Raw genomic sequence first — 72,089 nt, 5'->3', positions numbered from 1 at the left:
TCACTTATGTGACCAAGTCGGCAATGCCAAAGAAGGGTGTTATTTACTTCCTCTCTCTTTCTTTTATTGCTTTTATTAATATGAAAGACATTGTCATTAAGTAATAAAACAAGAAGACCATTTTCCATAATGCCATTGCAAAGATGCTTATTAGAAAAATAAATAGAGCAACCATTGCCCTTTCCATTAATTTCAAATCCTTTCTTTAACAACAAAGGAATGGAAATTACATTTCTAATAATTTTGGGCATATAATAACAATCTTCTAATTGTAGGAGCTCTCCCGAAGGTAACTTCAAGTTGTAGGTTCCAACAGCTTCAGCCTGGATGGACTCTCCTCCAGCACCATACAGCTCGAAGTCACCTTTCTTCAAAATTTTAATTTTCTGTAGTCCATGCAAAGATTTGCAAATGTGAAAACCACAGCCGGTATCCAATACCCATGAATTTGAATTTGAAGAACTTAATGACAAGTTGGCATGTAACATAAACATACCTTTTGATGCAACTCTTGCATCGGTCTTCATACTTGCAAGAAAACTCTTGCAATTCCTTTTCCAGTGGCCAGCTTTGCCGCAATGAAAACAGGTACTTGATCCGGAGTTTTTCTTTCCTTTTTTCTTTTTGATGCTACTCTTGGGGTTCAATCGTTTCTTAGAACCCTTATTTCCCGATTTCCTTTTAGAAGTGCCATCTATAAGAAGGAGTGGACCTTTATCCTTCTTAATATGGCCTTCAGCTGTTTTGAACATATTTAACAGCTCGGGCAGGGAGGTGTTCAGCTTGTTCATGTGAAAGTTCACAACAAACTGAGAGAATGAATCAGGCAGTGATTGCAGGATCAAATCCTGACTGAGTTCACTATCCATAGCAAAACCTAATTGACTTAATCTAGTGATTAAGTCTATAACCATAAGAACATGGTTTTGCACTGGAGTTCCTTCATTCATTCTAGCACGGAACAACTGCTTAGATATCTCATACCTAGCAGTCCTGCTTTGTTCTCCATACAACTCTTTTAAATTGAGAAGTATGGATTGAGTGTCCATGCCTTCATGTTGCCTCTGTAATTCATTGCTCATAGAGGCAAGTATGATACATTTGACAGTCAAACTGTCATTTTTCCACATCTTATGTGTGGCAACCTCCTCTTCTGTAGCATCATCCCCTAGATCTCCAAGATCAGGGGTTTCAAGTATATAGAAAATTTTCTCCTGAGTGAGTACTATCTTTAAATTCCTCAACCAGTCCACATAGTTTGGTCCGGTCAACTTGTTGGCATCTAAGATGCCTCTTAGTGAAAGTGAAGCCATTTAATAATTCTACATATGCAAGAACATAACTAATATAAGCAGACCAATCATGATGACATGTTTGCAACTAGATAAGGACTTTAATCTAATTTGTCTCCTACTATTTTTATCGAATATCATAGCCCTCTCCTATGATAAACGTGAAAATATAATTTTTCTTAGTAGGGTTGAGATCCTAATTCATCATAAAAAGCCTTGTGTTTACACAACAAACTCTTATGAGTTCAAAGGTAGGAAACTCTTTCCAATTGCATCTCATACAATTCTCAACTTTATTTTGTCCTCTTAAAATACTTATTGCCTTGTGTTAGCACAACAAACATAATATTTTAGTTAAGTCAAACCCTTCATTTTTATATAGTCATATTCGAATAATATTGCTCTTGTGGTTGCACAACAAGGCAATATATTAAAATATGCCATAAGCATCTTAATGCACCAAGACAGTATAACATCAGTCCCCATTGCAAGTTTTGTGTTAGCACAACAAACTAGCATGGATCTTGACATAATAATATCGAGGCATGAAGGAAGGCTATCAATAGTGTTATATCAATATTAAGCTTATCCATAATAGGCAATCAAACAATTGGCCAGGTAAGCAGGTGGGAGGCTCCCCTTACTCAAAGAGTAAGGTCCTAATTAAGTAACCACCTTTAGTGCTTTCCTTAGACACCAATTAGATTAATTGTTCTAGAATGGGTTAGCTCAAATTTTTTTAACACTATGACTTAATATAATTTTTATTGAGGGCTTACTAGTCTCTAGCACATTCTTTAATTGTAACATATATTTAACATATCTAAAATAAGCTATCATGCATCATAGCTATCTCATAGCATGTATAAATCATAAGCAACTAATTAACATGCTTCAACATATTTTCATATGGAAAATATCATATCATGACATTTTATTGCATATCATATCATATATGAATCATATATTTCAGCATTTCATTAAGCATATGACATTACTATCTCATAGTAAATTAATAATCATACATCATGCATTATTATTTAATTGAACCAATTAAGGATGGCCCTGATACCACTGTAGGGTTCTAGCATGTCATAATGGGCAGCGGAAGCTAGGGATTTTAAAAATTTTCTTAATAAAGTCCCTATGCATGAAACCCTTTTAAGCCTAGATCACCTTAATTATTACAATCAAATAATATAAAATAAATGCAGAATTAGTAGAATACCTCAAATGCTAATCCAAAGTGTACAATCTCCACGAGGCGTCCAAGTGTCCGCCCTCCAATGGTGATCCACACGAAAACTTGATCAAGACTTTAGCTCCAAAGACTTTTGATCCTTAATGCAGAATTCTTCTAAAGAACTCTAATGGCTTGCTTTCCTTCCTTTCTATTTTTCTTTAGCCTTCTAAAATCACTTCTAATCCTTTTGTCCTAATGAAGACCACCTTGTCTTGGCTTAGGACACACTAGAAGCAATGTTAGAAAGAAAGAAACTAATGTAAGAAAGAAGGGATATGAGAGAGAGAGAGAGTTGGATTGATTTCCGATGATTTTAAAAAACACCGGGAGCATTCCCTATTTATAGATGGCGTACGGATGCATTGTAGCCATCCATTCATGCATGAAGAGGGGCGTGAGATCAAGGGATGTGTCATTTGATGAGAGGGCATATCAGAAGTAGTTAGGATAAGATGAAGTGCTTATGATATGGCGCTTCATCCTTATCCATTCCCTAAGCATCTCTTCATGAAATCCACCGTACTCATGCCTCTCTTCATTTCTTCTCACGCATGAAAAATAGGGAGCATTCTCAACCATTGATCAAGGCTAGATGATGATCCAAAGGCCCTTATTGGTGGCGCCATAAGAAAGAAGGAGAGAGAGAATGATGCGGTTGAAGGGAAAGTAGTTAGGATATGATGACGTGTCATCTTTATCCAATCCAAATGGCACTTCTTCATGAGGCGCCATTCTAAATTCACCGTATTCCCTTCTTTCTCACGCCATCTGATGTTGACTAAGTCAATATCACAAGTCCATCACGAGATCATGATCTCCCATCATCCCATGATGAAGATCCAATGGCTCTAATCCATGGCGCCATCCATTTGATCCTTCTTTTCATCCAAATGTTGATCCAACGGTCAAAATTAAATATTTTATCAAATCTAATCCAATTAGACTCAAATCAAGCCAATTTAGGTGCCAACTCTTGGCTAACCCATATTAGAATATGATCTAATCAAATTAGATCAATTAAGAATCAGATTCGAATCCAATTCGAATCAGATTCAAATCTAGTTCGAATCAGGAGCTAAGGTTTGCAACACCTGCTAGGATGTTTATCTTGCAAACATGATCTAATCCAATTAGACCCTTGATAAGTTTTCTTGTGTGTGACCCATTGGGTTCCATACTTAGCCAGCAATAGGTGTGAGTGCGAGTTGACCCAACTTGATTAGAACTCTTCTAATCGATTTAAGTCCAAACTGCGCGAATCCGAACTTAACAATTAGAATCCTTTCTAATTGGTGATCGAATTAAACTCTTTAATTCGATCAAACCTATAAGACAAGATTGACGTCTAGCAACGTGTCATGTCTACCCGAAAAATATGGAATTTGGTGGAAATACCAAAAATACCCTTCAGTGGCAAGTTACCATGCAATTCAATCCTTTAATCAAACTGCATCCCAAATATGTATATGAGTATGAATATATGTCAAACTCAATTTCATATTCATATTTTTCTCAATCTTTTAATGATAATTCAAATAATGAAACATTAGAAACTCTTTCTAATTTTCATTCTGCTTTGATCAAAGGCTTCCTGAATTATCATATGATTAGAATAAATAGGATGCTATCTTCTCTTACTAGAAGTGATTAATTCCTTGTTGACCTACTCATAATCTTCGTACACAATCCACCATATCCAGAAGACCTCGTACATAACTTATTGTCATGAATGAGTGTAAACCAAAACATAGGTTCATGTGCACAAGATACCATGGTGATCTCAGGTCAAAGGATCAGTTGCACAACTCCCACTAAGAGAATCATCTTTTGACATGTAAGTAAGACTTCATAAGATTTCTCTTTGTAGGTCAATTCAGTGAACTCATTCTTCTAATGAGCACCCATATCTTTGTATTAGTGTCTCCACACAAATGATTGTGAGATCAATCATCCTCTGCATCGAGCATACATAAGACATGCCAGTCTTTCCGGTAATCATTGATCCCCGACTCAATGTACCAATGACTGGAAATATTTAAGATTAGGATTTTAGGATTTTAAGTCTCACTAGTATGATCTCATCATAGTCTTAAAACCATTGCCCTAATCTAAGGAGTTTATCATAAATATAATCAACAGCATATGATAAAACATAACGCCTTTATTCATATTTAAATGTCATGTACATGATTTGGACAAATCAAAAGAAAAACCTTTCGCAATACATATTGCGATTGGCTTGTAGGGCATCTACTCTTTCACGCTGGATGTAAGCTTGATAGAAAAAGTACCAGCGGGTCCTGTCAATTTTTAGGAGAAAACCTAATCTCATGGTTTAGCAAGAAACAAAACTCGGTTGCATTATCCACTGCAGAAGCTGAATATGTTGCAGCCGGGAGTTGTTGTGCTCAAATCTTATGGATTAAACAACAATTAGAAGATTATGGCATTAAACAAGATAAAATCCCCATTAATTGTGATAATACAAGTGCCATAAATCTAACTAAAAATCCAATTCAACATTCAAGAACTAAACACATTGAGATAAGACATCACTTCATAAGAGATCATGTATTGAATGGTGATGTGTCACTCCAATTTGTTTGTACTGATAATCAATTAGCAGATATTTTTACAAAACCCCTAAGTGAAGAGAGGTTTAGTGTGCTTAGGAGGGGATTAGGAGTGATTGATCCATCCTAGTGGGTTTTTCACTAGATTAATTGATTTTGATGATTAGAATGAGGTTAAAATAGAGTTTCTATGCAGTGATCATCAAATCAGTCCTTAATTAGGTGATTTTCCCTCATTTGGCACGATTATGGCATGGTTTTTAGGTGCGTGCCAAGGTTAGAGACGACTCGAGTAAGTTTCAGAGCCGGCTCCTGAGGGGGAGTCGACTCGCGCATATTCTGGAGTCGACTCGAGGTCGACTCGACTCGCGACTCAAGGGAGTCGACTCGCAGTCGGGATCCGACTTTTTAACCCTAGGTTTGTCGTTTCGCAAACACTTTTCCTCAAGCCGCCACTGTTCACAAAGCCCTAGAGCCGACTCCTAGGTCATCCCCGATCGTCTCCAAGCCCTTTTCCCGTCGATTTTTCGCCAGACATTGAGTTTCCATCCGTTCCTAGGTCATTTCCGGTCCGTCCCGAGCTTCCTCTGTCGGTCCTTCACCGTCCTCTAGGTATTTTTCTTCCTGTTTAGGTCAAGATGCCTCGTAAGACCATCGTTAGGAAGAGGTCCCGTCCCGAGGCCGGTCCCGAGCGGCGCTCCAAGGCGCGGCACGATCCCGCGAGGGAACCACCTCCGGATCGTTCCCCGCCTAGGGTGGTTCTCGTTAGGCCGTTGGCCGGAAAGGCCGTCACCTCCGGGAGGTTTGTCGATTTCGACTATCTCTCACGGGAGGGGTTCACCATAGGCGATAGGCTTAGAGCCCAGGGCCTAGAGTACTTCCTCACCTTGGACCTTCCCACCTATCCTGGCCTAGTTCAAGAGTTTTACAGTACCGTCCATCGGGGAGATGGAGGTATCGAGGGCACGGTAGTAGGTGTCCCGTTGCGTGTCACAGAGGACCTCATTGCCCATATCCTTCACCTTCCATTAGTAGGGGTGGCTCCCGCACACCCTGAGGATAGAGTTGCGGCCCTTACGGTCGTCTTAGGGCATCCACCTCAGTCCCCCCTAGATGAGGTATCTGCTAGCTCACTTCCTATTGAAGTGAGAATCCTTTTGAGCATTCTGTCCAGGTCCATCTTTCCTAAGACAGGGAGATTTGATTTTGTGAATGAGAGGGACTTAGCTATTATGTCTTATATCCTTCAGGACACCCCGATCAACTTTCCAAAGCTCATTTATAGGTATATGTGTGAGCCCCTAGATAGACCTAGGCTCTCACTCCCGTACGGGATGTTATTCACTCTTCTTTTTAGGCAGTACGAGATTCCCATTCCTGAGAGGGAACCCTCTCGTGCCTTGCGATGGCTGATCGCTTATGTACGGGGACTATGCACAGGATGGGGTTTCGGAAGAGAGAAGGGATCTGGGTTAGGAAGTCCACTCTCACTGCTCAGACCACCAGACCATCACCCAGTCCTGAGCCAGATTCAGACTACCCAGACCTTCCAGACCATCCAGACCTCCCATCCACTCCTCCTGCTCCTACCACCTCTGCCGGACCTTCCTCCTCAGTTCCACCATCTATGGAGGTCCGTATTGATACAGAGCAGCTCCGGGAGCTGCGGCAGGAGATCGTCCGAGATCTGAGGGATGAGCTGCTTCGGGAGCTCCGAGGTGCGGTGCCTGCCCCCACTCCTGCACCCGTATCTTCTCAGTTGGTCCCTTCCTTGACAGCCGTGACTGACATGACGGCTCATGTACGGGAAGAGATCTACAATGTCCGGAGTTTGGTCCAGGCCCAGTTCCACAGCATGAGTGAGGTTACGAGCTCCACTCGACAGATGCGAGAGGAGATAGGTCGTGACATGCACACCACCACCGAGGGGGCCGAGCGCTTGGCGAATGTACTCATCGACAAGCTGGACGCACTTCAGACATCGGTGACTGGGCTTCAGGCGTCGGTGACAGAGCTCTCCACTACACACAGCAGAGCCACCACGTCTATTATCACGCAGCTCGGACATGTGACAGATGCAGTCACCCTCCTCATGGAGCAGAGCCGATTGAGAGGAGGAGCACCATCCTCGAGAGGAGGTGCCACATCCTCCAGAGGAGGAGATGCATCCTCGAGAGGAGGAGCCACACCCTCTAGAGGAGGAGATGCATCCTCGAGAGGGGGAGCTTCATCCTCGAGGAGGACATAGATGTGTTTGAGTTGTGTTTTGTCTTGCTTTGCTTTACTTATTGTATTCTCACATGTATTCACATTCATATCAATACAATGAGTAGACATTTTATCTTCAATTATGTGCCATTTGATGATTGGTTGTGCCATTGATTGTGTGTGATTACCTCCTTTTTGGTATGATGACAAAAAGGGGGAGAAATATGTATAAAATATGTAAAAAGGGGAGAAATATGAAAAAAAATATGTAAAAGAAATCAATGGAAATAAATAAAAAGATAAACTCTTAATAACACACACAAATTTGTTCTAAGTGGATTCGGTACCTCGAGGCTCATTATCTCTCTTTTGGGGCTCCTAATGGAGTAATCTCCAGAATCTATTCAAGGAATATTCGGAGATTAGCTGAATCCTACTCAAGAACAAATTGACAGATTTTCTCTCTAAAAAGATAAAATTCAGTTCAAAAACTTCAAAGCATTAAAAGGAAATTCAGAGAATCAAAACATAGTTGAATGCATATGTTGAGGGGGAGAATCTGAATTTTAATCAAGCTAAATCATTAATGACATATAAGCCGAACAATTGATTGCATAATATGAAGGCTTATATAATTCCAAATGAAAGGGGGAGCTTTAACTCCGAAATTTAATGTTTCACTCCTTTCAAACTTGGATAAATTAAATTATCAGACATTTGAATTCATTTATGGATTTTACTTCATTGTTTTATGAGCAATTCATTTTACATATACTCAAAGTTTTGTCATCATCAAAAAGGGGGAGATTGTGGAGTGATTGATTAAAACCCCATTTGATTTTGATGAGCTCAAAGCATTTGAGTATATCTTGTGATTACTAATGAATTCAATTGAGTGTTTCAGTGAAAATCCTGTCCAAGTGTTTCTAGACTTGGTTCATAGTATTTTGGATAAGTTAAGAAGTCTGCATGAACCAATGTCTGAGACTCGAGTCGACTCCCGAGTATCACGAGTCGACTCCAAGCGTATCAAGTTCACTGGCACGAGCTCGAGTCGACTCCGACTGAGAACAGACAGAAGGACAGAAAGCTTCAACTCAGAGACTGTCAACGAGTCGACTCCCGAAGTGCGCGAGTCGACTCCAATGTTCAACAAGTCGACTCCATGGTAGTAAGAGTCGACTCCAAGAGAAACACAAAGAAAAGTCAGAAAGCAGTTTTCGGACTCTGAGATTCGAGTCGACTCCCGCATTGCACGAGTCGACTCCGAGACTCCGCGACCATCAACAGACAGAAGACCAAGTTACTGCCTCTGAGATTCGAGTCGACTCACAGACAGCTCGAGTCGACTCCGAGACAAGCTTCACGTCAAAAGGCAGAAGACCAACTTTCGGAAACTGAGAGCCGAGTCGACTCCAAGGAAGTTCGAGTCGACTCCAAGACTGGATGAACCAAAAGACAGAGAAACGGGAGTTCGGGCTCTGAGATTCGAGTCGACTCCCAGGACAGTCGAGTCGACTCGAGTGGACAAAATTCAAAATTGGATCCACGGACTTCAGTGGATGAGCCGACTCCAAAATTGCCAGGTCAGCTCCAGAAGTTGGCGAGTCGACTCCAGGTCAAGACGAGTCGACTCCCAGTCAAGACGGTAACTTTAATTCAAATTTGGAACAGTTGCCGAGTCGACTCTGGAAAAGCGTGAGTCGACTCCTGCTACAGCCGAGTCGACTCCTGATCGCGCGAGTCGACTCCAACCCACCAACGGTCATATTGTCAGGCTGCGCAGAGTGTGCAGAACGGCCAGAAAAAGCAGAGTAACGGCTAGTTTCCGTGGGGGTTGGCTTAAATAGCCACAGAGGACTGTAGCAAGGTAGAGAACAGATATTCCACTCCAAGCATTCAAGTTTTCAAGCTCTCCAAGTGCTCTTAAACGAAAAAGGGGAGATCTGCATTTACTGCTCCAACAACTTCTTCCCAACAATCAAAGCTTCCTCCTCCTGCATTCAAGTCGACCACTCTTTCGAGAGGAGACCGGAGTTCCAGAAGCCATACCTCTTCACCAGCTTAAAAGCGTTTGAGGGCTTCTAACTCCTTTACGATTATATTGTTTTAAATCTGCTTTTTGAGAAGCTATTTTCTGTTTTCTTCTATCTCTTGTATTTACTTGATTCAATCGGGGGATTGAATCAAGAGGTTTAAGGTTGGTTGGTGAGCCAAGTTAAAACCAACGTGTGTAAGGGTTTGATTGTGAGCCCGGGAAAACAATCGGGGTTGGTTCTAGTCGGTGAGCCTGGGAAAACCGACCGAGTTCGTTGTGAGCTCGTAAAACAACAAGTTTGGTTGTGAGCTTGCAAAACAACCGGCTGTAATCCAAGGGGGTTATAGTGAAATTCCCAAGTGAGACTTGGGGAGTGGACGTAGGAGCAAGGGTTAGCTCCGAACCACTATAAAACTTTGTATTTGTAGTGCATTGTCTCTCATCTTCTTCCCCGCACATTACTCACAGCACTAGGCCTTAATTAAATAACTTGCTATAGTTTTTAATTAATCATCCACAAAGTTTTAATTAGTCAAATTATTTTAAAAACCCAATTCACCCCCCCCCCTCTTGGGTTGTCTATCTGGGCAACAATGTGAGGTCGGAGCCTCACCATATTTAGGGATTTGCAATATGCTAGATAGGATATCCTCATTAATCTCTATCAATGTCCCTCGGACATATCCAGTGTACCCCGAGTCCCCTAAGGCCATGTTGTTAAACATTTCTCTAACTAGGCCGGGATAGGTTGATGTGTTTAGGGTACAAAGGTATTCCCAACCTTGGGCACGGAGTCTCTCTTCAATAGAGAACCCCTCACTATCTAGAAATTGGAAGTCAATGTACCTACCAGTGGTTACTATGCGATTTGCACAGGAAAGGGTCGTGGTTGGCGGAGCAACCGGAGGAGACGGCGCGGAAGGCTCTTCCCTCCGTTCCTCATCGTCGGTCGCTACCCTAGGACGCCTCCCACAGGTTCTCCTAGCTCTTTTAGGTGCCATGGCTCGAAAACCCTAGGGAAATGGGGAGAAAGAGGCTAGGGTTTGTGGTGGAGAGAAAATGGAAGCTAGGGTTTTGTGTTTTCGTTGGGGGCGAAAGAGGATAGCTCGGGTTGGCTCGAGCTGTTTCGACCTAATTTAAAAACTTTCGTTCGGTCCCCGAGACGTCTCCACGACTAACGCGAGACGTCTCGCCGGGGGGACGTCTCTGTGATTTGCCAGAGACGTCTCCGGCACTGAAAATTTTCTGAATGATTTCTATCTTTTTCCAATTTATTTTATTTAACCACACTAATCAACATGATTTCTTTTGGTGAATATAGAGTGAGTTTGTTTGTGATCCTCCCCTTTAATAATACACCCTATAAAAGTTTGACAATGATTTTTGAATTATTAATATTGAAATGAGGAATGTTTGACCAAATTTCGAATACCTATGAAATAGGCTCTGAAAATATCTCCATGAAGAGTCCAAGGGAGGGTAACCATCCTCCGGAAAGTCAAACAGTTCGTCATTTAACATAGATAGATTCATGCTTTCACTTAATAGATACTAGGTTTGCTATTTGTGACTTTGAGGTGAATTACTAGTTTGAGTAGCAAAGCATTGCAATACAAGTTCAATTTATTTGCTAGGATCATACAAGCTCAAAGCATTCCTTAAGAAGTTGAACCTATCTTTACAAAGGGGCTTTGTAAAGATATCGGCCAATTGATTTTCAGTACATACATACTCAATCATCACATCATTTTTCAGCACATGATCCCTTATAAAGTGATGCCTAATCTCTATATATTTTGATTTTGAGTGTTGGACAGGATTTTTTGTTAAATTAATTGCACTTGTATTATCACATCTAATTGGTATATTGTCCATTTTGATACCGAAGTCTTCAAGTTGTTGCTTAATCCAAAGAACTTGGGCACAACAGCTTCCAGCTGCAATGTACTCAGCCTCAGCTGTGGATAAGGCAACTGAATTCTGTTTCTTGCTAAACCAAGAAACTTCAGTGTCCCTAAACTGTGGACTCGAGTCTCGTCCATCCATAAGGAAAGCGATCTGTGCACTGATCGGATCGATCACCGTCCTCGTGATGATCCATTGATCAGGAGCATTTAGAAATTAATCACCAATGATACATGGCTCAAATTCTCAACTCTTGAGAATATGTATCATCATCTTATTAATTTTTTGGACGATTCATAGACACATAAACAATATAAATGAAAAGATGCCCATTTATTATTCAATAATAATAAAGTCAAGTACAAATTTATGTCCCAGAATAAATAATGTGTCTGCCAGATTGGCTTCTAGGGCATACATCTAACAATCTTCCACTTGCACTAAAGCCAATCAGCCATATATCTAAGTCCCATCTTCTCAAGGTGAGCTTCAGTCTTCTGCTGACTTAGCTGTTTAGTGAGCGGGTCTGCCACGTTGTCCGCAGAGTCTATTCTCTGTACCTCGACATATTTCTTCTCGAGATAGTCGCGTATGAGGTGGAAACGCCGCTCTGTGTGCTTGGACTTCTGATGAGACCTTGGCTCCTTAGCGAGAGCTATGGCGCCCTTATTATCGCAGTAGAGTGTGATGGCATCTGATGGCATTACATCTAGCTCTGCAATAAATTTATTGAACCAGAAGGCTTCCTTTGCAGCTTCAGAGGCGGCGATATACTCAGCTTCTATGGTAGAATCAGCAATGATCGGTTGTTTGGAACTCTTCTAATTTACCGTACCACCATTGCACAAGAACACATATTCAGATGTAGACTTTCTATCATCAATATCAGTCATAAAGTCTGAATCTGTGTATCCTTCTACCTTTAACTCCGATACTCCTCCAAAGACCAAGAACAAATCTTTAGTTCTTCTTAAGTACTTAAGAATGTTCTTCACAGCTGTCCAGTGCTCTTCGCCTGGATTCGACTGATATCTGCTAGTGACACTCACAGCAAGGGCTATATCAGGTCGTGTACATAGCATGGCATACATGAGGCTCCCTATTGCAGAAGCATAAGGAATCCTGCTCATGCATTGAATCTCTTCAGATGTGTTGGGGCACATCTTTTTGGAGAGATGAATCCCATGCCTAAGGGGTAATAGACCCCTCTTGGAGTTTTCCATACTTAACCTCTTCAGTACCTCCTCTATGTACATCTTCTGTGATAGTCCAAGCAACCTCTTAGATCTATCTCTATAGATCTTAATCCCCAAAATGTAGGATGCTTCTCCAAGGTCTTTCATGGAGAACTCTTTTGGCAACCAGACCTTGACCGAGGTTAGTATGGGAACATCATTCCCAATCAAGAGGATGTCATCCACGTACAGTACGAGGAACACGACAGCACTCCCACTAACCTTCTTGTAAACACATGGTTCCTCTTCGTTCTTGATGAAATCAAACGATTTGATTACATCATTGAAACGAGTATTCCAGCTCCGAGATGCTTGCTTTAGTCCATAGATGGACCTTTGCAGCTTGCAGACCTTGTGATCTCCATCACTGGAAGTGAAACCCAAAGGCTGCTCCATATAGATATCTTCATCAAGATATCCATTCAGGAAAGCAGTTTTCACATCCATCTGCCATATTTCATAATCATGAAACGCTGCAATGGCAAGCAATGTTTGAATGGATTTTAGCATAGCTACAGGTAAAAAGTCTCCTGATAGTCAATGCCTTCGCGCTGATTATACCCTTTCGCCACTAGCCTTGCCTTATAGGTCTCTACCTTTCCATCCGAACCTATCTTCCTTTTATAGATCCATTTGCATCCAATAGGTACTATACCTTCTGGTGGATCTACTAAGGTCCAGACTTGGTTGGAATACATGGAGTCTATCTCTGACTTCATGGCTTCCAGCCATTTCTCGGAATCGATATCTGATATCGCCTCGTTGTAGGTATTGGGATCCTGTACATGTTCCCTATCTCCCATGAGAAACATTTCCTCGGTGTCCTTTACTAGTATACCTAAGTATCTATCGGGAGGATGGGAGACCCTACTAGATCTACGAGGTGGAGGAGGTACTATGTGTACTGGCTCTATGTGAATAGGTTCTATAGGATCCATTACTCGTTGCTTTTCAGAGACTTTCTCTTCAAGCTCAATTTTCCTCCCACTGCCTCTATCAAGGATAAACTGTTTTTCCAGAAAGACGGCATGTCGGCTCACAAACACATTGTGATCCTCTGAGATGTAAAAATTGTATCCTAATGACCCTTTAGGATATCCAATGAAACGAGCACTTATGGCCCTAGGCTCTAACTTGTCCGCCTGTAGTCGCTTGATGTGGGCCGGACATCCCCAAATCTTGAGATGACCAAGACTCGGCTTCTTACCATGTCATATCTCATACGGTGTGGTAGGAACGGATTTAGAGGAAACTCTATTCAATAAATAAATCGCGGATAATAAGGCATCTTGATAAGTGCTAAATAATGCATAAATTAACCTTTTATTCATAGCACTTATCATTATTTTAATTTGCATATTTCGTAAATTTAACCATAAAATATGTGTTACTATCATCATTGCATTTTAATAATTATCAAAGGTAATTCGAGTTAATTATTTAATGGTTGAGTCTAATGGATGCAGGTCAAGTCGAATTGATTTAGGATGATCTCTGAACCCAAATCGCACACACCTTGCAAATCAAGACCCTTTCAGATTCATCCCAATTTCCCTTGTTTCTTTCCCATATTTGGCTCAACAAAAATTCCCTGCGTTACATCTTAGTCACCTAATGTTCTTCCCACACATGTTTCCGGCCAAATAGGATTAATTCCATCTTCCCAGCCAAACCAAATTAAAGTCTTCAAACAAGCCATATCACCATGCAAATTCCCCTTTATTCCATATCAACCCGTGTCCATAGCCTTCGGAACAAAGCCGTGTGCCCCTTCCTAATTCGAAGCCTTCATTTGGACCCAAAACAGAACGAGGAACAGAGCTGCAAGTCAAACATTCCAGATTAACTTCATTCCGCGTTGTTCACGATTCGACTTCATCTTCCCGAGCTTCACGGCATCCAAGCTCATCCCCCAGCTCAACCGTATTCATCCTCATCCTCCCGTATCCTCACCTCTGAATCCCAACAGCTTCCGGATCACCTTCTCTCAGCCGAATGAGCATCCCAGCTCTCTCCGCTTCCAAGCAACCAACCATCATCCCGTTCGGATTGGTTTCCAACTTCCCCCCCCTGCTTTAGCGGAACAACATCATCTCCTTCCCTTCCGGATGAGTCCCCAGCACCTAGTTCCAGCAAACAAGGCTCTGTTAAGAAACAGAACCAAATCCTCAGCTTATCCACGGGATGAACCAGCTAGCTCCCAGCTTCTCCCGCTAGATCTCCTCAACGTCTTCATCTCCTCTGCTTTCGGATTACCTTTCCACCAAACCAACCGAGATCCTCTCGTCATCTACCTAATCTCCCACGAAATGCTCCACTTCCCAACTTCTTCCCAGCAGAAGGATTCTTCAGCAGATTTCTTCCCAACTGCCAGCCAAACTTCATCTCTTTGCCGATGGATTATCACCTACTTCATACGATCCAGATCCCCTGTTTCACCCAGCCGTGTCCACATCCCTTGCATCCCAACCCGGATAAGCTCGGATTAGCTTCATCAATCCAACCATCCACGGATCAACCAGCAACCAACTGCCAGCTGCTCCCCTTGCGGACTCAAATCATCTTCCGGGTCCTAGATTTCCTCTCACGAATCTGAACCATCCCTTATCCACGGATAAGTCTCCGCCTTCCAACCATTCCGTGAATCCCTCTCAAATTCCTCCAAGCTTATCCCCTGCTTTCTCGGTTCAACCTCTTCGGCAGCTCCTGTTCCGAGTTCCCCTCTGATTCCAGCGGAACAAATCTTATCCCGTGATCTTATTCTTCCAACTTCTTCTTAGCTCACGAATCGAGTTCTTCCCATTCTCCAGCGTCCGGATGATTCAAACTTGGTGTATCAAGCCGTTCACAGCTTTAAATCCTCTGTTACAGCCACATCCAGCCAACGGCAGCACAACCAAACCCCCAGCGTCCAGATCAGAGCCAACAACGAATTCATCGCGTCCAAGGATTAAGGAACAGAGCCGGGATCTTCTCAACCGCATCTCGCTTCATTTCATCCTTATCCCCTGCGTGATAACAGAGGCTGTGAAGGCTATAAAAGGGAATCAATGCATGCAGGCTAGAGGCATTCCTCCTCTTCCCCACGAGGGGAGGGGGCTGATCCCATTCCTTCTTCCCCCACCGGGGGGGGGGGAGGCTATTCCTAGCTCTTGGAGGCAAGTCCCACGGGAGAAGAATAAATAAAAAATAGAGGGAGAGAGAAACATTTTGGGCATTTTGGAAATGAATTTCCATAGAAGTTCAAGAGGGAGAGTAAGCCGGCGAAAGGAAGAGATGGAAGCCCGCTGCTGTGCTGCTGCTGCCGTCTCCAACTCTATGCAGGGCTGATCTCCTCTCTAGGGCTGGATGCAGCCCTAACACAGGGACATGGTTTTTATATTTTATTTTATGTTCTTGGAGTTGTATGAACTTATTGTTTTTAATGGAATCTTCTTTTGAATCATATTTAATTTCTGTGATTTTAAGTATGATGTTCGTACAACTGTTCTTCATGATCACTAGGTAAATATAAGATAGTCCATGCTTAGGGAAGATGCGATGTGCTACCACCTTAGATTAGGGTAGACATTTCATGCCAACCGAAGATGGATTATGCCCAAATTACTTTTGTGAATTTTTATTTAAATGCTTATTAGGCTTGTAGCCAATTTGCATGTTTATCCAAGAATAAATTAAAATATAATTAATCCTTATTCCGATGTTAGTGGTGAATTCCTTGCCCTAGGTTCTCCCAAATTGATATCCCTTTAATTGCATTTTTTTATTCAATTGTTTAGTTTAATAGTCTTCACAAATTCTCTTTTTCAAATATTTTTATTTTTAAAGAAAAACAACTATACCCCAATCCCTGTGGATCGATACCCGTAATCACTATCCTACTAGATACGTGCTATTGCGTGGTCTTTAAAGTTGACTATCAATTTTTGGCGCCGTTGCCGGGGATTGGTAGCATAGTTGTTTTTCTTTTTATTAAAAAAAAAAAACAAAATTCAAAAAAATAAAAAAATAATAAAATAAAAATAGTTTCTATTTTTACTTTCCTTATCTCCTTCTCCTCTCTTACTAATTTTTTATTTCTTGGTATCATATGATCAGGAACCAAAGAGGAAGTTTGGGACATTCAGAAAGGAAACTATTGGCAAAGGAATGCTGTAAAGGTTTGCTTTAAAAATTGCTGGGAAATTCCCTTTGGTAACCTCTAAACCTTTCTTATTTAAATTCCCTTTTGTGGTGATTGTTTGATTTTAAATTCAGCAAAAGTGTGAATGCATGCCTGATACACATACACAATTAATCCGCACATAGTAAGGGCAATCACCCCAACAAGATAAGAACTGGATTTCATCACCAGATTCTTGCCCAAATTAGGTGAATCAATTCTCACATAGCTATCACGTTAAATAAAATCAATTAGACGTTGGCCCCTAGGGACATTCGAGCTCAATAGGATGAAGATCACCGAAAGTTGCACCAATTTCGCTCTGTGGCTCAGTTGATGTCTAGGCAAGCTTTGTCCCTTTAAGGGAGACAGTTCATCTGTTCGAGGCAAGTGGGTTTTAAGTGGGACCTTTGCAAACGCATCGTGACCCCTCCACTTACCTGGGAGCTTACCTGGTCAACTCAGTTCATTAGACCGGATTGGAGGCTTAGGTGCCCTCTTCAAACCAGTTAGGAGCTGTCTAGTGATTTTAGGGCAAATATGAGGAATTGATGTGTTAATGCATGCTTAACTACACCTGATGCGTCGGGCTGAAGACGTTAAACTTAGCGCTTGTTGGGAGGCAACCCAATTTCCATAGATTATTTTTACACATTTTCTTGTTATTTTTTTTTTCAGAAGTCCTCATATTACTGATGCAACTAAGGTACAATGCTTCTATCCTCCATATGCATCATATTTTCGTAAAATAATAATAATAATAATAATAATAAAATATTTTTTTAAAAAAATTCAATAAAAATAATAATATAATATTCAAAAAAAAAAACATTGAGGACAATGTCTGATCTAGGTTGGGGGTAATAGGATTTGAATTTTTCGCATTTCCACATTTTTTAAGTGAATTTCAAAAAAAAATGAATTTCAAAAAAAAGAAAAAAAAAAACACAACTAATTTCTATGCTTTAGTGCTAAAATGATAAACACACAAAGTATATAAAATCTAAAAAGCCCAATAACTAGTCAGGAGTAAGTCAATTTGAGTTCTTTTTATTAAATATTCTTTTAGCGAGTTGTAAGATAATTTTTACTTTGGAATTTCACAACACACATAGCCTGCACTTCTAAGGGTTAGGTTCAACATTATGTTGTTAAGTCTGGTAGCAACCTTGAGTCCTGATGAATCATACCTATCTAATTCACTATTTAAAAAAAAAAAAAAAGTGAATTTAGTCAGGTACATCGAAAAGGGCTACCTATTGTCAAAGGTCAGCGGGCTTGCAATGATGAATCCGAGAATAGGTCCGTAGGGGAGTCTTGATGCCCAACACCTTACGCCATCTGGTGTGGGAGTGTTGACTGAGTGCTCGCTACATGGAGGAATCATTACAAGAGTAAAAGTGCGTAATTTATAAATCTAAAAAAAAACAAAACAAAAAAAACAAAAAAAAAACAAAAAAAAAAGAGAAAAAGAAAAAGAGAAAAAAATATAATATTAACCTTGAAAAAGACGATAGTGTGAAAGCCGTCGTTGTAAAAATTCGAGTAAACTGGAATATTACAGATAAAGCCCATGAGGTATTAAAGTAAACATCCACAACTCTCGAAATCCTGCAAGATAGGATGATTTTGAATCAGTGATTAGGTCTTATCTGACCAATTCTTGGAAACTACTAGCTTTAGCAGTATTTTGGGGATCTAAAGCCTTAGCTTGTGTATGGTCCAGACATCACCGAGCACCCAAGTATAAATTAGCCTTACAACTCTCTAACGGAAACTTAATGACTTCAACTTAAGTTGCATCTTGATCTAGGATTTGGGCTGACTTAGTAATTAAAACTTTGTGTGCTTTTGAAATTCTTGGCATTAATGCATTTGAAATTAGATTTTATAAAACAATAAAATAAATATTTTTTTTCGATACAGTTTGTGGGTATCTGAGCCGGAAACCCTCACGAGACAAAACTCGTCCACTAGGGCCACCTAGGGGTTTAAAGCCTTATTGCATACGGTAAATGCAATCGCGATTCCTGCGAAAGTGAGTTAGTTTTTCTATTTTGCTTGAGGACTAGCAAAATATAGGTTGGGGGGTGTGATAAGTGCTAAATAATGCATAAATTAACCTTTTATTCATAGCACTTATCATTATTTTAATTTGCATATTTCGTAAATTTAACCATAAAATATGTGTTACTATCATCATTGCATTTTAATAATTATCAAAGGTAATTCGAGTTAATTATTTAATGGTTGAGTCTAATGGATGCAGGTCAAGTCGAATTGATTTAGGATGATCTCTGAACCCAAATCGCACACACCCTGCAAATCAAGACCCTTTCAGATTCATCCCAATTTCCCTTGTTTCTTTCCCATATTTGGCTCAACAAAAATTCCCTGCGTTACATCTTAGTCACCTAATGTTCTTCCCACACATGTTTCCGGCCAAATAGGATTAATTCCATCTTCCCAGCCAAACCAAATTAAAGTCTTCAAACAAGCCATATCACCATGCAAATTCCCCTTTATTCCATATCAACCCGTGTCCATAGCCTTCGGAACAAAGCCGTGTGCCCCTTCCTAATTCGAAGCCTTCATTTGGACCCAAAACAGAACGAGGAACAGAGCTGCAAGTCAAACATTCCAGATTAACTTCATTCCGCGTTGTTCACGATTCGACTTCATCTTCCCGAGCTTCACGGCATCCAAGCTCATCCCCCAGCTCAACCGTATTCATCCTCATCCTCCCGTATCCTCACCTCTGAATCCCAACAGCTTCCGGATCACCTTCTCTCAGCCGAATGAGCATCCCAGCTCTCTCCGCTTCCAAGCAACCAACCATCATCCCGTTCGGATTGGTTTCCAACTTCCCCCCCCTGCTTTAGCGGAACAACATCATCTCCTTCCCTTCCGGATGAGTCCCCAGCACCTAGTTCCAGCAAACAAGGCTCTGTTAAGAAACAGAACCAAATCCTCAGCTTATCCACGGGATGAACCAGCTAGCTCCCAGCTTCTCCCGCTAGATCTCCTCAACGTCTTCATCTCCTCTGCTTTCGGATTACCTTTCCACCAAACCAACCGAGATCCTCTCGTCATCTACCTAATCTCCCACGAAATGCTCCACTTCCCAACTTCTTCCCAGCAGAAGGATTCTTCAGCAGATTTCTTCCCAACTGCCAGCCAAACTTCATCTCTTTGCCGATGGATTATCACCTACTTCATACGATCCAGATCCCCTGTTTCACCCAGCCGTGTCCACATCCCTTGCATCCCAACCCGGATAAGCTCGGATTAGCTTCATCAATCCAACCATCCACGGATCAACCAGCAACCAACTGCCAGCTGCTCCCCTTGCGGACTCAAATCATCTTCCGGGTCCTAGATTTCCTCTCACGAATCTGAACCATCCCTTATCCACGGATAAGTCTCCGCCTTCCAACCATTCCGTGAATCCCTCTCAAATTCCTCCAAGCTTATCCCCTGCTTTCTCGGTTCAACCTCTTCGGCAGCTCCTGTCCGAGTTCCCCTCTGATTCCAGCGGAACAAATCTTATCCCGTGATCTTATTCTTCCAACTTCTTCTTAGCTCACGAATCGAGTTCTTCCCATTCTCCAGCGTCCGGATGATTCAAACTTGGCGTATCAAGCCGTTCACAGCTTTAAATCCTCTGTTACAGCCACATCCAGCCAACGGCAGCACAACCAAACCCCCAGCGTCCAGATCAGAGCCAACAACGAATTCATCGCGTCCAAGGATTAAGGAACAGAGCCGGGATCTTCTCAACCGCATCTCGCTTCATTTCATCCTTATCCCCTGCGTGATAACAGAGGCTGTGAAGGCTATAAAAGGGAATCAATGCATGCAGGCTAGAGGCATTCCTCCTCTTCCCCACGAGGGGAGGGGGCTGATCCCATTCCTTCTTCCCCCACCGGGGGGGGGGGGAGGCTATTCCTAGCTCTCGGAGGCAAGTCCCACCGGAGAAGAATAAACAAAAAATAGAGGGAGAGAGAAACATTTTGGGCATTTCGGAAATGAATTTCCATAGAAGTTCAAGAGGGAGAGTAAGCCGGCGAAAGGAAGAGATGGAAGCCCGCTGCTGTGCTGCTGCTGCCGTCTCCAACTCTATGCAGGGCTGATCTCCTCTCTAGGGCTGGATGCAGCCCTAACACAGGGACATGGTTTTTATATTTTATTTTATGTTCTTGGAGTTGTATGAACTTATTGTTTTTAATGGAATCTTCTTTTGAATCATATTTAATTTCTATGATTTTAAGTATGATGTTCGTACAACTGTTCTTCATGATCACTAGGTAAATATAAGATAGTCCATGCTTAGGGAAGATACGATGTGCTACCACCTTAGATTAGGGTAGACATTTCATGCCAACCGAAGATGGATTATGCCCAAATTACTTTTGTGAATTTTTATTTAAATGCTTATTAGGCTTGTAGCCAATTTGCATGTTTATCCAAGAATAAATTAAAATATAATTAATCCTTATTCCGATGTTAGTGGTGAATTCCTTGCCCTAGGTTCTTCCAAATTGATATCCCTTTAATTGCATTTTTTTATTCAATTGTTTAGTTTAATAGTCTTCACAAATTCTCTTTTTCAAATATTTTTATTTTTAAAGAAAAACAACTATACCCCAATCCCTGTGGATCGATACCCGTAATCACTATCCTACTAGATACGTGCTATTGCGTGGTCTTTAAAGTTGACTATCACATCTCCCCAAAGAAACATAGGTAGATCAGTGAAGCTCATCATGGATCGGACCATATCCAATAGAGTCTGATTCCTCCTCTCTGACACCCCGTTGAGTTGAGGTGTATCCGGAGGCATCCATTGTGAGACTATGCCATTCTCCTTGAGATAGTTCTGGAATTTCCCACTAAGGTATTCTCCTCCTCGATCTGATCGAAGAACCTTAAGGGTTTTTCCAGTCTGTTTTTCTACTTCATTTCTGAACTCTTTGAACTTTTCAAAAGACTCAGATTTGTATCTCATAAGATACACATACCCATATCGTGAATAGTCATTGGTAAAGGTAATGAAGTATGAATAACGACCCCTAGCTAGCACATCGAATGGGCCACACACATCAGTGTGTACCAAGGTAAGTATTTCAGTGGTCCTCTCCCCATGTCCTACAAAGGGTAATCTAGCCATTTTTTCTTGAAGACAGGACTCACAAACTGGATATGACTCGGAAGTCAATGGGCCAAGAAGCCCATCTTTCTCCATTTTGTTCATTCTATCCTCTCCAATATGGCCAAGCCTGAGGTGCCACAAATACTTCTGGTTTATCTCATCTCTGGATCTTTTAGATCCTATGGCACTCACTACTTGCTCAGACACATTCACAGACACATCAATATGCAAGTGATAGAGACTATTAATCATGAAACCACGTGCAACTAATTTATTTCTGAAATAAATAGAACAACAGTCTTTGTCAAAGGTCAAAACATGACCATCTTGTGCTAAACACGAAACAGAAATCAAATTCCTGCTAGCAGCAGGGACATAATAACAGTCTCTAAACAATAAACTAAATCCAGACGGTAATCGCAGAGGGTAGGTGCCCACAGCTACAGCAGCAACTCTTGCCCCGTTGCCAATTCGAAGGATCATTGCACCTTCCGCTAGCCTCCTACTTTCCTTTAGACCCTGCATAGTAGTGCACAAATGAGCACTAGAACCAGAATCTATAACCCAACTAGAAGTAGAAGAAACCGTAAGGTTAGTTTCAATCACGAGCAAGTCTAGCATACCTTCAGAAGGTGTGTCCCTTTTGTTCTTCAGGCTCTCGAGGTATGAAGGGCAGTTCCTTTTCCAGTGGCCGTCGACGTTGCAGTGGAAACATTTTCCTTTGTCATCAGCTCTTTTCTTATGAACTTCCTTCTTAGGCTTTTTGTCTTTCTTGTGCTTCTTTGCAGGCTTCTTTTTCTTCCAAGTAGACTTTCTCTTGGAACCAGAAGTCAGCTCAGCAGCCAGAACAGAGCCTCTTGAACCTTTCAAGGCCCCTTCAGTAGTTACCAACATATTCAACAATTCGGTCTTAGTGCATTCAATTTTATTCATATGGTAGTTTACTATAAACTGACCAAATGAATCAGGAAGGGATTGCAGGATTAGATCTATCTGCAGTTCCTTATGCATGGACATACCGAGCTTCTCAAGCTCCTCGAGGTCCTTGATCATAGTCAAACAGTGATCATGGACAGACTGCCCCTCGCGCATCTTTGCCTTGAAGAGCCTCTTGGACACTTCAAAGCGTGCAGTGCGGCTCTGCTCACCATACAACTATTACAGATGAGTCAGTATTTCCCTAGCAGTCTTCATGTTCTCATGCTGGCATTGAAGTTCGTTAGTCATGGATGCCATGATATAGCACTTGACCCTAATGTCGTCATCAGTCCACTTCTGATGCGTCTCACGCTGATCATCAGTAGGACGTGCTGGTAGCCTAGGGATATCATTCTCGAGCACATACCCTATTTTCTCACAATTCAGAACAATTTTCAGGTTCCTAAGCCAGTCTTTATAGTTGGTTCCGGTCAGTCTGTTGGTCTCAAGGATTCGGGTCAAAGGGTTTGAAGCTGACATTGTGATCTGTAGAGAGTAAAGATTCTAGTTAGACTTTGTACTTGAACTTAATTTGTTCTAGGGACTTTTAAAACAAATATGCTCCCACTATTTTCTCGAATCCCTCATACTCCCCTGATGGAGAAACGAAAACCCTACGCGACTAGGATTTCTAGTGGATACGGCGGTCTCGCCGATTTACATGCCGCCTCACCTAACAGTTATTGGTGACATATAAATGGATGAGTGTAACTCTTGTACAATTGCAGTGGTACATGGTCTCTAAGTGATGAAGACCTCACCTAACAGTTATTGGTCCCATTACTTAGTTAAGTCAGACCCACCGTATAACCGCAGAAATAAAGTCGTCATTGGGTCCTCACCTAACAGTTATTGGTGCTCAACCCCACTTTTACCCCGCAACATCTCATGTCTAATAGAGAGGTCCAGTCCCCCGATGCAACTTGCCCACTGTGTCCAGTCGAAAAAAATCAACACCGAAAAGACCTTAGCAGCTCTACTACGGTGGAAGATCTATGGACTTAATATTGCATAATCAAGTCTTAGTGTTTGCAACTTGAGTTCTTCATAAGAGGTAATCGAACAATTGGCTAGGTAAGCAGGTGGGAGGCTCCCCTTACTCAGAGAGTAAGATCCTAATTAAGTAACCACCTTATAGGCTTGCCTAGACACCAATTAGATCAATTAATCTAATATGACTAACTCATGTTGGTTCACCCTCGATTGATTAGGAAGGTTTCGATTTAGGTCTCACTCGATCGCGTATTCACATCTCATGCAAATATAAGTCTACCCGCATAGACATAAGCATTAAACATCCAGGCATTTATCAAAATAAAATTAAATGGTGATGATCATGGATCCAGGATGGGGTCATTTTACAAGCACATGCACGTCAATTGGTTTGATCGTCTTCAACTCTTGACTCAATCTTGATCCTCTAGGTCCAATTGTGATCAACTCCTTGATCCATCTTCAATCAACCCTTGATCTCGATCCGCGCATGTTGAGCTTGTTGATGTACATATCGATCAACCATCGACGTGCAACACACATCACAGATTACATCCCAGATTGCTTTAATAATTAAATAAAAATAAAAATAAAATTACAACCCTTTTCATGAGACACGCAGGTCTCTAATACATGAATTTAAGATGCACACAGGCATCTGAAAATTAAAATTACATGCATCACAGAACATCACAGAACATTTCAGCACATTCAAAGGGTCCATCCATGATCATCACCATACGCATCACATGCATAAAAATTATTTTCAGATCTGTAATTTAATTGATTATTCCATCTCATGACTTGCTGATCATGCAAGATTTGACTCTAAACACTTGTAATTACATTATCAAAGCATTAGAATCATTAATCTAAGCATCTAAAATATTAGTGTTACGGGGGAACTTAGCCACCATGCCCCACGTGACCGGCACGCGCGCCCAGGAAGACTACGGCAGCCCCTTGATCCAGCAATCCGACCCCGAGTCGGACATCTTCGGCTCCGCAGCCCGACCCCGAGTCGGCTGCCCCTTGATCCAGCAATCCGACCCCGAGTCGGACATCTTCGCCTCCGCATCCCGACCCCGAGTCGGCAGCCCCTTGATCCAGCAACCCGACCCCGAGTCGGACATCTTCGTCTCCGCAGCCCGACCCCGAGTCGGACATCTCTCGACAACGACAGGCTATTCCCCAGAGGCACGCCGCAGCCTCCTGCTCCACTACTCCCTGCAACGGTTGTATCTGGCGCTGCTCCACGATCCCCTGTAACAGCCGTACAAGGCGGAGCTCCACTACGCCCTGTCACGGCCATACCCAGCGCTGCCCCACGACGCCCTGTAACGGCCGTGTCAGTGGCAGCTCCATCGTGCCCCACGATGACGAACCCCCCTAAAAGACCCCCCAGCCTGGTATATATGCGGCTGGGGGGAGAAGGGGGGGTAAGCAAGAACTTCTAGAGCATTCTCCTACTTGCTACTATTATCTCTCCTTCTCCTCCGATCTCCTCTGACTTGATCGTCGGAGGGCCCCCACTACCCCAGTGGTGGTGCGAGGCTTGCTTGCAGGTTTCCCGGTGGAAGGTGGAGCGCAATCAACACCAACCAAGGCAACTCAGACGGAATCCCGTTCACACCGCTGTGCCAATCGTTCTCGGTTTGGACCACCAGCAACAGTTGGCGCTAGAGGAAGGGCCCGAATCTCAGAGCGATCGTAATGGCACGGCGAGGTGGTCATGGAGCTTCCAATGCCTCCGGTCGCGGGGCCTCTCGCGCCTCCGGCCGGGAGGCCGCTGCGTCTCCAACACATTCTCAGCAACACTCCACCGTTCCACCCCCCATTTAGATGGTCGAAGCCGCTCAGTTCGACCAGTTAGCCCAGCAGGTTCGCACCATCGCGGAGGCAGTGCAGAACCTGCAGGGTGTGATGTCTCGGGCGCCGCAGCGGGCCCAGGAGCCGCTGCTCCCTGAGCGCTCACCTGTCCTCCTCAACCCGCGCTCCTTCCTCTCCCATGGGGAGGAGCGCCGGCGCGAGGAAGATTCTCAAGCACGGTCCATTCTGCCGGGACCTTCCCATCGGAGCTGCGCGGGGTACGAGAGGCGGGCCCGGGCGCGTTCCCAGACCCCCCAGTCCTCAAGGAACCCGCGCTCCAGTCGGTCCCCCTCTCGGTGCACCTTGTCTCCCACCCATCGGTCGCGCTCTCTGGACCGGCGGGTGGACGATCTCCACCGACAACTCCAGGTCCTGAAGGGCCACTCCAAAGATCCCTTCGCCGACTTGGAGATCTCCTCCCAGCCGGCGCTTGCCTCGAGGATCCTGCGGACCCCGAATCCGCCGGGGTTTAAAATGCCGGCGATCGAGCCCTATGACGGGGCGGCGGACCCGCGGGATCACGTCGAGAGTTTCAGGACCCTTATGCTCCTCCACGGAGCATCAGATCCTCTCCTCTGCAAGGCCTTCCCGGCGACCCTCCGTGGCCCGGCAAGGGCGTGGTTCGCCGGCTTGGAGGCTAACTCAATCCAGTCCTTCGACCAGTTTACTCGCCTCTTCATCACCCATTTCGCCGTCAGTAGCCGGCGGCGACTGGTCTCCGACTCCCTCTTTGATGTCCGGCAAAACGAGGGAGAAAGCTTGCGGGATTATCTTACCCGCTTCAACAAGGCTACGCTGGAAGTCCGGAACCTGAGCCAGGAGGTAGCTCTTTCAGCCCTGAAGCGTGGCTTCCGAAAGGGCAGACTCACCTTCTCCCTGGACAAACGCCTGCCGCGGAGCTTCCCGGAGCTGTTGTCCCGGGCGAACCAGTATGCGGACGCCGAGGAGGCGGCCGCCCACCGGAGCAAGGAGGCCGCCGAGATCCCTCCAAAGCTCGGGAAGAAAAGGCGAAAAGAGGCACGCCAGAGGAGGAGCCCGACGCCTCAACGTCGGCGCAGAAGCCTGTCGCCGGCGAGGAACCACGGCGCCCTACGCCCTCATTCTCCGCCCCGACGTTTCAACCGGTACACTCCTCTCCTGACTCCCCGGGCCCGGATCCTCATGGAAATTAAGGGACGGGAGGACCTCCCGGTCTCGAGACAGATGAAGAAGATTCCTGGGAGGAGGCTCTCTCGGGCGTACTGTGAGTACCACCGGGACCACGGCCACGACACCGAAGACTGCTTCCAGCTTCGGGACGAGATCGAGGCTCTCATCCGCCGAGGGCGTCTCGGTCGATATGTGAACGACCGACGTCCCCCCGCAGACCCGCGTCCGGCCGATCCGGCCCCTCAGGAGCCTCGGGAGCAGAATCGACCCGTCGCGGGCGTGATCCACACTATCACTGGGGGCTGCCCCCGGCCCGAGAGGAACGCAGGGGGCTCGACTGAAGCGTCAGGGGCAGCCGTCGCAAAGAGGCAGAGGGTCGGTAATGTAATCACTTTTTGTGATGAAGATGTAAAGGGGGTTCAGACCCCCCACGATGATGCCATGGTGATCTCCCTCACTATGGCAAACTATGATGTAAGGCGTGTTCTTGTGGATAGTGGAAGCTCAGCTGATATTTTGTTTTACGAGGCCTTCCAAAAGATGAGCTTGTCCAGACAATTGTTGCACAAAACATCCACCCCCCTCATAGGATTCACTGGTGACGCTATCTCGGCCGAAGGTGTCGTTGAGCTGCCTGTGACTGCGGGCGTTGCACCCGCAGAAGCCACGGTGCGGCTCGGGTTCTTGGTCGTCCATGTTCCCTCGGCCTACAACGCTATCCTCGGACGACCCGGACTGAACGCCCTTCGCGCGGTGGTCTCTACGTACCACTTGCTCATGCGGTTCCCCACGGCGGCCGGGATTGGAGAGGTCCGAGGTGACCAACCGACTGCAAGGCAATGTTTCCTAGCAACTCTCAAAGGGAAGAAGCCCGTAGAAGCCTTAAGCGTCGAGTCCCTCGATGCCAGAGACGAGGTGGCCTTGCGGCACGGGGAACCGGCCAAGGGTGTGATCGAAGTTCCCCTCGAGGAAGGTCGCCCGGACAGGACGATCCGGGTCGGCGCCAATCTCGACCTGGGAGCTCGGGCCCGGTTGGTGGAATTCCTCCGAGCCAATGTCGATGTGTTTGCCTGGTCGGCGGCCGATGTACCTGGGATCGACCCGGAGGTCACTTCTCACGCCCTCAACGTCGACCCGACCCACCGACCGGTAAAACAGAAGAAGAGACACTGTGCCCCGGATCGGATCCGAGTGGTCGACCAGGAGGTAGACAAACTCTTGGAGGCAGGATTCATAAGGAAGGTCAGCTACCCCGAATGGCTGGCAAATGTCGTACTTGTCCGGAAGGCGAGCGGAAAGTGGAGGATGTGCGTCGACTACACCGACCTGAACTAGGCATGCCCCAAGGATAGCTTTCCGCTTCCGCGGATAGACCAACTGGTCGACGCGACTTCCAGATATCAGCTGCTGTCTTTCATGGACGCCTTCTCCGGCTACAACCAGATAATGATGGCTCCACAGGACGAGGAGAAAACTGCCTTTATAACAGACCGGGGGCTGTACTGTTACAAGGTAATGCCCTTCGGTTTGAAGAATGCTGGCGCCACTTACCAGCGCCTCGTCAACAAAATCTTCAAAGAGCAAATCGGCCGGAACATGGAGGTGTACGTGGACGATATGCTGGTGAAGAGCCGCCATGCAGACCAGCACATCGTGGATCTGGAGGAGACTTTCGCCACCTTGCGGAAGTTTCACATGAAGCTGAACCCAGCGAAGTGCGCCTTTGGCGCTTCGGCCGGGAGGTTCCTCGGTTTCATTGTCAACCAGCGGGGGATCGAAGCCAACCCGGACAAAATCAAGGCCATCTAAGATATGTCCCCTCCGACCAAAGTGAAGGAGGTTCAGGAGCTCGCTGGGAGGGTCGCCGCGCTCGGACGATTTGTGGCAAAATCGGCCGAACGCTGCCAACCTTTCTTCAAGGTGTTGAAACGCCCGAAAGACTTCCTCTGGACGGCCGAATGTCAAGCAGCATTCGACCAGCTCAAGGAATACTTGGCGTCTCCTCCCCTGCTGTCTAAGCCGCAAGAAGGGGAGATGCTCTACCTCTATCTGGCGGTCTCCCCAACCGCAGTCAGTGCGGTACTGGTTCGGGAAGAGGCAAAGCTCCAGAAGCCTGTGTACTACATCAGCCGGGTCCTACGGGATGCCGAGACGCGGTATACGAAGGCTGAAAAGATCGCCTTCGCGCTGCTGACCGCGACCAGGAGGCTTCGCCCCTACTTCCAGGCCCATTCTGTCACCCTCTTGACCGATCAACCGCTGCGGCAGATCCTCAGCAATCCTGAGAATGCGGGACGGCTGGTGAAGTGGGCAGTAGAACTTGGTGAGTTCGACATCCGCTACTAGCCCCGACCCGCCATCAAGGCCCAAGCGCTCGCGGATTTTCTCGCTGAGTGCACGGTGCAGGAGGCGGAACCTAGGTCGCCGGAAACACCCAGCCTCGACCTCCCGATTTGGACGCTTCACATCGATGGGTCGTTGAACCCCGAAGGTGGAGGGGCCGGGCTGGTCCTCACCAGCCCTGATGGAGTGATAGCCGAGTATGCCTTGAGGTTCGGATTTTCAGTGACCAACAACGAGGCGGAGTACGAGGCCCTAGTCACGGGACTCAAACTCACCAAGGAGCTCGGCATCCGGTGCCTGAAGGTCTTCACCGACTCCCAGCTGGTGGTCGGGCAGGTCCGTGGGGAGTTCGAAGCCCGAAACCCGACCATGCAGAATTACGTCCGGAAGGTGCAAGCACTCATTCCCGACCTCGGCAGTGTCGACATCCAGCAGGTCCCAAGAAGTGAAAATGCCAGGGCCGACAGGTTGTCCCGCTTAGTGAGCGCAGACGCGCACAACTTGTCGAGGGCGATCTACCTGGAAACCCTGGATGCCCCGAGCATCGGCGAGGCTGGAGCGGTGATGGCGATTGATCCGGAGCCGTCTTGGATGGACCTGCTTGTTGCCTACCTCGCCGAAGGGATCCTCCCTGAAGACGAAGCTCCCGCTGCCTCCAGGGGAACGCCACCTCCAAGGGATATTTCGGTCCTCCCCAGTGTTAGGGGAGAGAAGGAATACAAGGGAGAAGAGCATATGGAGGCGCGGTCCCGGATCAAGCGCCTGGTGCGGAGCTCAATCGGAAGGCCGAACTTCAAGGAGGGGAGACGTGATCCCGGATGAAACGCCTAAAGCGGAGTTCCGCCGGGGAGAACCTCCTTGTTGATCCCAAATGAAACGGCTAGTTGGCGGAAGTCGCGAAGGGCGCGCCTCCCGTTCCTTCGGTAGGGGTCTCTCAACCATGCGCCGGAGAGGAGGCCCACGATCCATGGCAACCTGAACAGCTCCGGCTTGACAGGCTCCATCGCACCTGCACCTATATTTATAGCCAAACTGCGGCCCCCCGGTCGTTCCGATGCGGGTGGCTCCAATAAATGCGGGCGCATTGAATCCGGAGCCGATCCGGCTCTCGAGGCGTATCTTTCCGCGATTTCCTAAGCGTTATTCTCCTTAATCGCATTCTTTGTGCAGGACACTCCGGGTGGCCTGTACCCCTAGGTCCACATATCTCCGCCCGCGCCTAGGCCGCATCCGCCTCGAAGAACGCGCGTATCGCGGCCGCTTAACTGACACTCCTCGCAAGCAGCAACTGGCGGTCCGATTTCCCAGGTAACCCCTCAATTAGCATTTAATGCCCATCTGGTGTTCCCCAGGCGACGCTTGGAGAGGAGGAGAAACACGATCGCAGCTGGCCACGGAGAAATTCCGTCGGGCGGCAAGCGACAGGCGCACGACCAGCGAGCGGAATTTCCCGAGGCTCGGCCCTCGGATGCCAGGCTACCCGATGATCATCCCGGGAGCAGACTAGCCTGAAGCCCCGACCGGTCGCCTCGGCTTGCGCCGGCCTTGGCCGACCAACGAGCGGAATTTCCCTGAGGCTCGGCCCTCGGATGCCAGGCTTACCCGATGATCATCCCGGGAGCAGACTAGCCTGAAGCCCCGACCGGTCGCCTCGGCTTGCGCCAGCCTTGGCCGACCAACGAGCGGAATTTCCCGAGGCTCGGCCCTCGGATGCCAGGCTAACCCGATGATCATCCCAGGAGCAGACTAGCCTGAAGCCCCGACCGGTCGCCTCGGCTTGCGCCAGCCTTGGCCGACCAACGAGCGGAATTCCTGAGGCCTGACAACCCTCAGATGCCAGGCTAACCCGATGATCATCCCGGGAGCAGACTAGCCTGAAGCCCCGACCGGTCGCCTCGGCTTGCGCCAGCCTTGGCCGACCAACGAGCGGAATTTCCCTGAGGCTCGGCCCTCGGATGCCAGGCTAACCCAATGATCATCCCGGGAGCAGACTAGCCTGAAGTCCCGACCGGTCGCCTCGGCTTGCGCCAGCCTTGGCCGACCAACGAGCGGAATTTTCCGAGGCTCGGCCCTCGGATGCCAGGCTAACCCGATGATCATCCCGGGAGCAGACTAGCCTGAAGCCCCGACCGGTCGCCTCGGCTTGCGCCAGCCTTGGTCGACCAACGAGCGGAATTTCCTGAGGCCTGACAACCCTCAGATGCCAGGCTAACCCGATGATCATCCCGGGAGCAGACTAGCCTGAAGCCCCGACCGGTCGCCTCGGCTTGCGCCAGCCTTGGCCGACCAACGAGCGGAATTTTTCGAGGCTCGGCCCTCGGATGCCAGGCTAACCCGATGATCATCCCGGGAGCAGACTAGCCTGAAGCCCCGACCGGTCGCCTCGGCTTGCGCCAGCCTTGGCCGACCAACGAGCGGAATCTCCCGAGGCTCGGCCCTCGGATGCCAGGCTAACCCGATGGTCATCCCGGGAGCAGACTAGCCTGAAGCCCCGACCGGTCGCCTCGGCTTGCGCCAGCCTTGGCCGACCAACGAGCGGAATCTCCCGAGGCTCGGCCCTCGGATGCCAGGCTAACCCGATGGTCATCCCGGGAGCAGACTAGCCTGAAGCCCCGACCGGTCGCCTCGGCTTGCGCCAGCCTTGGCCGACCAACGAGCGGAATCTCCCGAGGATCGGCCCTCGGATGCCAGGCTAACCCGATGATCATCCCGGGAGCAGACTAGCCTGAAGCCCCGACCGGTCGCCTCGGCTTGCGCCAGCCTTGGCCGACCAACGTGCGGAATTTCCTGAGGCCTAACCCTCGGATGCCTGGCTTAGCGCCGGAAGAAGTTCCTGAGGCCTAACCCTCGGATGCCTGGCTTAGCGCCGGAAGAAGTTCCTGAGGCCTAACCCTCGGATGACGGGCTTAGCGCCGGAAGAAGTTCCTGAGGCCTAACCCTCGGATGGCGGGCTTAGCGCCGGAAGAAGTTCCTGAGGCCTAACCCTCGGATGCCTGGCTTAGCGCCGGAAGAAGTTCCTGAGGCCTAACCCTCGGATGACTGGCTTAGCGCCGGAAGAAGTTCCTGAGGCCTAACCCTCGGATGCCTGGCTTAGCGCCGGAAGAAGTTCCTGAGGCCTAACCCTCGGATGCCTGGCTTAGCGCCGGAAGAAGTTCCTGAGGCCTAACCCTCGGATGCCTGGCTTAGCGCCGGAAGAATTCCCTGAGGCCTAACCCTCAGATACCTGGCCTAGCGCCAGAAGAATTTCAAGAGTCGGGAGTCAACGAGACGCTACCAAGAGTTAAAAAGAAGAAGGACGAAAGTGAAATGAAGAAACTCTATTTGCATTAACTTTCATTGTTTCAGGGCCGAGACCCATACAACTTGGCAAAACGCCAACACACAAAGAAAAGAACAAAAATACAGAAGGTCAGCTTGGAGGAACCCCCGGGTCGGGAACGCCGGGCACGTCCGCAGGGGGTAGGGAGACGGTTGGAGAAGCAGCAGGCAATGGCGCCGGAGGGGAGTCGAGAAGGGAGATCCCACTCAGGTCAATTTCGGGGTACTTAGCCGACACCCTTGCCAGGCCTTCCTCGAAGCCTAAGACAAAGGAGTCGGACCCCGCGTCCGACATGTCACGGACGAACTCGTCAGACTGACGATAGGCCTGTACCGCCTCCGACATATCACGGGTGAACTCGGCGGACTGACGATAAGCCTGTACCGCCTGACGCCCGATCTCCGCACTCTTCTCGGCCAGCGCCGCCTCTGCCCGCTCCATAATCTGAGCCTTCGCCTCCAAGACCTTCGCCACAATCCGGTCATCCGCCTCGGAGGAGACCCTCAGCAGATCAGCCTGAGCCTCCTTGTGCTTCGCCTCGGCAGCAATGCGAGCAGCCTCAGCCTCCTCCAGGCGCGAATGAAGCTCCTGGTCGCTCGCGCGGAACTTCTCCAAGGCCGACTCCAATTCGCCCAGCTTGGCTTCAAGAGACCGGGTTCGGTTGCGGGCATTGTCGGCTGACCGCTGGGCCTTCTCCCACCTCTCCCGGTAGTCGGCAGCCTTCCGGGACTGCTTCTCGGCCCGCTCCTCCGCCTTCTTGATCTCGCCCTCGAGACCCGAGGCAACCTTGAGTTGCTCCTGAGACTCCAACAGTTGCTTCTCGAGGGTGACGAAGCCGAGTGCCCGCTCTTCGGCCACCTGGAGCCTCGTCTCGAGGTCCCTGGTCGTCCTCCCCGCCGCAGCCTGACCTCCCTCCTCTACTGCCTTCAGTTGGCTCTCGGCCCTCGCCAGAAGCCTCACCTGTTCCTCGTAGCACTCCTCCAGGCGGATCATGTACTGGGCGAGCTAAGAGATAAGAAAAATGAGGGCGTCAGGCGGGGATCAACAGAGCCTATAAATGATGAAAGCGACCAAAAGAACACTCACCGACATGAGACAGACGCAGCTGGCAGCCCCAACGTCAGGGACCCTCATCTCCCGGACCTGCCTGCGGTCCTTCTCCAGCAGTACCGTCTCGATGAGGTTTCGGGCGCCGGCGAAAGTGAAGGCCGACCCCGACTTCTCCCCGGAGTCGGACGGTGGTTCTGCAGCCTTACCCTTACCCATCGCTTGGGGAAGAGTTATGCTGACCATGCTCGGGGCGGGGACCGCCCCTGGAATTGACAGGGTCCCGCTCGGCCGGGGCCTCGGCGCGTCCCTCCTCGTATCATCCGGAGCCGACCGAGTCGAAGGCTGGGCTGGGGACCGATCACGTCCGACCCGTCCATCTCGGGCGCGCCCGGGTGATGCCTCCGGAGAAACGGTAGTCTCGGCATCGGAGGGCTGATACAGCGCCAACTCTCGGTCCGCGCCCGCGGCGTCCCCCTGATCGGTGGGTCCGGACCCGTCTGTCGGCGTCGGAGTCGCCTGCCGGCGGGACTTCTTCGCCGGTGGGGCCCCGCTCGGAGGAGCTCGTTTCTTCCTCCGGACTGCTTCCAGTAGGGACGTCCTACCAACAGCCGTTGCCTTGTCCGACCGCATGACGTCGTCGATCTCTGCAAAAAGGACGAGGTGGTCGGAGGTTGAGAAACTGAAGGAAAGAACGAGACGAAAGAGGAGAAAAGAGCTAAAAAAGAAATGGTGGCGGGCTCACGGTCAGTGGGGACCGAGCTCAGACCAACGTTCACCAAGGTATCCTCGGAAATAAGGCAAGCCACCGGGGGGAGCCGGCCCTCGGCAACCAACCCCTTCAAGACGGCGACGCCATCGGATTCCTCCCTCGACAACCTCGATAGGCCAATCGGGGACTTCAGCGGCGTCTCCCAGGTTGCCCTGATTCCCCAAGAGGGATCTACGTCAATGAAAAAGAAACGCTCCTTCCAGCCGTGAATGGAGGAAGGAGCCTCCTTGACGAGGCCGCACCCTCGCCGCGCCGCAAAGCACCACCACCCTTTGTCCTGGGGGTGGCCGCTCAGGCCGTAGCATTCCCAAAAGACATTCAGGGTGGCGGGAACCTCGTGCATGTGGCAGAGAACCTGGAAGGCCGTCAGGGCGCGCCATGAGTTCGGCACCAGTTGCGTCGGCGCCACTCTTAAACCCCGAAGCACCTGCACAACTAAGTCCGAGGGGGGAAAGCGAAACCCGGCCTGAAGAATGCCCTCATTGATGGCGACCTTCCCTGGAGGAGGATGGAACATCCTCTCCTCAGGCCCCGGGAGCGTAACATTGCAGGCCTCGGGAAGGTGGTATCGAGCCACGAACCTATCTAGGTCTTCAGCGACCAGCTCCGACTTAATGCGGTCTGCTCTCACTTCGCCCATCCCTAATGGCCAGTGAATCTACGGTCAGGACGGGGTCAAGAAGGGGGAAAGGACCGGAACGACTGGAGTACCCTAATACAAAAGGAGAAAGTATGGAGAGCCTTAAATTGAAGAATGGGGCAACTCACCGGAAGGAAAGGAAGAACGGCTCCGAGAGCGTCAAAGGAGGAGCAAGCGAACAGTCCGACGGCAATGACGGCAGCGCAAAGGAGAAACTCGGAGATGTCTGTAAAGAGAAAGGCGGACGGAGGAGGACCCCCGGTTAAATAGGCGGAAAGGTGGGTGACGCCACGGTGAGGATGCCTGGCTGCCGAAGGGTCGCTCGCGCCCCAAAGGCGAATCGACGCCATTAAGGAGGGATGTCCGCCGAAATCCTCAGACTGCCAGGTCAGCAACAACCGCCATGCGCCATAAAGAAGGCGGGGAGCTCGAAGCGCGCGCGCCTCTCCGAGGGATGGCGGCAATCACGAAGCATCACTCCCTTCACCCGTTCCTCTTCTGGTTCCAGGCTCGGAAGTGGGGGGCTACTATTACGGGGAAACTTAGCCACCATGCCCCACGTGACCGGCACGCGCGGCCAGGAAGACTACGGCAGCCCCTTGATCCAGCAATCCGACTCCGAGTCGGACATCTTCGGCTCCGCAGCCCGACCCCGAGTCGGCTGCCCCTTGATCCAGCAATCCGACCCCGAGTCGGACATCTTCGCCTCCGCAGCCCGACCCCGAGTCGGCAGCCCCTTGATCCAGCAACCCGACCCCGAGTCGGACATCTTCGTCTCCGCAGCCCGACCCCGAGTCGGACATCTCTCGACAACGACAGGCTATTCCCCAGAGGCACGCCGCAGCCTCCTGCTCCACTACTCCCTGCAACGGTTGTATCTGGCGCTGCTCCACGATCCCCTGTAACAGCCGTACAAGGCGGAGCTCCACTACGCCCTGTCACGGCCGTACCCAGCGCTGCCCCACGACGCCCTGTAACGGCCGTATCAGTGGCAGCTCCATCGTGCCCCACGATGACGAACCCCCCTGAAAGACCCCCCAGCCTGGTATATATGCGGCTGGGGGGAGAAGGGGGGGTAAGCAAGAACTTCCAGAGCATTCTCCTACTTGCTACTATTATCTCTCCTTCTCCTCCGATCTCCTCTGACTTGATCGTCGGAGGGCCCCCACTACCCCAGTGGTGGTGCGAGGCTTGCTTGCAGGTTTCCCGGTGGAAGGTGGAGCGCAATCAACACCAACCAAGGCAACTCAGACGGAATTCCGTTCACACCGCTGTGCCAATCGTTCTCGGTTTGGACCACCAGCAACAATTAGTATGCAGAAAAATCAGCAAGCTGAAAATTCTGCATACATAAATTTCAGCAAGCATAATCCCTTAAATTTCAGATCTAAAATACCTTGAAAAATTTAATTCTAATCTTAATCTATATAACCTGGCTCTGATACCACTGTTAGCACCCACATATGCCATGAAAATTCAAAATAATTTTAAGATTGCAGCGGAAAAACTATGCAGGATCCGTTCATCGCATGAACGTATTTTAAAACCATTCGTTTGTAGATAGATTAGAATTAAATTATTTTAAACCATTTTAAAATTATTAAGAAGATCAAATCTTCACCTTGTGCGGGTAGATGGTCTCCGCAAATCTGATTCACGTGGATTTGTAGAAGGTTCGATGGAAGCCGCACACGCGTCCGGCCTCTACGGGTATCCACACGAGGTAATGATTCGATCGAAGCCTACGTATCTCCCCGGGGTGCTAGCTCCCTTGCAGAGATGGCTTTTGATGGCTGAAGTCCTCCCTTTCAATCAACTCTTGAATGCCCAGGGAGGAGGAGGAAGAAGGATGGATCAAAAAGAAAAAGAACAAAACACTTTCAGCCTTTTCCTTTTTGTTTTTGTTGGAACCAAGAAATGGGAGGAAGAAGGGCCACCCACGCCTCCCTTTCTTTTCTTTTCCCTTGCGGCTGAAGGGAGGAAGGAAGAGGGAGTTTGCTGCCGTGAAAACCAAAAGAAAAGGATGAGAGGAGGGGCCGAACCCCTCCTCCTTTTATTTCTCCATGAGATAAGGATGAGCTCCTATTTTTTAGGTGCTCACCCTTATCTCTTCCATTCGGCAGCAAGGAGGGGCTTACGCCCCTCCTTTTTCCTTCCACGCATTTTCCAAGGGGAGGGGCGTGGGCCCCACCCTCATAACCCCTTTAATTAACCACTTAATCAAATTAAATGGTAAGATGGTTTGGGTCTAATGCATGGATCTAATCCTATTCAAAATAGGATTTATATGAACCCATTTCAATTTCCTCCAAATCCTAATCTAATTAGGATTTAATTGAACCATGACTCTATTGAACTCTTCAATCCTAATCCAATTAGGAGTCATGAAATTAATTAGATTAAATTTAAAATTAATTAGGACTTAAGAAAATCCTAATCTAATCAAGACTTGTTCAAATTTCAGCCCTAAGACAATTAGGACATTAGAAATCCTATTCCAAGTAGGACTCTAATTTAATTTGAAATCCTAATCCAATTAGGACTCCATGATTCCCACTCCAAGTAGGACTCATGATCAAGTCCAATTAATTAAATCTAATTAATTAAATTAAATTACAATCCGATTCCAATTTTTCCTTCTTCTAACCACTAACTCTTAGCGGGTTAACCATTTATCAATCTAATTGATTATTTGTGATTCCTAATCACATTCAACCATCGGATCGGTCATTAACTCTAATGTGTGTGACCCCATAGGTTCCATTCTGATTGGTAGTGAGATATATTGCGATCTCTATCACAATATCATTGAAAACTCCTTTCAATGGGTTGAAACAATTTCAACTCAACTCATTAGGATTTATCGACCATCAAGATGATCCCTGTGAGTCTCACCATCCACCAGTGACACCTAGCAGTATGTAGTGGCCACCCAGCAGAATAGAATGATGAACCTCTAGGTGCAGTTATCGTATGATACAGTCCTTCTATTATGGATCTCTACAAACCGGAGGTCATGGATAACTCGTCAAACTCCGTCATTTGTTATATGTCTAGATTTATTCGACTTGAGTTCGATAGTGGAAAACTCTTTCTCTACTGTATATTATTGCCCTGGCCAATGTCTTAGAACTCTGTCTAATAAATCACATAGGATCACTCCTCTTCTATCAAGGTCGATAGATTCCATGTAAGTGCATATCCTACTCCTACAGTGAACCTACTGCAGCCAATCTACACAACAAGGACCCATATGACTAGAGACCATGTATATGTGCAGTCAAACTACAATAACCTCACTGTGAGTAGCCGAAGCACCGCAGGTCAAAGGACCAGTCACACTACTACAACATCAAGTAAGTCACTGACGAGTGGATAGACATTCAAGTGACTTCTTGTCTTGGTCACGCTCAGTACTCTTGTTCTCTAACAAGCACCTGCACTCTCACTTCAGTGTCCCTAAACTGTGGACTCGAGTCTCGTCCATCAATAAGAAAAGCGATCTGTGCACTGATCGGATCGATCACCGTCCTCGTGATGATCCATTGATCAGGAGCATTTAGAAATTAATCACCAATGATACATGGCTCAAATTCTCAACTCTTGAGAATATGTATCATCATCTTATTAATTTCTTGGACGATTCATAGACACATAAACAATATGAATGAAAAGATGCCCATTTATTATTCAATAATAATAAAGTCAAGTACAAATTTATGTCCCAGAATAAATAATGTGTCTGCCAGATTGGCTTCTAGGGCATACATCTAACAGAATGAATGGAAATCCTCTTCCCGCCTCCACCTGGATGGGTCCCCAGCTTTGCTCGCTCAGCTGAGAAGACAGATTGGAAGAGGAGGTGCAGATGTTGTGCTTCGGTGGTTCCCTTCTGCCTCCCCTGGATGAACCCCCCACATCGTAGCCCCTTTTCGGTTCCTTTTATAGACACCTTCAGCGTGTTTGAAGAGATTTTGGGAGATCGGAGAAGCTGGAACGCTGCTGGGAGCGGATGAGACGTGGATTAGATGAAGTCGAATCGCTTGGGACTCTTCGGTTGCTGGAATGCTTCCACTGTTGCTTGGAATGATCCAGTTGGGAGACAAGAAGCCATGCAGAAGGCTTGATGCCACAACGCTTGAGATGCCATGGACGGACGTTGGGATGCGGCTGGGAAGCGTGGAAGAAGATGACTGTTGGGTTTGTTCCAAAGTAGAGGAGATGGAAACCACGAATGAAAGAAAGAGCCGGTTTGGGAGTTTGGGAGACAGGAAGCCATGCGGCTGTTTGGAAGTTGAGAAGACTCATGGAACAAGTTGGGATTTAATTTCTGGAAATGAAATGGAGGACTCGGCTTGGGGATGATCCGGTTACTGGGATGCTTTTGCTACTGGGACGGTTCTGCTGGACCACGTGGATGGCCGTTGGGGTGTTGAACGTTGCAAATGAGCTTGGGAACGGATGTGGTCACGATCGTTGCTGATAGAAGCCACGCGCAAAGATGGGGAGCATGGAATGCAGAGGCGACTCGGACTGATGGGCGTTGAACGCATGATACACACGGCTGGGGCAGGCTGAGATGTTGGGGACTTTGTTGAGCTCGGGCTGCTGGGCGTTGGGCTCAAACTCAGCATTTTTGAGTCTCTTGGATTACTTGCACTCAAACATAAATAAAACATTAATTAATTAATTTTATTAATAAAGATTTTCTATAATATTAATTAAAATGGTATGAAGATTGTACTTTTGTGCTCTCATCAAACATGCTAGCACGTGTTGCAAACTCTAGCTCCTGATTCAAATTAAATTCGAATCTGATTCTTAGATTAGGTTGATCTAATGTGATTAGATCATGACCTAATATGGGTTAGCCAAGAGTTGGAACCCATTTGGCTTTAATTAGACCTGATTTGATTAGGTTTAATGTTTCCTTTATGTTGGTTAAACCCAATTGGATTGGATTTGATAGGGCCTTCACTTCTGGACCATTGGATCGCTTTCTGAATGAAGGATCTAGTCCACTGGTTGGCGCCTTATTCTGGACCATTGGATGGCTCCCTGGATGAATAATCTGGACCATTGGTCAGCACCTGAATCTGGTGTTAGATATGTACCCTAGAAGCCAATATGGCTGATACATTATTAATTCTGGGACATAATTTTGTACTTGACTATTTGTTATTGAATAAATAAAAGACATCTTTTTCATTCATATTGTTTATGTGCCTGTAAATCATCCAAGGAATTAATAAGATGATGATGCATATTCTTAAGAGTTAAGAATTTGAGCTATGCATCATTGGTGATTAATTTCTAAAATGCTCCTGATCAATGGATCATCATGGGGACGGTGATCGATCCAATGAGATCAGTGCACACATTGCTTTTTTTGTGGATGGACGAGACTCGAGTCCACGGTGTGGCGACACTGAAGTAATAATGCAGGTGTTTATTAAAGAACAAGGGTACTGAGCGTGAGCAAGACAAGAAGTCACTTGAATGTCTATTCACTCGTCAGTGACTTGCTTGATGTTGCAGTAGTGTGACTAGTCCTTTGACCTGCGGTGCTTCGGCTACTCACAGTAAGTTTATTGTAGTTTGACTGCACGTATATATGGTGTTGCCCAAAAAGACAACCCAAGAGGGGGGGTGAATTGGGTTTTAAGTAATTATTGCAATTAAAAAACCTTGTGAGTAACTAATTAAAACTTATTTCAAGTGGATTAATTAGTTACTATATGCAGTGAATGAAGGGAATGGAAGAGACAATGAAACAATCACAAACACAAGAGATTTTATAGTGGTTCGGAGCTAACCCTTGCTCCTACGTCCACTCCCCAAGCTTCACTTGGGAGTTCACTATAATCCCTCGGATTACAGCCAGTTGTTTTACAAGCTCACAACCCAACTTGTTGTTTTACGAGATCACAACGAACTCGGTCGGTTTTCACAGGCTCACCGACTAGAACCACCCGATTGTTTTTCCGAGATCACAATCGAACCCTTACACGTTGGTTTTACCCTAGGCTAACCAAACCAACCTTAACACCCTTGATTCAATCTCCTGATTGAATCAAGTAAGAAAAAACAGTTTGAAACAAGTAAAAAGATAGCTTCTTGAAAAGCATATTTAAACAATATAAACAAAGAAGAGTTAGAAGCCCTCAAACAGATTTTTGGAGGTAGAGAAATGGGCTTCTCAAACTCTTCAACTCCTCTTGAATGTACTGAAGATTTGCTGTCAGAAGGGGAGCTTGAATGCGAAGGAGAACGTTGGTTGGATGGAGTTGAATGCGCTTTTTCCTTCTTTCTCTTGTATTTACTCTTGAGAGCCTTTGGTAGGTGGAAATCCCTTTTTGTTTGAATGGAATAGCTTTCTTAGAGTCTATTACTGTTCAATCTCGCTATTTAAGCAATCCCTATTGAAAACTAGCCGTTAGACTCACTTTTAGGGCTGTTCTGCACAATCTGCAACTTCTGACACAGTGTCTGTTGGGATCGGAGTCGACTCGCTCGATCTAGAGTCGACTCGGCTGTTGCTGGAGTCGACTCATGCTTTACTGGAGACGACTCGCCCACTGTTCAGGATTTGAATTAAAGTGCCGTCCCGTTCTAGAGTCGACTCGGCCAAACTTGGAGTCGACTCGCCAATATTCGGAGATGACTCGTTTTCAGGGATCCAAAGATCTTCTTTCGGGTTTACTTCCTCGAGTCGACTCGGATTCTCTTGGAGTCGACTCGGCTCTCAGAGCCTGAAAACTGGTCTTCTGTCTTTGGAGTTGAACTGCCTCAGAGTCGACTCGGACTTTGCGGGAGTCGACTCAGCTCTCAGAGACCGAAGTTGGCTCTTCTGACTTTTAGTCTTGCATTCCTCTGAGAGTCGACTCTTGCTTTCTTTAGAGTCGACTCGCCAACCGTTGGAGTCGACTCGAGTTTCTTCTGGAGTCGACTCGGTTCTCAGAGTCCAAAAACAACTTCTCTGTCTTTCTGTCTGTTACTCCTTGGAGTCGACTCGGAACTATCGGGGGTCGACTCGGCAAGCATCGAAGTCGACTCGAATTCTTCACGAGTCGACTCAGTGACAGGGTCTGAGATTCATCCTTCTGTCCTATTGTCAGTTCTCAGTCAGAGTCGACTCGTAGTGTGCCGGAGTCGACTCGAGTCTGTGCCAGAGCTTCTGAAACACTTGGAGTCGACTCGTAATCTTCCGGAGTTGACTCGCGTTCCAGACTTTGGTTCAAACTGAGTTCCATACTTAGCCAAAATGTATTGAACCAAGGCTAGAGATAATTAAACATAAATTCACAAATATTTGGCTGAAACACTAGATTGAATTCATTAATATAACATAAGATATACTCAAATGCTTTGAGCTCATCAAAATCAAATAGGGTTATAATCAATCACTCCACAATCTCCCCCTTTTTGATGATGACAAAACATTGAGTATTTGTAAAGTGAATTGCTCAACCAAAAAGAAGATTTATAATAAAGTTTTGAAATGAATTCAAGTGTCTAGTCATTTAATTTATCCAAAATTGAAAGGTGTGAAATAGTAAATCCTGAAGTTAAAGCTCTCCCTTTAATTTGGAATTATATAAGCCTTCATGTCATGCAATCAATTGTTTGGCTTATATGTGTTTAATGAATTTGCTTTCTTAAGATTTCAGATTCTCCCCCTCAACATGTGCATTCAATTTTGTTTAGATTCTCTGAATTTTCTTTTAATGTCTTGAAGCTTTTGAGCTTAAATTTTTGGTTTTAGAGGAAAAATCTGCCAATTTGTTCTTGAGTATGATTCAACTAATTTCCGAATATTCCTTGAATGGATTCTGGAGATTACTCCTTTAGGAGCCCCAATAGAGAGATAATGAGCCTCGAGGTATCGAATCCACTTAGAACAAATTACTTTGTGCTTTAAGAATTTTCTTTTTATTGATTTCCTTTACATTTCAATTCAATATATTTTCTCCCCCTTTTTGTCATCATAGCAAAAAGGCAGAAAGCACAGAAAAGTACAAGAACTCAAGAATGCACAATTTTGAAAGGAAATTTCTACTCATTGTATTAAATTCAAATTTGAGTACAAGTGTGATTACATATCAAAAGAAGTCCTCAAGGGACTGTACATCATAAAGTAAAAAGAACAAAAAAAAAACACTAGGGTTTCTTCGTGGTGGAGGATGTGGCTCCCTTGCTCAGTCTAGTGTGTTTGATGACCATGCTTAACCCCTCATTGATGTTCCCCAGTTGTTCAAGAATCTCTGAGGTGGTTCTAGACTGAATCGTAGATATGTTGTTCACACTTTCTTGGAGGGTGTCAAGTTTGAAGATCAGTACATTGGCTAGTCTCTCTGCCACCCTGACTCTGGTTGCCTAGTTCATGTTTGATGCTATCTCGCATCTCCCTTGTGTCGTCCTTGACGTCACTTATGTTCCAGTATTGACCTTGAACTAGGCTTCGAATGTTGAATATCTCCTCCTTCAGATTTGCAACCATCTCTGTCACGGCTGCTAAGGAGGGAACTAGCTCGGTGGAGGGAGCACTCTAAGGACCTCGGAGCTCCCTCAGCAGATCATTTCTCAGATCCCTCACTATCTCCTGCCGCAACTCTCGATGCTGCTCAAAAGATATGCGGACCTCCAGTGGCTGCTGCTGAGTAGATGGGGCAATGGAGGTGGAGGGCTCTGTATGTGCAGGACCAGAGGTAGAAGGATGGGTGGGTAGATCTGTATGGTGGTCCTGGTCATGGTCAGAGGCAGGAGAGTGATGAGTGGTTGGCTCAGATGAAGTGGATGGTCTCCGTACCCAGACTCCCTCTACTCTATGAAATCCCATCCGATGAAGAGTTCCCTCACCCATGTGATCTGTGTGACGCAGTGAGCGAGAGGGTTCCCCCTCAGGAATAGGTACATCTAACTCCCTAAAGATGAGAGTGAAAAGCATACCGTAGGGGAGACTCAACCTCGGCTTATCTAAGGGTTCATAGATATATTTGTAGATAAGTTTAGGGAAGTTGATAGGAGTGTCCTGGAGTATATGGTACATCAGGGCTAGGTTCCTCTCGGAGATAAAGTCAAACCTTCCAGTCTTTGGGAAGAGAGTCCTAGAGATAACACTAAGGAGAAGCCGCATTTCAGCCGACAGCTGATTTGCGAACACCTCCTCTATGGGGGACTGTGGAGGACTCCCTAAGACTGCTGTAAGGGCCTCAGTCCTATCAAGAGGGTGACTGGGAGAGATCCCTTCTTGGGAAAGATGGAGGACTTGAGTAATGAAGTCCTTCAAGATGAATATAGGGACACCTGCTACGGTTCCCTGGATACCACCACTACCCCGGGCTACAGTCCCATAAAATTTCCTAACTAACCCCGGGTAAGTTGGGAGGTCTAAGGAACAGAAAAACTCTAGCCCTTGTGCCCTAAGACGATGCCCTAGGGTGAAGCCTTCCCGGGAGAGGAAGTCAAAGTTGACTTTCCTCCCGGTGGAGACCGTCCTCCCGGCGCACGGACGCGAGGGAACCGGCCTAGGCGGGGAAGAAACCGGAGGTGATGGCCTCGCGGGTTTGTTCCGAGCCTTTGACCGTCGCTCGGCCCCACTCGCAGAGATAGGTCTCTTCCGACTTGGGACAACTGCTTTCCTAGGCATTTTTGACCTAAACACGGGAGAAGAACTAGGAAAATGGAGGAAAAACTCGATGGAGAAGACCTAGAATGGGTCGGAGACGAGGTCGGAGACGGCTCTAGGGTTTTGGAACAGTGTCGGCTGTGAATAGAAGTGGAGATTGAACGTTTCGATTAGGGTTAAAACATCGGATTCCCGACCTCGAGTCGACTCCAGTAAGTCGCGAGTCGACTTGACCTCGAGTCGACTCCAAAATATGCGCGAGTCGACTCCCTCATGAGCCGACTCTAAAATGTGTCCGAGTCGACTCGAACTCTGGCACACACCCAAAAATCATGTTATTTTCGTGCCACAAAAGAGAGTTATGGATTTATCCAGGATTTAGGAACTGATTTGATGATCATAGATAAGAAGTCCTATGTCCACCATAGACTAATCCTCAAAATCTATGAACTAGAGGAGAGTATCATGAGAATGGATCAATCACTCCTAACCCTCTTCTAAGTATGCAAAATCGATCCTCACTCAGAGGTTTTGTGAAGATATCAGCAAGTTGATCATCAGTACACACAAATTGAAGTGTCACATCACCATTCAGTACATGATCTCTTATGAAATGATGTCTTATCTCAATGTGTTTAGTTCTTGAGTGCTGAATTGGATTTTTAGTTAGATTAATGGCACTTGTATTATCACAGTTAATGGGAATTTTATCTTGTTTAATGCCATAATCTTCAAGCTGTTGTTTAATCTACAAGATTTGAACACAACAACTCCCGGCAGCAACATATTCGGCTTCCGCCGTAGATAGTGCAACCGAGTTTTGTTTCTTGCTAAACCAAGAGATTAAATTTTCTCCTAAGAATTGACATGACCCGCTGGTGCTTTTTCTATCAAGTTTACAAGCAGCAAAGTCTGAGTCTGTATACCCTATTAAGTATATGCTAGATTCTTTAGAGTACCATAAACCTATATTTTTTGTTCCTATTAGGTATTTAAAAATTTTCTTAACTGCGATTAAATGTGATTCCTTAGGATTAGATTGATAGATTGATATCTAGCACACATGCATACACTAAACATGATATCAGGTCTACTTGTAGTGAGATATAGTAAAGATCCTATCATACCTCTATACATCTTTTGATCTACTGATTTACCTGATTCATCTTGGTCTAGTTTGTATGATGAACTCATGGGTATGCTGATTGACTTGTTTCCTTCCATATCAAACTTCTTAAGCATCTCCTTGATGTATTTAGCTTGATTGATGAAGATCCCTTCTTCAGATTGTTTGATTTGGAGCCCGAGGAAATAGTTCAGCTCTCCCATCATGCTCATTTCAAATTCACTCTGCATTAGGTCAGCAAATTCTTCGCAGAGGCGATTGTTAGTAGCACCGAAAATAATATCATCTACATAAATCTGAACTACTAACATATCTTTGTTTTTCCTTTTTAAAAACAATGTTGTATCAACGTTCCCTCTAGAGAATTCATGGTCTAACAGAAATTTGCTAAGTCTTTCATACCATGCTCTAGGTGCTTGTTTTTAAACCATAAAGTGCTTTGTTTAATTTATACACATGATTGGGGTATTGATGATTTTCAAAACCAGGAGGTTGTTCTACATACACCTCCTCATTAATATACCCATTCAAAAAGGCACTTTTTACATCCATTTGAAATAATTTGAAGTCTTTAGAGCATGCAAATGCTAGTAACAATCTAATTGCTTCAAGTCTAGCTACAGGAGCAAAAGTTTCATCAAAGTCTATACCTTCTTCTTGATTATAGCCCTTTGCTACTAGTCTAGCCTTGTTCCTAATCACGATTCCATGTTCATCAAGTTTATTTTTATATATCCATTTGGTTCCTATTATTGAGTATTCAGAGGTTCGTTCAACTAGGTTCCATACCTTATTTCTAGTGAATTGGTTTAGTTCTTCTTGCATTGCATTTATCCAATTTACATCATTTTTAGCTTCTTCTATATTTTTAGGTTCTAAGTGTGAGACAAATGCTAGATGATTATTTAAGTTCCTAAGAGATGCTCTAGTTCTAACAGGTTGAGATGGATCATCTAAAATTAATTCCTTAGGATGCCCATGAGCATACCTCCAAGCCTTAGTCAGCCCATGATCCACAATTGCCTCTTGGCTTGTTGATGCATTTCCAATTAGCTTTTGTTCATCTTCTTGTAATGTCATCTCATCAATCTTTTCTTCAAGAATTTCTGCATCATCATCAGGAGCAACTCTCTTGCTAGAAGAGATATCATTAGTATCATCAAAAACAACATGTATAGACTCTTCAATAACAAGGTTTCTTTTGTTAAATACTCTATATGCTTTACTTGATGTAGAATATTCCAAAAAGATTCCTTCATCAGATTTAAAATCAAATTTACCTAAGTTATCCTTGCTATTATTATGAATGAAACACCTACATCCAAAAATATGAAAATAGTTTACTTTGGGCTTTCTATTTTTCCAAAGTTCATAGGGTGTTTGTTTTATAATGGGTCTCAACAAAACTCTATTTAGTATATGACATGATGTATTAATGGCTTCTCCCCAAAAATACTTAGGGAGGTTACTTTCACATAACATGGTTCTAGCCATTTTCTCTAGGGTTCTATTCTTTCTTTCTACAACTCCATTTTGTTGTGGTGTCCTAGGTGCAGAGAAATTATGAGTTATCCCCTTTTTACTACAAAATTCGTCAAATAGATTATTTTCAAATTCCGTTCCATGATCACTCCTAATAGCTATAACTGAAGTACTTCTTGAATTAGCAACTTCCTTATGAAATTTCTTAAACATAGAAAATGCTTCATCTTTATGAGCTAAGAAGAACATGACCCATGTGTATCTAGAAAAATCATCTACAATGACAAGGCCATACTTGTTTCCACCAAGACTTGTAGTTCTAGTTGGTCCAAATAGATCCATGTGTAGTAGTTCAAGGGGTCTAGTAGTAGTGACACAATTTATGGATTTAAAAGAGCTCCTAGATTATTTGCCATATTGATACGCTTCACAAATTTTATTTTTCTCAAATTTTAGTTTTGGCAAACCTATTACAGAATCTCTTTTAACTAGTTTTGATATTGTATCCATACTTGCATGACCTAACTTACGGTGCCATAGCCAACTTATATCATTAGCCTTAGTATCACTAGCTACTAAGCAAGGGTTATTTTTGGCAAGATCTTCAAGATCTACTATGTACACATTTCCACGTCTTATTCCTTTGAATACTAAACTATTGTCAATTGAGTTGGTTATGATGCATAGGGTTGGCTTAAACAGAACATCAAAACCCCTATCACATAATTGACTTATGCTAAGTAAGTTATGCTTAAGACCATCTACAAATCGTACATTATCAACAAAGGTTGAGGAGGTGATTTGTACTTTACCTATACCAACGATGTGACCTTGGTTATTGTCTCCAAATGTCACTGCACCTCCCTTTTTAGGCTCAAGGGTGAAGAATTGGTCTTTGTCACCCGTCATGTGTCTTGAGCAGCCACTATCCAAGTACCAACAGTTTTTGTCGACCTTGGCTGCAAGACACTCCTACACAAGGAAATCATACAATTTTAGGTACCCAAGTTTTCTTGGGTCCTTCATGGTTAGTGATGTGGGGTCGGAACCCCGACACCAGCCCGCACACCGGGCAAGCAGGGAAGGCATCCGCGTCCTCCCCGAGGTATTGTCCGCTCTGGGATTGCCGCTTCGGGTCTGCGGGAGGTCGCCCAGGGCCGTGGCCCAATGACAGTCCCGAGCCCTGACGGCGCGGGGGTCCGCGGAGGTTGCCCCCTACCCTCACGGTTTTATCCCGCAAAAGGGCCCTCGGTGAGAAGAGGTGTCCGAACCCCGACACCAGCCCGCACACCGGGCAAGCAGGGAAAGCATCCGCGTCCTCCCCGAGGTGTTGTCCGCTCTGGGATTGCCGCTTCGGGTCTGCGGGAGGTCGCCCAGGGCCGTGGCCCAATGACAGTCCCGAGCCCTGACGGCGCGGGGGTCCGCGGAGGTTGCCCCCTACCCTCACGGTTTTGTCCCGCAAAAGGGCCCTCGGTGAGAAGAGGTGTTTGCGCCCCCCATTTAAGGCACAGACCTTTTCGCTGATTACCCGATGTGGGACTAAACTGGGAACCCCATCCCACAACAGTTAGTAATGTTGGTTCCTTTTGGAACCCAAACTTTTTAAATTTTTCTTTTAGCTTTTCCTTTTCTATGGTCACACACATTAGCTTTATGTGCTGTTTTTCCGCAGCAAAAACAGGTTATATTCTTAATTTTGCTTTCTCCTGCTTTAACAAAAAAATTACTAAGGAGCTTTTGCTTATTCTTAGGTTTATACCCTAAACCAGTTCTATTGAACACAGCTCGTTGATTATTAAGTATCATTTCTAATTTTTCAGAACTATATGTAAACTTTTCTTCAAAAGGTTTGTATTTTTCAAGTTCTTGTGCCAACTTTTGTTTTTCTGTTTTTAGTATGTTTAAGTCTTTTGTGAGATTATCTCTTATAGTTTGTTTATCGTTTTTAAGTTCTGAAATTTTCTTGGTTAGTTTTTCGTTATCTTTAATTAAGGTATTAGTTTTTTGAATTAACATTTGCTTGCTTGTTTTAAGTTCTAAATTTTCTTTACTGATAAAATCTTTATCCTTAACTAATTTATTGTATTTATGGAAGTAAGATTGATTGGTTAGTTTTAGCTCTTTATTCTTAAGATTTATTGTCTTATATTCATCTATTAATTCATTAAACGCATCATACAATTCATCAAAGATAAAATCTAAATGCGTTTCAGATGTTACCTCATTTTCGTTCGCCATAAAACAGAAGTTGGCCTTTTCCTCTTATTCCTCATCCGATGATGATGATGATGAATCGGAATCCGATAAGGTGGAGACGAGGACTTTCTTTTTCTTATATTTGCTGGCCTTCTTGAGCAAAGGACAGTCAGCTCTGAAATGTTCCGGCTTCTTGCATTCATAGCATCCGATTTCTTCATTTTCCCTTTCCTTACCTTTATCCTTGTAGTAAGAACTTGATGGACCTCTCCTCTGATGAAAGGACTTCTTTCGGTTGATGAATTTTCTGAACTTTCGCACAAGAAGAGCCTCATCATCATCTCCCTCATGATCTTCTTCTTCACTGCTGCTACTGCAAGACAAATCCTTGTTAGAAGAAGTAGATTTGAGAGCTATTACCTTTTTCTTATGAGAGGATTCTTCTTCGCTGTGTTGTTTCATTGTGAGCTCGTGCGTCATTAGGGATCCAAGAAGCTCCTCAAGTGGAAGCTTGTTCAAGTCCTTGGATTCTTGAATTGCCGTTACCTAGGCCTCGCATGATCTTGGCAAACATCGAAGAATCTTCCTGACAAGGTCACTGTTAGCATAATTTTTGCCAAGGCTTTTTAGGCCATTGACAATATCAGTAAATCTAGTAAACATGCAAGTGAAAGTTTCATTAGATTCCATCTTAAATAGTTCATATTTATGAACTAGTATGTTTATTTTAGATTCTTTTACTTGATTCGTGCCTTCGTGGGTCACTTCAAGCCTATCCCATATTTCTTTTGCAGAATTACAAGTTGAGACTCTATTGAATTCATTACGGTGTAAGGCACAATAAAGCACATTCATTGCTTTGGCGTTTAGTTGTGCCTTCCTAATATCATTGTCATCCCAATCTTTTTCAAGTTTGGGTATAGTAACATCCTCTACAAAAATAGATGGGGTGTATGGTCCAGTAACTATAGTGCTCCAAATCTCATAGTCTTGAGCTTGGATAAATATCCTCATCCTAGCCTTCCAATAGGAGTAGTCGGCTCCATTAAAGAATGGAGGTCTATGGGTGGATTGTCCCTCAATATGAGAAGATCCAAATGGGGTTGTCATTTTGATCTTTTACACTTTTGATAGAAGAGTTCCGGCTCTGATACCACTTGTTGCCCAAAAAGACAACCCAAGAGGGGGGGTGAATTGGGTTTTAAGTAATTATTGCAATTAAAAAATCTTGTGAGTAACTAATTAAAACTTATTTCAAGTGGATTAATTAGTTACTATATGCAGTGAATGAAGGGAATGGAAGAGACAATGAAACAATCACAAACACAAGAGATTTTATAGTGGTTCGGAGCTAACCCTTGCTCCTACGTCCACTCCCCAAGCTTCACTTGGGTGTTCACTATAATTCCTCGAATTACAGCCGGTTGTTTTACAAGCTCACAAACCAACTTGTTGTTTTACGAGATCACAACGAACTCGGTCGGTTTTCACAGGCTCACCGACTAGAACCACCCGATTGTTTTTTCGGGATCACAATCGAACCCTTACACGTTGTGTTGCCCAAGGTGACAACCCAAGAGGGGGGGTGAATTGGGTTTTCTAAAAATTATGTTCCCTAATTTTTACTTTGAATAGAATGCAGCGGAATAATAAGATGTTATTTACTTAAGCTCTAGGCAATTACAAGTAAAGCAGTGGAAAATTAAGCTAGAGCAATTATACTATGGCTTTAGGGTGCAATTGATCTAAAATTAACTTATAGTTGTATGATCAATTTTAATCTGTGTATGGTAAGAATGGAGTGGAAGCTAAGCAAACTCTAAACAATCACTTATAACTCTATAGAAAACAAAGCTAGAGATATTACACAATCAAGCATGAATGTAAGGCATGAAATACAAGAGATAAGGCATCACAAACACAAAGATGTATAGTGGTTCGGTGCACCCCAGCACCTACATCTACTCCCCAAGATCTCTTGGAAATTTCACTATAATCCCTCAGATTACAGTCGGTTGTTTTACAAGCTCACAACCCAACTTGTTGTTTTGCGAGATCACAACGAACTCAGTCGGTTTTCACAGGCTCACCGACTAGAACCAACCGATTGTTTTCACGGGCTCACAATCCAACCCAGTTGGTTTTCCCAAAGGCTCACCAACCACAACCTTACAACGATTGTTTTCCGGGTTCACAATCAACCCAGTTGGTTTTTTCAAAGGCTCACCAACCACAACCTTACAAAGTTGGTTTTTCCTTTGGCTCACCAACAAACCTTAACCTCTTGATTCAATCCCTTGATTGAATCAAGTTGCAAGATAATAGAGCAAGAGTTTAAATCAAATACAAGCTTCTCAAATAAGCAAATATAGCAAATATAAATAAGTAAAGTAAAGAGATGAAGCCCTCAAACAAATTTGTAGATGGAGGAACTCGGTTTCTTCTTTACTTGACCCTCTTCTGATTTTGCACGAAGTAGAGGATCACCGAGGCAGCACACGGATGGAGAGGAAGCTTTGGGATTCACTTGGATGCTCTTCTTCTCTCTATTTTGCTTTGAATGGCCCTTTTGTGCTTTTGGAAGATTTCCCTTGTAATCTCTTTGAAATCTCTTCCCTAAATGTTCTCTCCCACTTCCATACCCTCTTCCCTAGCTCTCCTCTTGATTTTATAGCTTTAGAGGGAGTGGAAACAAAAATCTAGCCGTTAGAGACAAAAATAGAGCCGTCGGAATCAAGAAAAAACTAGCCGTTATGCCTCCCAGCGTGCTAGAGTCGACTCGGCTGAAGCAGGAGTCGACTCGGCTGAAATAGGAGTCGACTCGTGAATAGTAGTCTGCCGGCACTGTAGCTGGGAGTCGACTCCGCACTGTAGCACTGAAGTTGGAGTCGACTCGAGATCACTGTAGCGCTGAAAATCAACTCTCTGTCTTTTTGTTTGTTCTCAGTCGGAGTCGACTCGTAGAGTATCGGAGTCGACTCGAGCACTGTTTCTTGAAACTCTAGAGTGCCAGAGTCGACTCTAAACTTTCCGGAGTCGACTCGAGGACTATTCTTTTGAATTTTTCTTTAAATTTGCTCCTCCAACTTGAATTCTTTAAACTTGAAGCTTGGGCCATAAATTGTAGCTTTCTTCCAACTTTTCTTGAGAGCTTTGGAGGCCTTCTTGTATTCTTCCAATCTTGCTATGTTCCTTGCAAAATAAATTCTTTCTCCTTGCAACACAAACATTAGTATTTATACTTCAAGGTTTTGTGATCATCAAAATCAATCTTTAAATCAATCTTTGGGTCATCAGTCTCCCCCTTTTTGATGATGACAAAACTTGGAGTATATGCAATATATTGTGTTCTAGAAGTAATGCATAGCTAAGTTGCATGAAGTAGAAATTATATATCTTTAAAATATACTTCATGATAATGCTTTAGATTTAATCTTAACATAATCAACACATAAAGCATTATGAGCATATACTCAGATATTTCTCCCCCTTTTTGACAACATCAAAAAGGTTGTAAGATAATGAAACATTAAGCACAAAGATAATGGTACTCAAATATTTTTTTTTTTTTTATAGTACTCTGATTATCAGTTAATGCATGTCAAATTATTGCAAGAATATGAATTATATAACTCAAGGCAATAATGTCAGAACAAGATTAATTAGCATAGATCAGAGCCAATTAAGATGATTTCAGAGCAAATTATGATGAGAGCACATCGAATGTGATTCCAAGGATAGTTTTCAAATCAAGTGTAGGTGGAATCTTTTTCAAGTTAGTTCAAGAAGTATCAAGACTGATATTCAAAGAAGGCACGAATGGAAATCTAACCTCTCTTCAATAATAAGTATGAAAGCTTGTTCATTTAAGATCTTTTGCCCAATATATAAAGCTTGTTTATCAACATGAGAGCAATTTAATTAATTTTCAGAGTATAAGATCAAAACTTATATACTTGAAAAACATACCATTATGTTGGATCATTAATTCTTAATGACTTCAAAGTTCTTTTATGGTGTAAGAATATTGTGGCATAAATACCAAAACATGAATTCATACAATTTATGATGTATCTTAGAGCTTACATAAAATTCAAAGCTTTGAAGGTTCTTTTAGAGCTCTTTTAAAGACTTTATTCCTAAAAAGAAGCACATTTTGGTACATATAATAATGAATTGGCACAAAATTGAAGTTCTAAAGAACAAGCCAATAAGAACTCATTAGTGAATTCCAAAAATAGGTTTTCTAAGAGATACTCAAGAAAATTCAACACATTATTCTTCCTCTATTTCATTAAACGAGAGGCTCTTAAGATCAACTGTTTAAATTGTAATTTGGTTCATGATTGATGCATAAGATATACTAACCAAATAACAAGCCTCAAGGTGTATCATAAATTCTTTCTCTCTCCTTTAGTTATAGATTTATGCGATTAAGTTCCATAAAATTTCTTCTTCTGAAATTTTCTTTCTCCCCCTCAATTGATTATTCCATTTAAGAGTTTAGAATTTGAAGATAATGTTCAATAAAATTGTCAATCTCGAAAATATATTTTCTATAAGTTTCAGCTTATTTTCATAAGACTCAAGGTTTGAGATAAGACAATCTTTATAGAACTCATCTCAAAGTATAAACTTATTATATAATTAAAGCAAGTCTTGCAATATAAGGAGATTCATCAAAATCAATCCATAAAATTCAAGGTATGCATCAAATTAAAGTAACTTTAGGATAAGATACTGAATATCTAAAGCTCCCCCTCAAAAGATGCATTCTTCTTTAATCATTCTTTTCTTTTGTTGAATTTCAGATTTTAATGATAAACGTGAATAAAACTGAAACTTTATGATATCAAGAATGTAGAGTGATCTAGAATTATTCAAAATTTATAGCAATCACTCTTTTTAATCCTTTAAGAACAAGTTATGCTTCCTCTTAATTTTTGAAAAAATGTACTGAAATATTAATCAGAAAATGATTCATTTGAAGCTCAAATTCTTTCAAAAGCATTTACATTTTCTTTCTTTTAAGAATCATTTGAGTGAGCTGAAATGTTTCTAGACTTAAGATCATTCACTCTCTTAATAATATATATATATGTATATATATTGATGGAAGTATTTAATAATGTAGGAGAGAAAAACATATAGATGATCATTGAAGTATATATATTTATAGAACTCAATTTCTTAATCATAGTTTTTCAGCAATGTATACATGAAGCACAATAAATCTTTTTTAATATCAAAATAAAATCATATATTTAAAAATATTTATTTGCAATTAAGATCATTGAAAGACACATCATTTAGACCAATATTAGTACACTTTAAGGATAAGAAAAGATATGTTTCGGATGCGTATCGAGACAATCAACCAAGGCGTCAAAATTAATTCTGTTTTTCTTATATTAAAATTTTCATTTAGAAATCATATTGAGTTATTCTCCTGAATGACGTGATCATTGAAGCATATAACTAAGGTTACAAAGATGTAATGATATAAGCATTTTTAAGTTAAGTTTAAGCTTTTATACAAAATCAGATTCTGAATTTTCATAAGAATTTTCAAGAAGGCTTTCACAATTATAATTTGAGATATGTATCTTCTACATTGTAGCTCATCTTAAATCACTAAGATTGAAAACACATATTTCAATAACATTCGAGCACTTTCAGAATCTTTGTATTTAATATTGAGTTTCGATACAAAATAAAGGATATTTTAACAAGTATTAGGACATTATGTATCAAAGTTAGGCAAGTAGAAAGATAGATCAAGATCAATTCATTTTGCCTAAATAGAAATATCCTTCTCTTCTTCTTTTTGTAAATCTATTTAACTTTCAAAGATAATCGTGAATGATAAAACTGAAATTTCTTTTTAATATTACTAAAAAAAAACTTTATGTAGTATTTTAAACATTCAAGCATTGGAACACAAGTTAGTTTGAGGCAAGGGTGAAGCAAAGACTTGTGAGCAAAGTTAAGACATATTCCAAGTTAAGACATATTTCAATCAACTTATCCAAGCATGGAGCATTACAAAATATTGAGAACCCATAATTCAAAACATCATGCCACATGCAAAATATATTATGTGTTAAGTCATGCATTAAAATATTAAGAACAAGCATGTCAAGGATCAAAATCAATTCTTTTCAAATAAACTCTCCCTATTTAAATATAATCTTGCATTGATTTCATCCTTAAAGTGTGTTTTCAAGTGATTAAAAAATTTGACTTGATTCTTCTTATATACTTTCATTTACTTTGTCTTTTATTTTTACTTTCTTATGCTCTATTCTCTATTTGCTCCCTATCCGGTGGAGTTGGAAGGGGCACGAGGTACTACCACTAGCCTCCCTCTTGTGCCGTCCCTAATATACCCTACACCGAATAGTTGGGTCAAATAGTGCCGGGTACTACCACTAGCCTCCCCATTGGCACCATCCCTATGATGAGCAATATAGAAATGTTAAAAAGTTTTTACTTCAAACTCTCCCTGTTTAAGTATAATTAATTGCGGATTTTATCCCTTTCGCGAGTCTCATAAATGTCCCAAATATATTATGCTTGTTTTGCTTTTCCTTAAGATTGAAGTATTTGCCTTTACTTAGATTTTACTTCTCTTGAATAATATCTATTTTCTTTTCTTTATCTCTCTCTCTTTTCGTTATTCTCAAGTAATTTACATGAAAGAGCAGAATAAAAAAATAATCTTATGTATCATATAGATGTATATCATGCAAACAACATTTTCCTTGTGCTCAAGGATTCATAACTTCTCACATCAAAATTTTAAGCATATACTTGTGTATTTCATGGTTATGATATAGGCAAAGAAATAATTTAGTTTGGGCAAACCATGAAACAATTTCTAAAGTATAAGTCAGTCAATACATATATAGACATGATATCAAAAATTAATAATTAAAGAATTTAATCATGCCATAATAAGATTTAAGTTATTGACTTTGCTCAATTAATGTATGAGAGAGGTATCTAAAATTACCTATTCATTCTATATTCTTCAAGCCAAATACCTACTAGATTTCTTATGTACAAACTTTTGGCTGAAGGAGGTCCTCTCTCTTGTTTGCATGTGAATGTTTATTGTATCTTACATGGAGATATCCTTCAAGTTGAAATCTCTCATTTTCTTGCTCAAGGATCCTGCATTATTAACAAACTCCTTTTCTTTCTTGAAAGAAAGTCATTAGTTTCTTCAAGATATAAAACATTCATCCAACATATTTTTTAACTAGATGACTCAATATAAGATATGACAATAGTTGCATGTTGAGTCACTTTACTCAAGAGATTGCCTAAATATAAGCAAGCACATATCACTTGAACTAAAGAGATAGTTTCATTAATCAAGATGGTTCAAGGACAAGCATGTGAGGCAATAGAAAGATTCATCAAGATCAAATCAATTTCTTATTTCCAAAATCAATTTAGTTTAGATTCTATTTGCTTAAGATAATTATCAATAAGACATGTTAGCTAAGTTTTAATCAACTTATCTTAAATGGTTGTTTCTATCAAAATTCAGATTATGATTTATTTGTTATCAATAAAATATGATTCATTAAAGTTAGATTAAAATCTTGCACAAGGGCACATAATGAGCATACAATCTGGTCTACTAGCTGTATGATAAAATGATTATTCTATCATGCTTCAATACAGCTTTAAAAATAATAGATCTACTTTGCTCATTCTTTTCAAATTCTCCAAGATGGGGTCATAGACATACCTTCTTCATGCCAATCTTCTATAAGAGTTTTCTTGTGGACTAACTTTGGTCAATGAAGATCCCCTTTCTTGTTTGGCTTAATTTGGAGTTCGAGAAAGAAAATGTTAATTTTTTCATTATACATATTTCAAACTCACTTTGCATGAGCTTAGTAAAATCTCCATATAAATTTTCATCAGTAGAACAAAAATGATGCCATCAATGTGTGCTTTGAGTAAGCAAGATATCACAGATTCATCTTTTTAATGTATAGATTTATCATTATTACTTTTTATCAAAAAGTTACTCAAGCTTTTATATATCATGCTTTTGATGCTTGTTCCAAATCACATATTACTTTATCATATATGTAATGAGTGTTTTTAAATAAAGTGGTTGTTTTACATAGATCTTTTCTAATGAAATAACCACATAGGAGTGCATTCTACACATTCATTTGACAGAATTAAAGTTCATAAAGCAAGCAAATGATAATGGTGATCTTTACTTCTAATCATGCAAGAATCTTATCAAGATCTATTTCATCTTTTCTTGATTCATCAATTTTTCTTCATTAAGTGCATTTCTGAAAAATCCAATTTGGTTCTAATTATTAACAAGTTTTTTTTTTTTCAGATTGTTATATGTAATAGATTAACCATATACATATATAATTTGATTTTAGTATCTTGATAATAAATCATTAGTCTCATAAAGAATAAAATGAATTGATACTTCTACAACTAGAATCTTTTTATGAATGTTCTATATGCATTGCTTGATGAATGATATCCAAGGATAGAGATATCTTTATCAGATTTGGCATTATTTTCATAAGAACATATCAAGCATAACGTGTATGACTGAAGAATATGAAAGATATGCAATGGTTCATTTTCCATTTTTTAGAAGATCAAAAGGAGTTTTCATCAAAAAATAGATCTAATAGAAGTCATATGTATGACAAGCAGTGATGATAGCTTTTAAAAATTATTTAAGTAGATGACTATCATACTCAATTGTCTTTTTCATTTCTTCAAGAATTCTATTAACCCTATTTTACTTATGGTGTCCTTAGAGTTGAAATAATTGAATTTAATATTATTTTTTGTATAAACTTTATCAGGATTTTGGTTTTCAACACGGTGCCATGATACTCTTTATCTTCATAGTTTGGAAACCTTTTTCTTTTGAAACACTTTTACAAGATTTAGCAAATACAGAAAATACTTCAATTTTATTTGCCAAGAACAAATCCAATGTAAGCTTTTGAAAACTTAGTGATGGAAACAACATCTTTAGATTTAGAAATTGATTCTTGTTTGTTTCCTTAGTTAACATGCATAGCAAACTTTGGCCTTTCAGAAGATAATCTAAGTAAGCCAATGGCAAGGTCTTTTGAGATTAAGTACATACTAGCATGAGTTGATTTTATATGCCAAAGATGGTTTCTTTAATCTTGGTATTCATAGTGCACATATTCAAAAGCATACCAAGTACACATTATTATATCTATGATCAATAAACAATAATGCCATGGATAAAAACTCTCAATCAAGCATATAGAGAATTCATAGAGTTATTCTTAATAGATTGATTAATCATTTAGCAACTTATCCAATAGTGAGTAAAGCATACTATAAAATGAAGTGATTTGATTATATTTCCAAAAGTATTTTTTATATCACAAAATTGATCAATACTTGCAATTCAGATTTTAATCAAATACTAAAGCAAAAATAATGATGAGATGCAAGGATTACTGATTTCATTATTATTATTTTTTATTTAAAATTACTTTTCATAAGTATATTTTAAGTTTCTTTTGTTCCATGGGTATCTTGGCTCACTTATGTCTACATCCTCATATTTTCATTTTGGGTACCCAAGCTTGCTTGGGTCCTTGAGAGTTAGGACATATGGTTCCTTTTGAAACCCAAATCTGTTTAATAGTAATAACTTTACCATTTGATTTAATTGTGTTAGAACGATGGAAAAAGTTGTTATGCCCATTCTTTTCATGTTTGAAATAAGTTATCTTATTTAATGGTTTGCTTGGTGAATTGATAACCTTTTTCTCTAGAGATTTATTGTTAAGTAATGGAGTCAAGCCAAGTTTTGATTTATCATAAGCAACATATTGGCTTTCAAACATTATTTTTAATCGTTCTGAACTTACGGTGAATTTGTTAATAAAAGATTTTAATTGATTAATTTCTTTACTTAAGTTTTGATTTTCTTTAATTAAGCTATGATTTTTTTGAATCAATTCTTCTGAAAATGACCTTAAGCTTTTATTTTCAGAATTTAGTTTGTCTTGTATTTCAGCAATAGAATTTCTTTCTTTTGAAATTTCCAAATTTAGCTTTTTAAGATTTTTATTTTTCATAGCTAATTTTCTACATTCACCATACAAATCATGAAAAGCATTTAAAAGTTCATCATAAGAAAATTCTTCATGAAATTCATTTGGTGTAAAATTAGATTCAGATTTTACCTTATCTTCTTGTGCCATAAAGCAAAAGTTAGTTACCTCTTGTAGTTCCTTGGAGCTAATATCATCATTGTTGCTCCTAGCTTTTATTTCCTTGCTTGACTCTTCCTTGGTCAAAACTTTCTTTCTTTTTATCTCTTTCTTTCTTTCTTCTTGCTTCCTCTTCTTCTTTGTCTTTAGGAAGCTTTTGAATTTTTTTGTTGTTCTTTCTTCCTCGAGTCGACTCGGATTTACTTGGAGTCGACTCGACTGACTTGAGAGTCAACTCGAGATCTTCGGGAGATGTCTCGTTCTCAGAGGCCTAAAAGATGATTCTCTGTCTTTTGAACTGTTCTGCCTCGGAGTCGACTCGGGTCTTGTTGGAGTCGACTCGGCTAACTTGGGAGTCGACTCGGAAATACTTGGAGTCGACTCGTTCACAGGGTCTTCAAGACTGTGTCTCTGCCTTTCAGACTGTTCTTCTCTAGGAGTCGACTCAGACAAACTGGGAGTCGACTCGGCTACTGTGGAGGTGTTGCCCAAGGTGACAACCCAAGAGGGGGGGTGAATTGGGTTTTCTAAAAATTATGTTCCCTAATTTTTACTTTGAATAGAATGCAGCGGAATAATAAGATGTTATTTACTTAAGCTCTAGGCAATTACAAGTAAAGCAGTGAAAAATTAAGCTAGAGCAATTATACTATGGCTTTAGGGTGCAATTGATCTAAAATTAACTTATAGTTGTATGATCAATTTTAATCTATGTGTATGGTAAGAATGGAGTGGAAGCTAAGCAAATTCTAAACAATCACTTATAACTCTATAGAAAACAAAGCTAAAGATATTACACAATCAAGCATGAATGTAAGGCATGAAATACAAGAGATAAGGCATCACAAACACAAAGATGTATAGTGGTTCGGTGCACCCCAGCACCTACATCCACTCCCCAAGACCTCTTGGGAATTTCACTATAATCCCTCAGATTACAGTCGGTTGTTTTACAAGCTCACAACCCAACTTGTTGTTTTGCGAGATCACAATGAACTCGGTCGGTTTTCACAGGCTCACCGACTAGAACCAACCGATTATTTTCACGGGCTCACAATCCAACCCAGTTGGTTTTTCCAAAGGCTCACCAACCACAACCTTACAACGATTGTTTTCCGGGTTCACAATCAACCCAGTTGGTTTTCCCAAAGGCTCACCAACCACAACCTTACAAAGTTGGTTTTTCCTTTGGCTCACCAACAAACCTTAACCCCTTGATTCAATCCCTTGATTGAATCAAGTTACAAGATAATAGAGCAAGAGTTTAAATCAAATACAAGCTTCTCAAATAAGCAAATATAGCAAATATAAATAAGTAAAGTAAAGAGAAGAAGCCCTCAAACAAATTTGTAGATGGAGGAACTCGGCTTCTTCTTTACTTGACCCTCTTCTGATTTTGCACGAAGTAAAGGATCACCGAGGCAGCACACGGATGGAGAGGAAGCTTTGGGATTCACTTGGATGCTCTTCTTCTCTCTATTTTACTTTGAATGGCCCTTTTGTGCTTATGGAAGATTTTTCTTATAATCTCTTTGAAATCTCTTTCCTAAATATTCTTTCCCACTTCCATACTCTCTTCCCTAGCTCTCCTCTTGATTTTATAGCTTTAGAGGGAGTGCAAACAAAAATCTAGCCGTTAGAGACAAAAATAGAGCCGTTGGAATCAAGAAAAAACTAGCCGTTATGCCTCCCAGCATGCTGGAGTCGACTCGGCTGAAGTAGGAGTCGACTCGGCTGAAACAGGAGTCACTTGTGAATAGTAGTCTGTCGGCACTGTAGCTGGGAGTCGGCTCCGCACTGTAGCGCTGAAGTTGGAGTCGACTCGAGATCACTATAGCGCTGAAAATCAACTCTCTTTTTTTTGTTTGTTCTCAGTCGGAGTCGACTCGTAGAGTATCGGAGTCGACTCGAGCACTGTTTCTTGAAACTCTAGAGTGCCAGAGTCGACTCTAAACTTTTCAGAGTCGACTCGAGGACTATTCTTTTGAATCTTTCTTTGAATTTGCTCCTTCAACTTGAATCCTTTGAACTTGAAACTTGGGCCAATGAAGTGAAGCTTTCTTCCAACTTTTTTGAGAGCTTTTGAGGCCTTCTTGTATTTTTCCAACTTGCTATGTTCCTTGCAAAATAAATATCTTTCTCCTTGCAACACAAACATTAGTATTTACACTTCAAGATTTTGTGATCATCAAAATCAATCTTTAAGTCAATCTTTGGGTCATCAGTCTCCTCCTTTTTGATGATGACAAAACTTGGAGTATATGCAAAATAAAATATATTTTGTTCTAGAAGTAATGCATAGCTAAGTTGCATGAAGTAGAAAACATATATATTTAAAACATACTTCATGAAAATGCTTTAGATTTAATCAGCTTAACACAATCAACATATTTCAATTTAAGCTGATTTGTATTCAATTCAAAACATAAAGCATTATGAGCATATACTTAGATATTTCTCCCCCTTTTTGACAACATCAAAAAGGTTGTAAAATAATGAAACATTAAGCACAAAGATAATGGTACTAAAATATTTCTTTTTCTTATGGTACTCTGATTTTCAGTTAATGCATGTTAAATTATTGCAAGAATATGAATCATATAACTCAAGGCAATAATGTTAGAAGAAGATTAATGAGCATAGATCAGAGCTAATTAGGATAATTTCAAAGGAGAACACATCGAATGTGATTCCAAGGATAGTTTTCAACTCAAGTGTAGGTGGAATCTTTCTTAGGTTAATTCAAGAAGTACCACAAATGATATTCAAGAAAAGCACGAATGGAAATTTAACTTCTCTTCAATAATAAGTATGAAAGCTTGTTCATTTAAGATCTTTTGCCCAATATATTAAGTATTTTAGCAACATGAAAGCAATTTAACTAATTTTCAGAGTATAAGAGCAATATATTAAGTATGATTGCAAAGTTCTTTTATGGTGTAAAAATATTGTGGCATAAATACTAAAACATGAATTCAAGCAATTTATGATATATCTTAGAATATACATAAAATTCAAAGCTTTGAAGGTTCTTTTAAAACTCTTTTAAAGAATTTATTCCTTTAAGAAGAAGCACATTTTGGTATATATAATAATGAATTGGCACAAAAATTGAAGTTCTAAAGAACAAGCCAATTAGGACTCATTACTGAATTTTCAAAATTGATTTTCTCAAGAAAATTCAACACATTATTCTTCCCCTTTTTCATTAAGTTAGAGGCTCTTAAGATCAACTGTGTGAATTGCAATTTGGTTCATGATTTGTGCAGAAGATATATTAACCAAATAACATGCCTCAAGGTGTATCATAAAGATTTTCAGATTTAAATTTCAGATGATACATATTGGAGAGTATTAGGATCACTTTTCATTTAGTATTCTTTCTCTCTCTTTTAGTTATAGACTTATGCGACTAAGTTCCATAAGACCTCTCCTTCTGAAATTTTCTTTCTCCTCCTCAATTGATCATTCCATTTAAGAGTTTAGAATTTGAAGATAATGTCAATAAAATTGTCAATCTCAAAAATATATTTTCTATAAGTTTCAGCTTATTTTCATAAGACTCAAGGTTTGAGATAAGATAACCTTTATAGAACTCATCTCAAGGTATAAACTTATAATTAAAGCAAGTCTTGCAATATAAGGAGGTTCATCAAAATCAATCCATAAAAATCAAGGTATGCTTCAAATTAAAGTAACTGTAGGATAAGATACTGAATATCTAAAGCTCTCCCTCAAAAGATACATTCTTCTTTAATCATTCTTTTCTTTGGTTGAATTTCAGATTTTAATGATAAACGTGAATAAAACTGAAATTCTATGTTATCGAGAATGTAGAGTGATCTAGAATTATTCAAAATTTGTACCAATTACTCTTTCTAATCCTTTAAGAACAAGTTATGCTTTCTCTAGATCTTTGAGAGGATATATAGAAATATTAATCAGAAAATGATTCATTTGAAGCTCAAATTCTTTCAAAAGCATTTACATTTTCTTTCTTTTAAGAATCATTTGAGTGAGCTGAAATGTTTCTAGACTTAAGATCATTCACTATATTGATGGAAGTCTTTAATAATGTAGGAGAGCAAAACGTATAGATGATCATTGAAATATATATATTTATAGAACTCAATTTCTTAATCATAGTTTTTCAGCAATGTATACATGAAGCACAATAAATATTTTTAATATCAAAATAAAATCATATATTTAAAAATATTTGCTTGCAATCAAGATCATTGAAAGACACATCATTTAGACCAATATTAGTACATTTTAACGATAAGAAAAGATATGTTTCGGATGCGTATCGAGACAATCAACCAAGGCGTCAAAATTAATTCTGTTTTTCTTGTGTTAAAGTTTTTATTTAGAAATCATATTGAGTTATTCTCCTAAATGACATGATCATTGAAGCATATAACTAAGGTTACAAAGATGTAACGATATAAGCATTTTTAAATTAAGTTTAAGCTTTTATACAAAATCAGATTCTGAATTTTCATAAGAATTTTCAAGAAGGCTCTCAAAATTATAATTTGAGATATGCATCTTCTACATTGTAGCTCATCTTAAATTACTAAGATTGAAAACATATATTTCAATAACATTAGAGCACTTTCAGAATCTTTGTATTTAGTATTGAGTTTCGATACAAAATGGAGGATATTTTAACAAGTATTAAGATATTATGTATCAAAGTTAGGCAAGTAGAAAGATAGATCAAGATCAATTCATTTTGCCTAAATAGAGATATTTTTCTTTTCTCCTTTTTACAAATTTATTCAACTTTCAGATTTTAAAGATGATTGTGAACGACAAATCTGAAATTTCTTTTCAATAATACCCAAAAAAAAATTTTATGCAGTATTTCAAACATTCAAGCATTGGAACACAAGTTAGTTTGAGGCAAGGGTGAAGCAAAGACTTGTGAGCAAAGTTAAGACATATTCCAAGTTAAGACATATTTCAATCAACTTATCCAAGCATGGAGCATTGCAAAATATTGAGAACCCATAATTCAAGACATCATGCCACATGCAAAGTATATTATGTGTTAAGTCATGCATTAAAATATTAAGAGTAAGCATGTCAAGGATCAAAATCAATTCTTTTCAAATAAACTCCCCCTATTTAATTATAATCTTGCACTAATTTCATCCTTAAGGTGTGTTTCCAAGTGACTAAAAATTTGAATTGATTCTTCTTGTATATTATCATTTACTTTGTCTTTCATTTTTACTTTCTTATGCTCTATACTCTATTTGCTCCCTATCCGGTGGAGTTGGAAGGGGCACGAGGTACTACCACTAGCCTCTCTCTTGTGCCGTCCCTAATATACCCTACACCGAATAGTTGGGTCAAATAGTGCCGGGTACTACCACTAGCCTCCCCATTGGCACCATCCCTAAGATGAGCTATATAGAAAATTTAAAAAGTTCACTTCAAACTCTCCCTATTTAAGTGTAATTAATTACGGATTTTATCCCTTCCAAATGTGCCGAATATATTATGCTTGTTTTGTTTTTTCTTAAGATTGGAGTATTTGCCTTTGCTTAGATTTTACATCTCTTGAATAATATCCATTTTCTTTCTTTATCTCTCTCTCTTTTTGTTATTCTCAAGTAATTTACATAAAAGAGCAGAATAAAGAAATAATCTTATGCATCATATAGATGTATATCATGCAAACAACATTTTCATTGTGCTCAAGGATTCATAATTTCTCACAAGTTATTTTAAATCAAAATTTTAAGCATAAACTTGTGTATTTCATGGTTATAACATAGGCAAAGATATATTTTAGTTTGGAAAAACCATGAAACAATTTCTAAAAGTATAAGTCAATCAATATATATATATATAGACATGATATCAAAAATTAATAATTAAAGACCTTAATCATGCCATAATAAGATTTAATTTATTGACTTTGCTCAATTAATTTATGAGAGAGGTATCTAGAATTACCAATTCATTCTGCATTCTTCAGTCAAATACCTACTAGATTTCATATGTACGAACTTTTGGCTGAAGAAGGTCCTCTCTCTTGTTTGCATGTGAATGTTTATTGTATCTTATATGGAGATATCCTTCAAGTTGAAATCTCTCATTTTCTTGCTCAAAGATCCTGCATTATTAACAAACTCCTTTTCTTTCTTGAAAGAAAGTCATTAGTTTCTTCAAGATACAAAATATTCATCCAACATATTTTTTAACTAGATGACTCAATATAAGATATGGCAATAGTTGCATGTTGAGTCACTTTACTCAAGAGATTGCCTAAATATAAGCAAGCACATATCACTTGAACTAAAGAGATAGTTTCATTAACCAATATGGTTCAAGGACAAGCATGTAAGGCAATAGAAAGATTCATCAAGATCAAATCATTTTTTTTTTATTTTCAGAATCAATTTAGCTTAGATTCTATTTGCTTAAGATAATTATCAATAAGACATGTTAGCTAAGTTTTAATCAATTTATCAAAATTCAGATTATGATTCATTAGAGTTAGATTGAAATCTTGCACAAGGGCACATAATGAGCATACAATCTGGTCTACTAGCTGTATGATAAAATAATTATTCTATCATGCTTCAATACAGCTTTAAAACAATAGATCTACTTTGCTCATCCTTTTCAAATTCTACAAGATGGGGTCATAGACATACCTTCTTCATGCCAATCTTCTATAAGAGTTTTCTTGTGGACTAACTTTGGTCAATGAAGATCCCCTTCCTTGTTTATCTTAATTTGGAGTTCGAGAAAAAAATGTTAATTCATTCATTACACATATTTCAAACTCACCTTGCATGAGCTTAGTAAAATCTTCATATAAATCTCCATTAGTACAACCAAAAATGATGTCATCAATGTATACTTTGAGCAAGTAAGATATCACAAATTCTTCTTTTGATGCATAGATTTATTACTTTCTGTCAAAAAGGTTGCTTAAGCTTTTATATCATGCTTTTGATGCTTGTTTCAAATCATATATTGCTTTATCATATTTGTAATGAGTGTTTTCAAATATGGTGGTTATTTAACATATATCTTCTTTAATAAAGTAAGCACATAGGAGTCCATTCTACACACTCATTTGATAGAATATAAAGCTCATAAAGCAAGCAAATGATAATGGTGATCTTTACTTCTAATCATGCAAAAATTTCATCAAGATCTATTTCATCTTTTCTTGATTTAGTCTTTTAGTAGTCATCAATTTTTCTTCATTAAGTGCATTTCTGAAAAACTCAATTTGGTTCTAATTATTAATATATTTTTAGATCGTTATATGTAAAAGATTAACCATATACATATATAATTTGATCTTAGTATCTTGATAATAAATCATTAGTCTCATAAAGAATAAAATGACTTGATATTTCTGCAACTAAAATCTTTTCATTGAATATGCATTGCTTGATGAATGATATCCAAGGATAGACATATCTCTATCAGATTTGGCATTATTTTCATAAGAATATATCAAGCATAACATGTACGACTGAAAAATATGAAAGATATGCAATAGTTTATTTTCTATTTTTCAGAAGATCAAAAGGAGTTTTCATCAAAAATAGATATAATAGAAATCATATGTATGACAAGCAGTGATGATAGCTTTTAACAAAAATCATTTAAGTAGACTATCATACACCATTGTCTTTTTCATTTCTTCAAGAGTTCCATTAACACTATTTTACTTATGGTGTCCTTAGTGCTGAAATAATTGGATTTAATATTATTTTCTGTATAAACTTTATCAGGATTTTGGTTTTCAACACTGTGCCTTGAACTCTTTATCTTCACAGTTTGGAAACCTTTTTCATTTGAAATACTTTTACAAGATTTAGCAAATACAGAAAATACTTTAATTTTATTTGCCAAGAACAAATCCAATATAAGCTTTTGAAAACTTAGTGATGGAAATAACATCTTTAGATTTAGAAATTGATTCTTGTTTGTTTCCTTAGTTAGCATGCATAGCAAATTTTGACCTTTTAGAAGATAATCTAAGTAAGTCAATGACAAGGTCTTTTGAGATTAAGTACATACTAGCATGAGTTGATTTTATATGCCAAGGATGGTTTCTTTAATCTTGGTATTCATAGTGCATATATTCAAAAGCACACCAAGTACACATTATCATATCTATGATCAATAAACAATAATGCCATGGATAAAAACTCTCAATCAAGCATATAGAGAATTCATAGAGTTATTCTTAATAAATTGATTAATCATTTAGCAACTTATCCAATAGTGAGTAAAGTATACTATAAAATGAAATGATTTGATTATATTTCCAAAAGTATTTTCTATATCACAAAATTGATCAATACTAGCAATTCATATCAAATACTAAAGCAAAAATAATGATGAGATGCAAGGATTACTGATTTTATTATTATTATTTTTGTTAATAATTTTTCATAAGTATATTATAAGTTTCTTTTGTTCCATGGGTATCTTGGCACACCTATGTCTACATCCTCATATTTTCATTTTGGGTACCCAAGCTTGCTTGGGTCCTTGAGAGTTAGGACATATGGTTCCTTTTGGAACCCAAATCTGTTTAATAGTAATAACTTTACCATTTAATTTAATTGTGTTAGAATGATGGGAAAAGTTGTTATGCCCATTCTTTTCATGTTTGAAATAAGTTATCTTATTTAATGGTTTGCTTGGTGAATTGATAACCTTTTTCTCTAGAGATTTATTGTTAAGTAAAGGAGTCAAGCCAAGTTTTGATTTATCATAAGCAACATATTGGCTTTCAAACATCATTTTTAATCATTCTGAACTTACGGTGAATTTGTTAATAAAAGATTTTAATTGATTAATTTCTTTACTTAAGTTTTGATTTTCTTTAATTAAGCTATGATTTTTCTGAATCAATTCTTCTGAAAATGACCTTAAGCTTTGATTTTCAGAATTTAGTTTGTCTTGTATTTCAGCAATAGAATTTCTTTCTTTTGAAATTTCCAAATTTAGCTTTTTAAGATTTTTATTTTTCATAGCTAATTTTCTACATTCACCATACAACTCATGAAAAGCATTTAAAAGTTCATCATAAGAAAATTCTTCATGAAATTCATTTGGTGTAAAATTAGATTCTGATTTTACCTTATCTTCTTGTGCCATAAAGCAAAAGTTAGTTACCTCTTGTAGTTCCTTGGAGCTAATATCATCATTGTTGCTCCTAGCTTTTATTTCCTTGCTTGACTCTTCCTTGGTCAAAACTTTCTTCCTTTTTATCTCTTTCTTTCTTTCTTTTTGCTTCCTCTTCTTCTTTGTCTTTAGGAAGCTTTTGAATTTTTTTGTTGTTCTTTCTTCCTCGAGTCGACTCGGGTTTACTTGGAGTCGACTCGACTGACTTGAGAGTCGACTCGAGATCTTCGGGAGACGTCTCGTTCTCAGAGGCCTAAAAGATGATTCTCTGTCTTTTGAACTGTTCTGCCTCGGAGTCGACTCGGGTCTTGTTGGAGTCGACTCGGCTAACTTGAGAGTCGACTCGGAAATACTTGGAGTCGACTCGTTCACAGGGTCTTCAAGACTATGTCTCTGCCTTTCAGACTGTTCTTCTCTAGGAGTCGACTCGGACAAACTGGGAGTTGACTCGGCTACTGTGGAGGATTCTGCAATCTCATTGTTAGTATGCAATTGAAGCACATGTGAGCTAATCTGAGATTTATCATAAATATTTTCTAAAGTATTCCAGATCTCCTTAGCAGATAAGCATGCAGAAATTTCATTAAACTTCGTTTCATGAATAGCACAATATAATATGTTCATAGCATTAGCATTCAATTGTGCTAAGTCCTTTTCATTAATAGTTTGAGAGAGTGTGTGAAGGTCATTTATTATGATTTTTCATAAATAATAGTTTTGTGATTGAATAAAAATGCGCATGCGTGCTTTCCAATATGTGTAGTTTATGCTATTAAACAATGGAGGTCTATCAATTAACTGTCCCTCTCCTAGAAAACTATCTATTTGAGTTGTCATGATCTTTGGCTCTTGATCGTGAGATCAACAATTAATCTTGAGCACCTGCTCTGATACCACTTGTTGCCCAAGGTGACAACCCAAGAGGGGGGGTGAATTGGGTTTTCTAAAAATTATGTTCCCTAATTTTTACTTTGAATAGAATGCAGCGGAATAATAAGATGTTATTTACTTAAGCTCTAGGCAATTACAAGTAAAGCAGTGAAAAATTAAGCTAGAGCAATTATACTATGGCTTTAGGGTGCAATTGATCTAAAATTAACTTATAGTTGTATGATCAATTTTAATCTATGTGTATGGTAAGAATGGAGTGGAAGCTAAGCAAATTCTAAACAATCACTTATAACTCTATAGAAAACAAAGCTAAAGATATTACACAATCAAGCATGAATGTAAGGCATGAAATACAAGAGATAAGGCATCACAAACACAAAGATGTATAGTGGTTCGGTGCACCCCAGCACCTACATCAACTCCCCAAGACCTCTTGGGAATTTCACTATAATCCCTCAGATTACAGTCGGTTGTTTTACAAGCTCACAACCCAACCTGTTGTTTTGCGAGATCACAACGAACTCGGTCGGTTTTCACAGGCTCACCGACTAGAACCAACCGATTGTTTTCACGGGCTCACAATCCAACCCAGTTGGTTTTCCCAAAGGCTCACCAACCACAACCTTACAACGATTGTTTTCCGGGTTCACAATCAACCCAGTTGGTTTTCCCAAAGGCTCACCAACCACAACCTTACAAAGTTGGTTTTTCCTTTGGCTCACCAACAAACCTTAACCCCTTGATTCAATCCCTTGATTGAATCAAGTTACAAGATAATAGAGCAAGAGTTTAAATCAAATACAAGCTTCTCAAATAAGCAAATATAGCAAATATAAATAAGTAAAGTAAAGAGAAGAAGCCCTCAAACAAATTTGTAGATGGAGGAACTCGGCTTCTTCTTTACTTGACCCTCTTCTGATTTTGCACGAAGTAAAGGATCACCGAGGCAGCACACGGATGGAGAGGAAGCTTTGGGATTCACTTGGATGCTCTTCTTCTCTCTATTTTACTTTGAATGGCCCTTTTGTGCTTATGGGAGATTTTTCTTATAATCTCTTTGAAATCTCTTTCCTAAATATTCTTTCCCACTTCCATACCCTCTTTCCTAGCTCTCCTCTTGATTTTATAGCTTTAGAGGGAGTGCAAACAAAAATCTAGCCGTTAGAGACAAAAATAGAGCCATTGGAATCAAGAAAAAACTAGCCGTTATGCCTCCCAGCGTGCTGGAGTCGACTCGGCTGAAGTAGGAGTCGACTCGGCTGAAACAGGAGTCACTTGTGAATAGTAGTCTGTCGGCACTGTAGCTGGGAGTCGGCTCCGCACTGTAGCGCTGAAGTTGGAGTCGACTCGAGATCACTGTAGCGCTGAAAATCAACTCTCTTTTTTTTGTTTGTTCTCAGTCGGAGTCGACTCGTAGAGTATCGGAGTCGACTCGAGCACTGTTTCTTGAAACTCTAGAGTGCCAGAGTCGACTCTAAACTTTTCAGAGTCGACTCGAGGACTATTCTTTTGAATCTTTCTTTGAATTTGCTCCTTCAACTTGAATCCTTTGAACTTGAAACTTGGGCCAATGAAGTGAAGCTTTCTTCCAACTTTTTCGAGAGCTTTTGAGGCCTTCTTGTATTTTTCCAACTTGCTATGTTCCTTGCAAAATAAATATCTTTCTCCTTGCAACACAAACATTAGTATTTACACTTCAAGGTTTTGTGATCATCAAAATCAATCTTTAAGTAATCTTTGGGTCATCAAGAGGATTCTGCAATCTCATTGTTAGTACGTAATTGAAGCACATGTGAGCTAATCTGAGATTTATCATAAATAATTGTTAAAGTATTTCAGATTTCTTTAGCAGATAAGCATGCAGAAATCTTATGAAATATAGATTCATGGATAGCACAATATAGAAAGTTCATAGCATTTGCATTCAATTGTGCTAAGTCTTTTTCATTGACATTTTGAGAGAGTGTGTGAGGTCCATTTATAATGATATTCCACATTTTATAGTTTTGTGATTGAACAAAAATTTTCATTCTAGCTTTTCATTGAATATAGTAAGTTCCATCAAACAGTGGAGGTCTGTTTATGGAAAGTCCCTCGGCAAATAATATGTTATGTGGGGTTGTCATAATCTTTAGCTCTAGTCGGTTAAGACTATAATTAATAGAAGAGCACCTGCTCTGATACCACTTGTTGCCCAAGGTGACAACCCAAGAGGGGGGGTGAATTGGGTTTTCTAAAAATTATGTTCCCTAATTTTTACTTTGAATAGAATGCAGCGGAATAATAAGATGTTATTTACTTAAGCTCTAGGCAATTACAAGTAAAGCAGTGGAAAATTAAGCTAGAGCAATTATACTATGGCTTTAGGGTGCAATTGATCTAAAATTAACTTATAGTTGTATGATA

The sequence above is a fragment of the Phoenix dactylifera genome, unplaced genomic scaffold (assembly GCF_009389715.1).
Source record: "Phoenix dactylifera cultivar Barhee BC4 unplaced genomic scaffold, palm_55x_up_171113_PBpolish2nd_filt_p 000755F, whole genome shotgun sequence".
Lineage (NCBI taxonomy): Eukaryota > Viridiplantae > Streptophyta > Magnoliopsida > Arecales > Arecaceae > Phoenix > Phoenix dactylifera.
Note: the sequence above shows the minus strand (reverse complement) of the source record.